The 72,089-nt window shown below is 38.1% G+C and overlaps 1 protein-coding gene, 1 non-coding gene and 1 pseudogene across 2 annotated transcripts; 1 reads left to right on the forward strand and 2 right to left on the reverse strand.

Moving 5' to 3' along the window:
* Nucleotides 1–23,394: 23,394 nt before the first annotated feature.
* Nucleotides 23,395–23,502, reverse strand: LOC111762997 (U6 spliceosomal RNA). Its single transcript, XR_002795971.1, has one exon. It is a non-coding gene; the product is annotated as a U6 spliceosomal RNA (small nuclear RNA).
* A 1,445-nt stretch (nucleotides 23,503–24,947) lies between these two features.
* On the reverse strand, nucleotides 24,948–54,049 carry ICOS (inducible T cell costimulator). Its single transcript, XM_058300308.2, has 6 exons — nucleotides 53,941–54,049; nucleotides 48,840–48,979; nucleotides 31,026–31,367; nucleotides 29,955–30,061; nucleotides 28,570–28,654; nucleotides 24,948–26,901 (listed from the first exon to the last, which is right to left on the reverse strand). Exons 2-6 carry the CDS (start codon nucleotides 48,895–48,897, stop codon nucleotides 26,888–26,890), a joined length of 606 nt encoding a protein of 201 aa, XP_058156291.1. The 5' UTR covers nucleotides 48,898–48,979; nucleotides 53,941–54,049; the 3' UTR covers nucleotides 24,948–26,887.
* Nucleotides 54,050–56,090: 2,041 nt separating this feature from the next.
* On the forward strand, nucleotides 56,091–58,396 carry LOC101417822 (lysosomal thioesterase PPT2 pseudogene; annotated as a pseudogene).
* The last annotated feature ends 13,693 nt before the right edge of the window (nucleotides 58,397–72,089 follow it).

Here is a 72,089-nt window from a genome sequence, read left to right on the forward strand (position 1 = left end):
GAAAGGAAAGCCAGATCTGAAAGACAGAGGGAGAAATTGTCGCCTGATTTAATAGGCAAGGGCAAATGTAGTGGAGTAGGAGGTGTGGATAATGCAAGGAGAGAAGGAGTACAGAGTACTCTAAGGTTTTAATCTCAGGAGGCAGGAATAATGAGGGATAGTATCATTAACAAAATATGAGAGCCTCTCATTCAGTTATTTGTTCAATGACATTAATTCTGCACTCTCTGCACTGGAACCCGAGCCAGGCAATTGGGACTCAGGAGTGAACACAGAAGTCCCTGCCTTCCAGGAAATGACAGTCAAGTCAGAAGAAGAAACTACTTTGGAGAAGAAAGGTGAATATTTACTCAAAAGTTGATAGATACAAAAAAAAACTTTAAATGTCATCTAGAATATTCCTCATCCTACCCTACCTGAAACAAACTTTAAAGGTGAGAAAATTGAAGTCCAAAGAGAGTAAGTAGCTTGACAAAACTCATACCTAGAGTACTCCTCACCCTGCCCCATCCGAAACAAACTTCAAAAATGAGAAAATTGAAGTCCGAAGAGAGTAAGTAGCTTGCCAAAAGTCACACCTCGTTACTGTTAGAGCCAGCCGAGAATGTTAGCCTAGAGTCCTTGATTCCACACCATGCTACCACCTCTCCACCCACAGCACTTACCATTGGGCTGCACATTTGACACTCACTTATGCCTGTGACATCATTCACAGGTTATCAAATAAGGCAATGGAAGCCCTTGGTCAATGGTAAAATAGCTAACTTGCTTCTTATGTGCTAGTACCTTTTTGGCCCCAAAAGATTATTAAGTTACTTTCAGGGTGCACGAATTCTCTATCTGTGGGAATGAGGACATCATCCACCACCTGCCTCTCCCCCGCCTCCCACGGCCTGTACCCAAACATTCTTCAAGTCTTGTCACTTCTGTCTCTTAAGGATTGCTCAGATTAGTCACCTCATTTCTACTCCCACCACTCTTGCCTTAGTCTTGTCCCTCACCGCAGTTGCCTCCTGATTTTTTACCTCCTACCCAATCCATCTTTTTCACACTTAAAAGCTTAAAAGCATTATAAAGTCTCAAAGGACTGACAGCTGGTAAGAAAAGACAGTAATTACATTGAACTTATTCTGTATAAAATCTTTAGTATGTTTTTTTTTTTTCCTGAGAAATTTCACCCAAATGTTTATGATTTTGAAATTGCTCATTTGAAATGAATATTTAAGTCCAGGAAGCATTTTGACTACCATCCATAACATTTTAAAAGTTTTTTTCTTTGCAATAACATACAAGAAGCTTGCATCACATATATTCTAATACTATAAATCTATGACTTAGGTGGTCACTAATTCAAACATATTCCCATGTAGGATTGCCACAAAAAAAATTAATTTAGTTTGTAAAGTCTTTCCTGCCTACACATTCTCAAAGTGCAAACTCTTTCTCCCTATCTAACTTTCAAAGGAAAAAAAAAAAAAGTAACTTACAGTGTAAAAGTACTCAAAATGGGAGAACAGAAACTCCCAAATTGAAATGTAATCTAAACAGTCTATCTCTTTTCTAAGCAAGTTGCCAACGGGTAGAAGATAAGGTGGAAAATATCTAGTGATTCTAGGTGATTTCCATTGTGACTTTTGGGAACTTTAGGAGTTTCCCAGAAATTTAAGAAGCAAATTGTGAAATAGCTGACTGGGTGGCTTTAAGAAGTACAAGACCATACCAATTAAAAAAAGAGAGATACATATGGTATTCATCTTACCAATTTAGTTTATGGCATAGACGGGACTGCCTTCCCACCGACCTAAGGAAAATAAAGAGCTGAAGTATACGTTTCCAGCAAGGAACTAAATAAAACCACGTACAGTCTGATAAACCCAGAAATCATCACCAGGTAAAGAGTTTAAGAAATGCTGAAATTCAAGTCCTGGGGATGTGACTAAAGAGTTTTAAATGGTAGACTAGTAAAATCATGGAGATAAAAGAGACTTCGGAAATTATTTTGTAAATGAAGAAAACTGAGACCTAAAGTGGATTTGACTGGCAGTGAAATAACAGAGTTTGTATGCAGGTCCGCATACAATAGGAAACACACTTCGAGTAATAAGAAAAATTATGTGAGAGGGTTAAATAAAATCAAATTCGATAGAACTGGGATAGTGTGCAATGACCTTACCTGAAACAACCTCAGGTTTCAGTCCAGGATCACCTGTACCACATTCCTTGCTGCCTTTCTCTGAAGGCAAAGAAGGTGGGGACAATGAAAGTGATAATATCGAGAAAGAATCTAGGAAGTTCAAAACCGGTAACAACTGTGGGAACATGAAGAGGTATGAGGTACAAAAGCGCCAAAGCTCATGACAATAATGGGAATAGAAAATTGCCTAATTTTAGACAAATTATTAGTGAAAATGGTATAACTACATTGTACACTTTCTTTCAAGCATGTAATTAAAAAACGTGTCCTAACATGTTTTTAAAAGAAAGTGTCATTTTAAATTCAGGTTTGTCTTTTCAAAAGATTCATATGTTAATTTAATCTACAGCAGCAGTAAGTACTACTTGTTCAGAAAGCAAATTATATTATGGAAAAAAAGTGCTTAGCAAGAGCTTCTGTTTTGTTCTTTGTGGAGGCTGATCAGAACTCAGTCTCATCATGTCTTCTGAGAGTTGTGTCCCACCTCTGCTATGTCTTTAGGTAAAAATGACTCCTAAGTGGCTCCCACAGTGCTGTGGGTGAAGGTGCTTTTCAAGAGCACAACGGGGAGAACTTGAGTTGAGTGGGATACTTGAAGTTGCAATATCCAGGGCCTCCACACATCCGTGTTTCTTGTTGATGATGAAGATAATAAAAAGAGGGAAAAACCCAAATGACTTCAAACAAGCCTGAACTTCAAAAGTTAAAAAAAAAAAACACAAAAAAACAGAGATTGGTGATTTTGAGTTAAGGATCTTTTCTGGGTTGGGCTTTACTTAATCAATGCTCCACCTCTGCCTTTACAAATAATGTGCTCAGAAAAGAGAAACTGAAGCCATCTTTTGGAAATCAGATGAAGTTAAAAATTAGGTACATTTGGCCTAATGAAGAGAAGGTAGAGAAGAAGTTTGGTAACCATCTTTAAGGATATAACATGATATCATGAGCAGGTTGGTGGACCTGTCCTACTAGGCACTTGGTAATAGTTTGAACTTTTTTCATTCACATTAGAAGAAATCGGTTTAATTTTTACAAATAAATACATTCTAGTGAGAACTACTGAAAAATAATCATTTGTGCAGAAAACATCCCTTTTTGAATGAACAGCATTTCTTCTCAAGGCAATATCACATTTGAGGACACCAAAATTCATTTCACATGGAATGTGGTATCCCTAGGATTATTGGAAACAAAAAATAATATCTTGTCTATGTGTTCACAAACTGTTACCAACATATTTTACACAGGAAGCAGATAAAGATATTTCCTATTTCTCTCTTCTGTCCAGCTATATTTTCATCTCTGTTCATGTATTGCTTCTCCATGAAAGAATACATCACTGACTTCCTTTGATATCCAAGTGCCAGCTAGAAATCTATAACTCTTTGTGAGTTCTTCAAACCTACCATTTCCAAAAGTGGATTTAACGTTCATCCCTTCAGAACTCTACTTCTTGTATTTCCTATCTATTTCCCTATAATTCTGTACTGATCAGCATTCAGTCAGGGAAATAGAATCCAGGCCAGTTATTCCAGTACAAGGAATTTAATACAGGGAATAGGTTTAGCAGATACTGCAGGAATGAAAAGGCAAAGCAAAAGGGAATAGTGAAGTAACACAAGCGTAGGAACTAAGGGAAGCAGCTGTGACTCCTGGGGCTGTGGAGCAGACAGGAGTTTAGGTCCTAGAGTCTTGCATCTGGGGAGCTCTGGGCACTGCCAGGCTGGGGTTTGTGACTCAGGAACTCAGTAAGGAAGCCTCTGTGGAGGGGACGTGCCAGCCAGGTGTCTCTGAGGCAGCTCCAGTAGGCTGGTTCTGGGAGTGTAAGAACGAACTGGAAAGCAGAACCAACCTCAGCTACCAGGGTGAAGAACCATGGTTGTGACCTGACAGGATAGCAAGAGAAACAGAAAGGGGCGAGTCCCCTCTCCCTCCTTCAGCTCTCACAGGAGCCAGGTGGTTAAACGGAAATGTGGTTTGCAGTATCCCAGCTGAAGCATTCCAGGGCAGGGTACAGGTGAGGAGCTATAAAGTTTAGAGACTAAAGTTCAATCACCAGCATTAGTACCATGACTCTCTAAGGATGGGCAAACCACAACCTGTGGGCTGGATATTTAGTAAATAAAGTTTTGTTGGAGCACGATCTATCTTTTTTGTTTTCTTATTATCTATGGCTCCTTTCATACTACAACAGTACATTTGAAGAGTTGCCACAGAGGCTATACAATCCCCAAAACATGAAATAGTTATCTGGACATTTATAGAAAATGTTTGCTGACCCCTGCTTCAAACTTCCAAACCTGAACAACTCCATTATTTTAACAACTCCACATCCTTCAGGTTTGGTGTAGAATCATCTGTCAGTTCTATGAATTATACCTCCACGGCATTATCCTTCCTTCTTGACTCTGATTCCTGGGCCATTACCTCTTCTCTTGACCATCTCCACTCACCTCTCTTCAATCTATTTACGTAATGCTGCCTGATTATTCTCTGGAAAATTCATCTCTGAAAATGTTTCTCACTTGCTCAGACACCTCCAAGGCGTCTCTTATTTGGGAAAAAATTAATTGAAAGCCATTACCCATTGTTTGGCACCATGCTACAGTTCTGGCTTATTTCACACTACTTTCATGCACACTCAAGTCACTTACTTGTGCCTGAACAAACCCTGCTCCTTACTGTCTTTGTGATTTTGCTCACAGTGTCTCATTTGGTTTGAGACAATTAAAATAATAATAATAATACCACTACTCTTCCCCACCTGAGTTAAAAACCAATTAAGAAATAGACTCTGGAGTCAGGAAGATGGAGATCAAAATGTTAGGTTTATTGCTATAAAAAAACTAAGTTGGTATACTTTTTAATTTAACATTTTTTGTGATCTATGTATCTTTTAAAAAAAGACAATAAAAATATGCAAAAAAAAACTAGGTTGGAGTATGTAGCTAATTCATGCAATAAAATGGGTGTACTAATAGTCTCTACTATAAAACCTCCCATTCACACCTCAGGTAGACCTTAGGAACACCCACCCAATGAGAAAACTTGGGACCACAAAATAAAACACTATCCAGGATCTCTATTTCACACTGGTCTAAGATGGAGTGAAAATAATAGAGTTCAACCTCCCCATGCTCAGAAATTTGTAATAAATCAGATCCATCGAATTGATAAAAATGAGCCAATCTCCTATCAATCAGAAGGATGGGTGTAAGACAAGGATATTAGTAAAGGACTCTTGCAAAAAACTCAGACTGAGGAAAGGTAATTCCCCAATCATTTCCCATTTTTAACCCCTTTCATTCTTTGAGATTAACAGAAGGCACATGATTCACCATGGTTGTAACTCTTTAAGCAAGATCAGCTCTTCACCAGGGCAGTCCTGCTCCCACTTCCATGGGCTGCTTCCTCCATAGCACCAACTGATCCTTTGGTAACCTCCTGTTGTTAAAGCATAAAATTGCCTCAGATAATACATTTATTAGATTAACTTCAAATCCACACTCTAGCCAAGACTGAGAATTGGTTCCTTCTTCTATTTCCCATCCCAAATTATGCAAAACTACACTGCCCCATATAGCTTACCAGATCTTATGCACTATGATTAAATGGCAACACTAATACATTCCAATAATAAATTTCCAACAACACAAAGATACCCAGAATTTGCATGTGAACTCCTTCCCATTGTAAAATTTACAAAAGAAATTGAAGTCCAAAGATTAAACTCTTTTGCAAGTTAAAGTCCAAGTAATTTCAACTGCAAAAGAATTAAAGTACTTAATTCTTCCTCTATGACATCTTATTCTCCCTAGGTTCAGTTAAAGGACTGAGACTCAGATGTCTGAGAAAGTCTGGGTTCCTTCAACACTCCTGTCTAAGAGTCTTAGCACTGAAATGAGCGTATTTTTTGTCCCTCCCCATTAAAAAGAACCCAAAGACACTCCAATATTGTTACAACAGCAGCCCTACACCCATGAAATTTAGAAAACAAGACAAACCCCAGGCCCCGAGAGGTCACCCCTGGCAAAATTGTTTCCTGGAAGTATTTCTTAATCTAGAGCCCCCACCTATGTGGCCAAAGAAGATGGCAGTGAATTAGTGGTACTGAGGACAGGGGCAATCAGAGAGGAGAAAGTCTCAATTTTAGCCTTGCTCAGGCAGCTGATGTGTTCTAAAGTTCACAACTATAAACTTAACCCCAATTTGGACAAATTTCTTGTAAAAAGCTAATTTCTCATAAGAAGTTCATTTCACATCTGAGGGAAAATCCACCTGCGAACAATAGCTTCACCCAGAGAAATGTACTGAAACATTATCACCTTCTTTGAAAGTTCAGAAATTCACAATGGTTAACAGTACCTGTCACAAAGTCTGATTTCCATTTCCCCTTCGAGCTTTGTTTTTCTGGTGCCTCGTACCACACAGAATGTGGTATCTATTTAGACCATAATTTCCACACCCTCTTCCGAGCAAGCGTTTTCAATCCAGCAAGCAAACACAGTGGCTGCTAGCCTGCCTCTTGAAGTAGAATCGCTCATTCCTATGAGACCTTTCTCCTAGGGGAGATCTTACCCTACTCGCCACATTTTTTTCCTACTAGAATCTTCAGCAGATCTCCGAACTGAAACTCCAGTGGATGTTTCTGAATATTTTCCTCCTTGGGGTCTAAGGAGAGCCAATTTGTCTGTCCTGGGTTGGTCAAAGCACTTACTGCCTTCCCTCTGCTTTTGGATGTTCCAGGCTTTGAGTAGCATTTCATCCTGCTCCATGTGTCTCTGGGGTTTCATTTTCCTCTGTTGCTCTTTTACTTCTTTCAGAAAGGTTTAGCTGAGATTCTAACAATTAACCTAACGCTTAAGTGGATTCTTTTATTTACATATTTATTTATTTATCACAAGTAAGGCAATACCAGTAATTTTTTGTACCTGAGTGCCTTCTTTCCTTTAATTTTTTCTTAGGTTTTTAGCATAGACTTTTTCGATTATTTTGTGTGGCCCCAGAGAGTGAGAGAGAGGGAAAAAAGTCCTTGAGCTTTGGGACTACCAAAATCTTTCAGCTCATTTCTTGTCCATAATCACCTATCTGAGTTGGATAATTACATTCCCAGGAGATGTTCATCCACCAGACCAATATCGAACCCAGGCCATCATTCAGTCTATTACTTTCCTGCCTGGTTCCCCTTTAATGGGCCTCACCTTGCCAGGGACTTCATAGAATCCTAATTTCACAATCTCAGGCATATGATGCCCATTCATCCTGCATAATAACCATGCCGCCTTAAAGTCCAATCGCTAACTCTTTGAGTATTTTTTACTGATCTTTTGGGTTATCCCCTCCCAAATTTATCCACGCTTTCTGTCACTACTTAGCATAGTTATCCTATTTCAAGGAGCAATTTTCTAGTAGATCCTACCATGGGCTTGGAACCCAAGCTGTTAAGATGGCGCCTCTCAAAGTTTCCTAGATCCTAACTTACCCTGGGAATCTTTCTGGTCTATTCTCTGGGATCTACATTCCCTTCCTCTGCTAAATTGTAATACGTCACAGACATGTTTCTAATCTATTAAATAAAGTGCCTCTCGCTTTCCTAATACCCTATTTAGGAACAATTAGACCTAGATTTATCACCTTTTCTCTTTCGGAAGTCTATCCTTTTCCCCCTCCATGTCTTCATTGTCAGTTTTTGCTCAAAGAAAGTATCTTCCTTCCTCCAACTCAATCAGACTGTTTTCAAATTTTAAGTCAGCTAAGGCAACAAACTTATGCTTGAGCATTTTCCAGACTTCCATGAAGCTGTTGAGGTCCTAGGAAATTGATACAGCAGTTATAATATATAAAAATATTTCACCTAAATGATCTTTCTTTGAAACATGATAGGAAGCTCTCAGCTTAGAGAAAGATAGGAAAATTTTAGATTTTAGAGCATGGACTCAGTGTGGCTGAAACAAGTTGGCTGACACCTTAACCTGTTAAACTGCTGTTCCTCTGGTGTATCCTTCAGGAATATTCCATTAAAGTTTTATTTTTCAAAAAATTTACTTCATATTATTGCATGTAAGTGATCACTTGTCAAAGTTCCAAATGTATTTTAGCTAAAACTAGTGAACGCCCTAATTTAGATGGTTTTGGAAGTCTGTACATTTGGTATTGTTTAACCCTTGGGCTTTTACACCTCTTAGCAAGAAGGATGAAGAAAGACTGTACATTGTTGCTTGAGAGTCTGTACATTTACACCAAATTTTTATTTGTACTGTCAGTATGGCAAATGAGTGAAAAAATGTTTAATGCACTATTGAATTTTTTTATTTCTTCTTTTGAATCAGCTTATACCTGGGTTGAAAAACTTGGTTTGTGTTCGTAACAGTGGAAAATTTTAAACTCTGTACATTCTTTCTAATAATCTGTTGGAAGACTTAGAAGATGAAATAGTCTATAATAAGGACCACCATTTCTTTTCTTAAAAAGCTTCATTGAGATATAACTTAAATACATTAACATTCACCAATTTTAAATGTACAATTTGATGAGTTTCAGCAAATGTACAGTTATGTAAGTTATGTTACAGTTACATTACCACTACCACAATCAAGATGTAGAACATTTCCATAACCCCCAAAAATTTTCTCGTTACCTTTGCTGATCTTTTGTTTCAGTGTGCTCAATGTGCTCCCCCAACTCATGGTCCCAGGAAACCATTGATTTGTTTTCTGTCACTACGGTTTTGCCTTTTCTAGAATTTTATACACATGTAAGCATATGATGTGTTGTCTTTCTTGTCTGGTTTCTTTTAAGAGCGAGATGTTTTTGAGATACTTCCATGCTATTTCACGCACGGGTAGTTTGTTCCTTTTTATTGCTGGGTAGTATTTGCTGGGAAAGTCATGGACACTTGCTCAGTGGTTATCTCCCAGACCTCACCTATGCCCCATCACCCCCTGCCCCCACTTCCTCTTCTATTGTACAAAACTGTTTTAGTCTGTTTCCATTCCACAACCTGGAGGAGATGTTAGTCTAATGAAAAGGCCCCATGAGACCTTAAACCTGGAAACTGGGAATCAACCCCAGATGCTAATCAAGGCAGGAATTCTCAGTGGCAGAGCCTCCTTCCCCAAGGTTGGATAAATACCACACTCGAGCGACATAGGTTTGTATCTCTTCTCTGACATGAAGTGGAGCACGAGGAGCTGGAATCTACTGATGCTAACTGGAGCAGTTTTGGCCACTCCAGAAGACTGGCCGTGATAGGATTTCTTCCCCTGCTGTTTTGGACATTTTGTGCTCTGTAAATAATAAAATGGTCATTTGCTGAAATGACATAATCAGTTTATTGATTCATGTTGAAGGGCAGTTTGGTTGTTTTCAGATTTTTGTTATTATGAATAATAATGCTGCTATGAGCATTTGCACACAAGTCTTTTTGTGGACATGTATTTTCATTTCCTTGGGACGATTCCTACAAGTGGAATTGCTAGATCATAGGGTAAAGATACATTTAACTTTATAAGAAATTGCCAGACTGTTTTTCCTAAGTTGCTTTATTATTTCGCATTCCCACCAGCAATGTGTAAGAGTTGCAGTGGCTCCACATCTGGCCGCTTTTGGTATTACAGTCTTTTTAATTTTAGCCGTCTTGGTGGGTGGAAGGTGATTTCATTTGCATTGCCCTGATAACTAGTGATGCTGAACATCTTCTCATGTGCTTATTGACCATTTGAATATCTTCTTTTATGAAGCATCTGTTCAAATCTTCTGCCCATTTTTTAAGAGTTCTTTATATGCTCCAGATACAAATTTATTGCCAGATATATGTACTGGAAATATTTTCTACCAGTCTAATGACTTATCTTTTCATTTTCTTTTTTTTTTTTTTTTTTTTTTTTAAAGATTTATTTATTTATTTAATTCCCCCACCCCCACCCCTGGTTGTCTGTTCTTGGTGTCTATTTGCTGCGTCTTGTTTCTTTGTCCGCTTCTGTTGTCGTCAGCGGCACGGGAAGTGTGGGCGGCGCCATTCCTGGGCAGGCTGCTCTTTCTTTTCACGCTGGGCGGCTTTCCTCACGGGCGCACTCCTTGCGCGTGGGGCTCCCCCACGCAGGGGACACCCTTGCGTGGCACGGCACTCCTTGCGCGCATCAGCACTGCGCATGGCCAGCTCCACACGGGTCAAGGAGGCCCGGGGTTTGAACCGCGGACCTCCCATATGGTAGACGGACGCCCTAACCACTGGGCCAAAGTCCGTTTCCCTCTTTTCATTTTCTTAATGGTATTTTTCAAAGAGCAAAAGAACTACATATAATCTTTTTCTTTTATGATTCATATTTTTTGTGATCTTCCTAAAAACTCTTGGTTTATACTAAATTCACAAAGATTTTCTCTTCTGCCTTCTTCTAGAAGTTTTACAGGTTTTGTTCTTTTAAGTCTATCATCTATTTTGAATTAATTTTTGAGTATGGTATGAAGTAAGGTTCAAGGTTCAAATTATTCTTGTGGATATCTAGTTCCAGCATCACATACTGAAAAAGACATTCTCTTCCCACTAAATTGTGCTGGCTCTTATTTTGGAAATCAACTAACCATGCTTGTGTGATCTATTGATCTATGCATCTATCTTTATGCTAATGTCATAGTCTTGAATTATGGTACTTTCTAGAAAGTCTTAAAATCAGGTAGTATGAGTTTGCCAACTTTTTACTCTTTCACTTATTCTATGTTCTTCATATTTTCATATAAATTTCAGAAGCTTCTTATGAGTTTATATATGAAAGTCTGCTGGAATTTTGATGGTATTTGTATTAGTTTGCCAGAAATTCTATAACAAGTACCACGCAATGGAAGTGATGAAAATCAAGAGATTGGCTAGGCCATGCTTTCTCCTAGAGTCAGTAGCATTCTGGTGACGGAAGTTGCTCCACCACACAGCAACTTCTCTAGCTTCTTCTAACTGCTGGCTTCTGATTTCTGAAAGACTCTGTCTGAATTTCCTCTCTTTATAAGGGCTCCAGTCTTAAAGTTTAAGACCCACCTCAATTCAATTACACCTTAACCAATAATAACATCTTCATAAAGTCTTATTTACAAATGGTTTCACACCAACAGAAACACAGATTAAGATTTGAACATATCTTTTGTGGGGTACATAATTCAATTCCCAACAGTATTTCATTTATTCTATTGGCAACTTCTAATCCATTAACATGGTATATGTCTTTCTATTTATTCAGGTTTCCTCTCATTTCTCTCAATAGTACTTTGTAGTTTTCAGTGTACAGGTCTTGCACAATTTTTTTTTAAGTTTCTTCTATATATTTTTTATTCTATCATAAATTGTTAATTGCTAGTATACCTGCAACCATACTAAATTCACTTATGAGTTCTTGTAACTTTTCATAGAATCCTTAAGATTTTCTCCATAAAGTATATAATGAAGTCTGAGTACAAAAACAGTTTATTACATTTCCAATCTGTCTGATTTTAAAATTTATTTTCTTGACTTTTCTTCACTAGTTGGGACTTCTAGTACAATGCTGAATATAAGAGATGAGAATACACTTCCTTACTCTTTCCTTGATCTTAGGGTGAAAGCATTCTCTTTCACCATCCAGTATGATGTTATCTGTAAGTTTTTCTTAGATAGCTTTATCAGCTTGAGGCCATTCCTTTCTTTTCCTAAGTTTGCTGAAAATTTAATCATGAATGAATGTTGAAGTTTGTCAAATGCGCTTCTGCATCTATTGAGATGCCCATAGTTTTTTGCTCCTTACTCTAGTAATGTGGTGAATTATGCTGATTGATTTTTGGATGTTTAACCAACCTTACATTCCTAAAATAAAAGCAAGTGATTCACAGTGAGATGTTTCTTATATATTGCTGGATTCAGATTACTAATATTTTGTTAAGGATTTTCTACCACAATATTTGTGAAAGGTACTGGTCTATAGTTTTCTTTGTTTGTGATGTCCTTCAATGATTTTGGTATCAGAGTAATACTAACCTCATAAAGACAGTTGGGAAGTGTTCTCTCATCTATTTTCTGAAAGAGTTTGTGTAGGATTCGTATTATGTTTTCCTCAAATATTTACTAGAATTTACCAGTTGAGCTATCTGGACCTGAATTTTTTTATTGTGGAAAAGTTTTTAATTGCAAATTCAATTTCTTTCATTGATATAGGGGTATTCAAGTCTTCTTGACCCATTTTTGATCATTTGTGTCTTTCAAGGGATTTGTCTATTTCACCTGAGTCATCAAATTTATTGTCATAATGTGCCCTTATCTTTTTGACACCTGCAGGATCTTTAGTGACACCCTCTTTTCATTTCTGATCTTGATAATTTTTGTCTTCTCTTTTCTAGTCTATCCAGAAGTTTATCAAAAAAACAACTTTTCATTTCCATTTATTACTACTTTCACCTTTATAATTTTCTTCCTCCTTACTTTGAATTTAAGTGATGCTTCTTTTTCTAGCTTCTTCAAGTAGGGCTTAGATCATCACTGTATTAGTCAACCAAAGGGGTACTGATGCAAAATACCAGAAATCTGTTGGCTTTTATAACGGGTATTTATTTGGGATAGAAACGTATGGTCATAAGGCCATAAATAAGTTACTTCCCTCACCAAAATTTGTTGCCATGTGTAGGAGCAAGATGGCTGCCAGTCTCTGCGAGAGTTCAATCTTCCTCTTCCTCCTAAAGTTCCGTGGTCCCAGCTCCTTCTGATCTCAGCTGTAGGCAGGCATAAGCCTTTGTCTCTCTCCCCAGGGCTTGATTCTTTCTGGGCTCAGCTGCTTTGGTCTCTCCACAAGTTCAGCTGTAGCCTACAGCTCTCTCTCTTCCCAGGGCCTCTGCCGTGTCTGTGGAGCCACCTCTTCCTGTGTGTCTGCTTCTGTGTTCTTTTTCTCTGTGTATTTACTTCCCAAGTCTCCAGCATCAAAACCCAAACTCTCTCCTCTGCTCTGTGGTTTTCTCTGTGAGTCCACACCAACCAAGGGGGCAGGGACTCAACCTCCTACTGACGTGGCTGAATCAAAGCCCTAACTAATCTTGATTTAATCAAGTAAAAGTGACACCTCTGAATCTAATACAATCTCATATGCCCAGAGGAACAGACCAGTTTACAAGCAATCCAATATCTATTTTTGGAATTCATAAATAATACCAAACTCCCACAGTTGCATATAGAACTTTTAAATTTTCTAATGGAAGAATATAAAGCTACAAATTTCCACTATGCACTGCTTTATGTACATCACAAAAAACATTTTATATGCTGTGTCTTTGTTTTCATTTAGTTGAAAATTCTTTATAATTTCCCTTCTAGTATCTTCTTTGAAAATGTGATTAAGTTTCTCAGAAATATGTTGTTTCTTTTCCAAATATTTGCAGTCTTCCAGGGCCTGAGCTCGGGGAAAAGGGTTAGGAGAGAAGGTTACAGAGTGCACCCAAGCAAAAAAAACCACCCAGGTGCAGTCGTAATATTTTGAGAGTAAATTTTCCCAAGTTTCTTCCTGCCTTTGGTTATTTCCTGCAAGAGTTATTGCCCAACCTCTTCATACCATCAATATCAAAATCCCTGCTGCTCCACCCACTTTTTATTTTTTCATTAATGAAATCCATCACCCTTATATGGAAGAAACCCAGTTGTACCTCTGAAATCTAAAGTCACAGTTCTATTTGAGCAGAATTGAGGATAACCAATCTGGCTCTGCCTCCTCAGACTTAGGAATCTGAAGCTCGACTCTCACACAGCAATGCTCTGTATCACCAGGGACTTTAGTTGCCTTTGTTGTTTAAGGTTCTACTCTGCAGCTAGAAGATCTGCCTGAGAAACATGGTAAAAGCAGCAAATATCGATCCACCTACCAATTCCTAAAAAGATACCATTCCTTCTTCAGTCTTACATGTAATGCCATGCCAAACTGTACCTGAGCAGTTAAAGTTCAGCTGAAGCTCTTCATCTCTAGTTTTCTTATAATATCTGTAGTTGCTAAAACAGTACCACCCCCATCTAAGGCTGGTGTTTGTGAGGGACCTTGGCTATTAAAATATAGCTGTGGGACTATAAACGCCTGCTTCAGTTAACTGTTCTGTCTGTGAACTGAAGGTAACCCCCAGGCCTATGCTTATTAAAACACAAATTCTTAAAACTTCTCAATCAAGGGCCTCAATCTTCATGTGCTTTTTGTACAAGAAATGCCCCATGGCAGTTACTACCATTCAGTAAAGGAAAAGTGAGTAACAGGAGGGTCAAAGGCTGGGCACGTTACTGTAGCGGAATTCTCGCCGCATAATACATGAAGAAAGTGGGCTAATTGTTCCTGCTAGTCTCCTCCACCTGAAATATCCCCCAACATACATATATACCAAAACCACCCTATGTCACCTGTCAGAGTCATACTTATCCTTTAAGTCTCAATTCAAATAAGGCTAAATTTAAAAAGAATCTTACCCTTAACACCTTTTATCTCCTTTCAGTACTATCTAGCACTTAATTCCTACCTGTGTTAGGTACTACTATGTTCATTATTACCTACTTTATCTCTACTAGATTATAGTTCCTTGAAGGCATTAATCAGGATTTATACATTGTTGTAGTCTGTATGGATCTTCATAGACTGCCTTGACCTCAGTAGACTTATAATAAATTTTTCTTGAATAAATAAGGAGATGGAAGGAAGGGAAGAGTAAAGAAGATACAAGAGATGAAGCTATTATATGGAAGAAGAATATATTCTATATTACTCTAAAATGTAGAATTGGAATCACAAAGTAATATTACAAGGAAGTAAACTTCATCTCTATAGAAAAAAGAACTTTCCTTTATTTGAAGTTCTTATAAAAGTGGAATAAGCCTCCATGGGAGATAGTGAGCTTTCTATCACTAACTACTGTGCCCAAGCAAAGGCTGAAAGATCCTGTTTCAAGATTGCCATAAAGACATTCTGATGTTGACTGGAAGGTTAAACATTCTTTGATAGTCATCGGTTGACCACGTAGACTCTTCATTTTGTCCATTTCTATTTTCTGCATTTATTACCTCCAAGCCTGGCCTGCCCAAATCTAAGTATCGACTGGCTCCTGCCTCCTCCCCATTCTTTCCCAAATATCTAAATTTCATCTTTATCTGTGTCTATGAATTACCCAGACTGGCCCAGAATATTTCATCAACAGGTGAGGTGTAAGCAAGCAGATGTGAGGCAATGATTAAGAAATACTGAAACATGCCTCAAGGAAACTGTTTAAGTATTTCCACCTGGGCCAGAAGCCAATCCAAACTAGTGGCTGGCTCAGAGCCGGAAGATGGGTCATATTGCAATTGGTGGCTAAGTGAGTGGATGCTCTGGTTAAAATTGTGGTGTCAGAGTTAAATATAGATTCTGATAAGGTTGCTGTAATAGGGCTCTGAAAAGTAGTGACTGACAGAAACCACTTTTCTTACTCCAAATGCTTACCAGAATTTCTTACTGGACTAATCAGGTAATTGGCATGACTCTTGGGTCTTAGCAAAGATAGTAGAGTATTAGAACTGTAAATAAACTGTAGGGAGTAAAAGGATAGACTTTGGGTTCCAGGACTCAGGAGGGATCCAGCCCTCATCCCCACTAACCTTTTCATCTCATAAATAGTTGCTGGTCAGACCCTCTCATGTGGTTAGAACTAGCTGAGAAAGAAGGTTATCATCATTGCCATTGGGTCAGGCAGTGTAGGGGTTTGGGAGAGTGCTGGCCCTGGAAGGTGGGTGGGAGGTGGGGGACAATTCTTAGTAAAGAGGGAGGAGCTTGTACTCCCATAGCTCTGCTAAAGACTAGCTCAGCTCTGCTGGCTGCCCACCCTGAACCTTCTTCTCCCTTCTCTTCTTCTTTATCCTCTTCACACTCTCCCTCTGTAGACAGAGGAAGATAGGAGGTGAAAGGGGAGAATGAATGCTTTTCAGGGAGAGGATATAGGCTCTCCCCAAATGATGAAGTTGAACTGGGTACGATAAAGCAAGTCAGGGGTGGGGGTGGGGGAAGAGATAAGTAGGTGTCATAGCAAAGAGGAATAGTTTCTTATCTGCTTCTGACACTTACTAGGTATGTAAACATGAGTAAAGCGTTTCATTTTATACCATCTATGAAGCTGGACAGGAGAGTCTGGGGGTCCCTTCTAACGTAACTTTGAGCACTGTGCTTTATTAATACTTTTGCTTGTGGCCATATTTGATATTCAGATTTTGCCCTCATTCACGTAAAACTGATTATTCTAGACATTTGAGAATCTGGAAAGTCAGATTTCTGCAGCATTTTACTTTAAATCTAGAATTCAACATAAGTAATTTTTCCTATAAAGTGAGAGAGAATGGGGTTGAGCAGGGAAGGGAAGGATGGGGAGCCATTTTGGCTATGGTAAATCACTCCTTTGCTCCTCACATACCAATAGGATTTACTCTCAAAGCTCTGTTTGGGAAATGTTAGGTTAGCTCCAAGCATCAGCTGGAAGGCAGTCAATGGTTCCCATATTCCTCATGTTCATTCACTTGGTTTTCTTTACTTTAAAAGAGGAGCACTTCCCAGAAATGGCCATTTTTCTTGGCCGTTACTAGGAAGTGGATTCAGACACCAAAGAATTTAATATAAACTATTGGATGAAGGAAAATAGAAGATCTCCACCCTGGTTTCCATTATAGGGGAAACTCTGACCCAAAATAATTTAATTAAGTCTAGCCCACTTCCCATATAGCCATTAAAAGCTAATGTCAAATTCTTTCAGAATTTTTTTCGCTGTCTGTATCTATTCAATGTATCATCTTCTGTATCTATTTCTCTTTTGTCTTCTCCTCTTTCTCGTCTAGGATTCACTGGGATTCCATCCTGTGGACCTCTGATGTGGAGAGAGGATCCCTGTCAATAGTGCCACCTCAGTTCCTGGTCTCTGCTGTGCTTCATCTTGACTCTCCCCTTCATCTCTCTTCTGTTGCATCACCATCTTGTTGCATGACTTGGCTTGCTGCATGGGCACTCAGCTCACCATGTGGGCACTGGCTCACCATGCAGGCACTCACGCAGGCTCTTGGCTTGCCACACAGGCACTCGTGTGGACACTTGGCTCACCACATGGGCATTTGCACAGGCACTCGGCTCGCCATGCAGGCCCTTGGCCGGCCACATGGATACTTGCATTGGCACTTGGCTCACCACACGGGCACTTGGCTCACCATGTGGGCACTTGGTTCACCACTTGGGCACTCACTTGGGCACTCAGCTCACCACGTGGGCACTTGGCTTGCCATGCAGTCACTTACATGGGTACTGGGTTCACTGTGTGGGCATGGGTCCTCCTATATGGTAGGTGGAGGCCTTATCACTTGAGCCACATCCGCTCCCTCATTATTGTTTTGATCTTCATTTTCAAAGACCCGAGTTGAACAGATTAAGGGTGCTATGATGTCTATTGCATTTAAAGAGTGTTTAAAGATTCATCCTCCAGCTATGAATGAAATAATTTTGGGAGCTAACCAAGGTATCAGACAGACTTTACACAATCTGAGTATGTGGTTTGCATGAAGTAAGGCACTAACCCATGACCAAGCAAAGGCTGATTCTAATAGTACCTAAAAGGATATCAAACTGGGCCCATTTGATGTTGCCTGGAAAGTATTCATAGTTGGGGAGCAGACTATTCATATGTCATTAATGGACAAATCAGATTTCTTTTTTTCATGATTATTCAATAGCACCTCTCTTTGTCCAGGAGAACTACATGCATGTAAAGCATGTAGCTGCAGGGGGTGACATGAGGATGCACTTGATACTTTTAAGAAGAGCAGCAGATAGCATATGTGATGGTGACCTAGAAGACAGTCAGATCTGAAGTAAGCAAAACTGGAGTCTTCGGCCCACACAGGCCATTTATGTCAGTGTTCTTCCTTGAGAGTTAATGAGGGCGTACAGGACACAGTTTCCACCTTCTCAAGCTGGTTGGAGAAGCACTCGCCTATGGGCAAACATGATTGTATTGCTCAGGACCTAGCATTGCATATGAGTCTCAGAACTTACTCCAGCAAAAGGACCATAAACATAGATTTTCTGTCACACATAAGAAATGCTAATTTTTTTAAAGGTAGCTATTATGTGGTAAAAATTTGAAAATAAACTACAGTACAAAAGAGTCACTGCCTACGAATGGAATAGTCTTTGTACATTGTCAAATATCTGCAAATTATAAATTAGGTATAAAAATATTCCACCATAGTACCTACACAAATTCTTCTTAAGACTGTCATCTTGTACCGTAAAATATTTTATTGATGGAAAAAAAAATGGTGCCGCAAGATATCCAGGTCCTAATCCCAGGAGCTGGTGATTTTTCCCTTATATGGCAAAAGGGATTTTGCTGATGTGATTAGGTTAAAGGACTTGAGATGGAATCTGTTCTTGTAAGAGGGAGGCTGAGACAAATTTGACTACAGAAGAGAAGGCAATGTAACAATAGAAGCAAAGATTGGAGTGAAGCAGCCCCAAGCTAAGGAATTCTGGCAGCCACCAGAAACTGGAAAGGGCCAAAAAATGGGTTATCTGTGGAGCCTCTAGAAGGACCAGCCCTGCCAGCATATTGACCAAAGCCCAGTGAAACTGATTTTGACTTCTACCCTCCATAACTATAAGAAAATTAATTTGTAATTTTATCAGTACCACATCTGTGATAACTTGTTATAGCAGCCAGAGGAAACAAATACAGGGACAATGTGAATGAGAAAGAGACAGTGAGCTATTTTATCAGCTACTTTCAACAGGAAAATGTGAGGAGTGGATGGAAGAGATGAACAGAATGCCTATAAAGTACTGTAAAGAGAAGAGAAAGAGAGAGAAGTTGTTTTGAGCACTGCCTCCAGGCAAATGAGAGGTGTTTATAATGAGAAGAGGGTTTTGTTTTTCATTTGAGAAGTTGTGAGTTTACAAAACAATCATGCACACCATACAGGATTTCCATACATCACCCCACCACCAACACCTTACATTGTTGTGGCCCATTCATTACAAATAATGAAAGAACTTCATCATAGATTACAGCTATTTATAGTCCATGGCTTGTATTTGGTGTATTTTTCCCACAAACCATCCTATTATTAGCACATGTGTAAGTATTATATATTTGGTATAGTTCATGAGAGAATGTTCTCATGTTTGTACTGTTAACCCCAGTCCATCATTTATTCTGGGGTTTGCTGTATTATATGGTCCCCTGCTTTATACGATTCATCCAAACTGTATACGCATTGGCTTTCAGTTTCATTGCCGAGTTGTGCTGTCATCAGCTCAGTCCATTTCAGAACGTTTTCATTATTCCAAGGGAAAAAAAATCCCTTTTCCCTTTATAGCCCCTCCATTATTTACCCTTAGCATTGATATAGTACCTTCTTTGCAATTGTTATAAAAATATTAGAACATTACCATTAACTATATGTTATATTAGTTATATTTTCCCATGTATCTCCATATTCTTAACATCTGGCAATAGAGTAACATCTTTGTATTTGTACTATTAACCACAATCATCATCCACTACCAAAATCACTGTTATACAGTCCCTGGACTTGCTTTCAATTGACATTAACCTCTGAAAAGGGTTTTTCTTTAATGAAGTTTTGTTGTCCTTTGACAATGCGACTCCCATTTTGGCATATTCTCAAAAGACTGGGCAAAGATATCTTTTTTCAGTTAAATTTTGCTTCTGTTAGACTGTTATTTCTTTGAATGTAATTCTAAGTGGATCCAGAAGTACTGGGTTTTATAGTGGGCATTTTAGAGAAACTTAAAGAACATTTTGGACTTCAGATACAGTATTTAGCTTCATCATGGATTCAAGTTATCTCCCTTGCCCAAGCAGGTATTTTCACCATGAATTCCTTATTATTGGACAAGTGATGGAAAAATAAGCTACAATCATTTTGGACTATCACAATGAAGTCAAAAGGAGAGAATTAAAGAGAAATTACACTAAGGAAAAGTCACACTTCAGGGAACTATATTTTGTCAAATATAGTTGGCTTAGGTGCCATTATGCTATTTATTAGGAATTTAAAACTCACTCTAATCAACTAGAAATTTGGTTCATTTTTAATCCTGCCTCAGTTGCTATCCTTTCTTAAGGAAGAGAGGAGGGCAATGGCAAACACCCATGGTTTAATGAAGTCTTTTGCCCAACTTCACTAACAAAGATCCGTTTCCCTTAACCATGACTGACCATAGCTACTTACTTCTTGAAAATGGAAAATTTCATGGGAATCACTACGCTAAGGAGACTCCGTGAAAAAGGATAACTTTTAGTCACAGTTAGAGGATGTTACTGAAATGAAACAAGTGGATTTGGAAAACTAAGAGTCCATAAGGGCTGATATTAGGGGTTATTTATAGTTCTGATCATAGACTGTCTCACTGCCTTAGAGAGAATATATGGTAAGGGGGAGAATGGCTAAGGTTCAAAATTGAGTTCATAAGCAGTCCATAAGAAATAAAAGTCGGCTGGAGTAAAAGAAAAAGACACCCAAGGGTAGCTTACATTTATGGAGGTAAAAACTTGGTGAATCACCACTGTCCTCGTCTTACTGAGACCACAGACCCTAGAGGAGGGAAGTAAATGTTGATACTGATGTTTTATCCTCCTAGAAAATTTCAAATTCCCCACTTTCTCATTTCATAGAATAAAGTTTGACTAGCAACCAGACTGAGCACATATAGAACATATAGCTTTACTTCAGAAGCACTGAGAGAATACTTGTCCACCTACTGAAAATAAATAAATTGGGCATGGCTTGGAAATAGGAAGAAGACTTAGATAACATAGAAGAAAAGTGTTCTTTTCTTTGTTCTATCTTTTTAACTAGGAAAAATATACAACCAAGGAGAGGTTTTTATTCAACAAAAATAAAGCTGATACTCAAAAAGGGAGGTCAAATCAAAGAAGGGTTGCATGCCTGCAAGTGCTGGACCTATGAGGGGTGGAGCAGAAGGAGCAGGTCACATGTGGGTGTGATTCAGTCAGGGTCTCTGCAGAAATAGACAACAACTTCAAACATTAAAGAGGGTGTCCTAGTTTGAGATCCCCCAGGAGAAAACATTGTAACAAGGATTCCAATGCTAAAACCAGTAGGGAAATGAGGAAGTAAGACAGAGGAGGAACAGCAGACAATAAAGGGTATGTTATCAAACCAGTTATCACTGTAGGTAACTGTCACCTAATGCCATGGGCAAACCCAGGAAGCCTGTGTCAATCCCAGGCCACAGGCTAACCATTCATCTAAGGGAGCCACTGTAGTCTCTGAGCAGGGGGTAAGAGCCCAAGTGGACAGAAGGGCAACCCAGCATAGGATGTTAGAGCCTGGAGAGGGGGAGGGGGACATCCATATGGGGTAGAGGTACACAGTATGGAGGAGTGTCAGAGCCTAAGCTGGGCAAAGATAGTAACAGGGGACTGGGCAGTCTGGAATAAGGACTTTGAGCTTAAACAGAGAGAGAAGGGCATGACTCTGGGGAGAAGGTAGCAAGAAGGTGGGAGATTGGTTTCATCCCAGGGGATTGATCAAGTAAATAAATATATTCAAGATAATAAGATTCAGGTTTCTCAGTCTCAGAAGAGGGCCAAATAATAGAAAGAGATAAATCTAGTTGAACTAAGTAGTTTCATATTGGAATTAAAAACATAGGTGTGAACTCATGGTTTTCTATAGATAGAAAAATAGGTAGGTAGATAAATAGATAGATAAAAATATATAGATGTAAATGTATGTGTGCATATACATACGTGCACATTTACTTCTATACTTACACATAAATTATATATACACATGTATTTGTATGCACACATATGCACATTTACATCTATATTTATTTTCATATATATGTCTCTCATTGATGGGGCCTAGAAACAGGGAAATCCCAATAGCAAAGACCATAACTAATGCCTAAATCTTAGCTTCTGAAAAACATTTTCCACTAAGAGAACCCAGGTCTCTTTGGAGAAACAGCTGATTCTAACAGTAGGGTCAGGAAAAGTACAAACGAGCTTCAAATATCTTTTTTTTGCCAGAAAGCAGAGAAGTGTGGAAAGATGTTGGGGACACATCAGAAGGACACAGGAGCCAACTTGTATGGGCTCCCACTGGTCAAGGATGCAACAGTTCAAGCTTCTAAATAAATACAGGCATACCTTGTTTTATTTCATTTCACTTTATTGTGCTTCACAAATAATGCATTTTTTACACATTGCAGGTTTGTAGCAACCATGCATCAACCAGGTATATCAGCACCATTTTTCCAACAGCATGTGCTCATTTCATGTCTCTGTATCATATTTTAATCAAGGTATGCACATTGTTTCTTTCTTTTGGGGGTAGGGATTAGGCAAGAGAGTAAAGAGTTTATTAAGAAACAAGAAAATGAGAAAAGTATACTGTCTGAGGCATGGACTGCAGATGTGACGTAGAATGAGACATGAACGTGGGGCCCCAGGTCAGGGCTTTTTAAAGTCTTTCCACCTCCCCTTTCATAATGCTGTTTGCTGTTCTGATTAATTTGCCCCACCTGTCATTTCTCTAGTGGCCAATGGTGAGGCCGTTAGAGGGTATTCAGGGCTTTCCCTTGACCCTGTATAAGATTCTCATTCCAAATGAGATTCTCAGGACTGGGATCTCATGGGATCCATCAGGAGGTTTCTGGGCAGGGTCTCATGCCCTTGTGGTCTGCCAGCCTTGTTGTCTGCTAGTCAAGTGGTTGTCAACCCTCAGCCATCTTCCCCCTTCACTATACTAACCTGCCTTTACTCCCTCCTCAGAGAGTTTACATCCTTTTTCTTAAGACAGTGCTGAAGGTTAGTGGTCTTTCTTATGTAGCTACTTCCTCCTGGCTAGGAGGAGTAGGCCTCACCTGACAAGGTGTAAAGCCCTCTGGCTATTCTATTACAGTTGAGGGAAGATGGATCTGGCACAATGGTAGGAACTGGATGAAATCCCTGCATGAGTAATAATAAATTGATTCTGTAAAAAATAAACTTAATTAGAATTTTGAAGATAAATGGTCTCACTAAAAGGATAAAGAAGATGGTTGTAGACAAGTCCATAAAGCAGGCCAGCCATGGCATACTGGACTATGAGAGTGAGAAAGGCTGGTGACTTCAGAGGTTGAATCCTCCCACAGTTGGTGGGAAAAAGCATTCTTCCCTGAGTTAAAAATATGGAATGCTTCACAAATTTGCATGTCATCCTTGAGCCAGGGGCCATGCTAATCTTCTCTGTATTGCTCCAATTTCAGTGTATGTGCTGCTGAAGCAAGCACTACATTGTTCTTTAGACATAATGTTATTGAACACTTAATAGACTACAGAATAGTGTAAACATAACTTTGATATTACTGGCAAAATCCAAAAATTCGTGTGACTCACTTTATTATCATATTCACTTTATTGCATATGAGCCCATGATATCTCCAAGGTATGTCTGTAATGATAGTTACAAAGTTTTACCCATTGAATAAAATTGGAAACTATAAATAAATGGAATCTTTGATGAAGAACAAAAGAGTTACATAGTTTCAAAGAAACTACCCACAAAATACCCATTAACTACCTGTACAAAGGGGGAAAGAGTTGCTTACAGAGTAGAAAAAGCTTGACAGACACACCTTAATCAAGTCATCAAAATGAACATTTTCAGTAATGTAACAAACTGATGTTGTGTGATAGTATGCAATTCAAAGAATACAGTGCCACTTCTGTGTTATTTTTGCCTAAGATGAATGTTAAGTAAAATAAAATGACTGCCTGCACTGGGCATTGCTGGAAGGAACTTCTTTTCAGGAAAAGATTTTCCAGAAGACAAAATAGTTGATCTGCAGTCCAAGAAAATGAAACAATAGAATGAACCCTATAGATTTGCAAATAAACAACACTTAGTAATAAATCAGTCTCGGTCCAGTTGAGACAGCTTATCAGATGGACAAGTACACCATAGTAATCAATGTACATTTTCTGCCCACTTTGTAAGGCCTTCCTATGTAAAATGGAAACTTAACTGACAGCCAACCAGAACAATGGCACTCCTTTCCAAAATGTGGTTTGGATGCTGCTCAATTCATGAATGGTAAACTGCTCCAATAAACTCACACAAATAATATTGTGATTAATAATTTAACATATAAAATATGTTATATGAATGATCTGAATTTAGTCATGAAGAAACATCAGCCTGACCCAACTCAAGGGACAGTCAACAAAATAACTGACTTGTAATCTTCAAAAGTGTCAAGGTCTTAAAAGTCTAAACCGAGGAACTATCCAAACCGAAGAACACTACAGAGACAGGTCACCTAAATGCAAAGGGAAATTCTGAATTGAATTCCCGTAGTACATCCTGGGAACAATGAGTGAAATCTTGATGAGTGTGAGGATTCAACAGTAGCAATGTATCAGTGTTCATTTTCTGATGTTGATGGTGTATTGTGGTTATGGGATGGTACTTTTGTTTGCAGGAAATTATACTAAAGTATTCAGAGGTAAGACCGCATCAGGTCAGACACTCAGAAAAGAAGACTCCTTTAATTGTACTTCCAACTTTTTTTTTTTTTTTTGCTAGTTTGTGCTGCCTTCAAAGTTTAAAAAAAGAAAAAACAACTGTTCCAAGCAATATAACCATCTTCAGAAATAAAGGCCAAATATGCAACTTCTAGCAAAGGTAATGATATCTCTCTCCCCTCCCCCCAAAAAAACACTGAGGCATTTTCAGTTGTGGAATAGCAAATGTTTATTCTTTATCTTCCTACTACTGCTAAAATCTACATGATAAGTGGCTCCTGTAAAAACCAGTTTTTATTTCACAGAAATGCTGTCCTTTAATAACTTTGAAATGCCCAGCACTGAGCCTGGGAGGTTGCAGGGACACGGCTTAGGCCACCAGGCCAGTTGTGCCACGATGAAGGCTCCGTGCCCGCTGCATGGAGTGCTGCGAACAACTCAGCAAACGCCTCTGCAAAGCCAGAGAGGGCGTCCAAATCAGCTGAACACTGAGATCAGTGATCAAGAGATCACTCTACTTGATTCAAATTACAGATTCAGTACTGTACTGTACACATCCAGCATTACACATACTTAAAAAAACATAGGCATGCATAATGACACATTGGATCTTGCTTTTAAAGTAAACTATAGGCAGGCAACTACAAATTTAAAAACTATTAAATAACCCCATTTAACCAAAAGTTAAAAATGTTGTTACATCCACATTGGCTGCTTCAGAAGCCTTGGGCATCAGGACAGGGAAGTGGAGAAAATATTCCAACCAGGATTAATTGCATTTTACATTATTTTAAGAGTTTTTCCAGACAAATTATATTCAAAGGAAGCATATTTTGAAGAGCCAGGTCCAGTTTCCAGGCCGAATGGTTTCTAGGAGAGTAGAACCATCTAGATGTCCCCCGCCAAATTCCATCCTTCTTTGCAGATCCTAGAGCATGAAGGTTGCGCAGACTCACTGTGATTCCCAGAATGATTTCAACCTCTGAGAGCAAAGGTGCTGTGTTGTGCCTGGCACTAAGGAATCTCTCAACCCTTGGGATCCCATCCATGTCTGAACACATGGAATTTCTCCATTCTGACCCATCATGCCCAGAGGTAGCATGATTTTAGTTTGGCATCGACCTGCACTAAAGACTTCATTTGTGCTAAATAGATAATTGGCTCTACCAAAGGAGAATGCTTACAGCCAAGATGGTTTTGTTCATTTGTTTATAATTTTAATCTGACCTATAAAAAGAGTCTAGTTGGAAGTTAATAGCACCATGACAACCTGGATAATGGTAGAATACGAGAATAAAATGAAGTTGCATTTGATTCTGGGCAATGTGTCCTCTTACTAACGTTAACACAGTAAGCCATTTTCACTGAATTTGGGAAAATAAGATGTCTTTCTAAGTCAAATATATTCTGGTAGGGAAAATTTAAGCAAATTATATCCACTGACTCCAATAGCATATATCATATAGTATTTTATCGAGCAGCAGAGGGGAAAAAATGTAGAAATGGCTACCTATTCAAAGTGAATACCAGGTAGACACGTGGGAGTATTTTTAAAAGGAAATTTGAGGGCAGAAGACAGCATCTAAACTTCTGGTGGGGCAGTTGGAGAAGAAAGTACTGTGTAATATAGTCATATAGTACAGGACATGCTAAGACCTTGAAAATAAAAGAGCAACAATTTTGAAGCATCACCCTCTACAGAAAGTGGAGGTAGTCTGTTGGTGAAATGCAGACTCCTGCCTACCCATTTGCTTTGCAGATTGGGTACTTCTGGCATCTTTAAAAAAAAAAATTGGAGTTGTGTTTGTTTTACTGACTGGTGCGTTGCTAGGAGCAGATGTGAAGACAGGGATTCCACCTTAGTGAGGTCTATTTGCTGAGCATACATAAGTGGGGCTTTCCATAAAGCTAGTCATGAGAGGGTATTTGTTTTGACAACTTGGCAGCACCAACACAGTCTCTTGAAATTCCTATTGACTGATATAATCACTGGTCCAGATTGAACAAATCACAAGCAGGCAATGTATATAGTCAAGTCAAGTCAGATGCCATGGTCCAGGAAATGAAGGAATCTCACAATTCAAGTTGCAGGGGGTATGGAGAGATAGACTGGCCAGTTTGGTTCATGCTTGGGTGCCAAAGAGTTCCAGATTATAGGGTCACATCTATAACAAAAATTTAGAATAAATTATTAAAGCCTCTCCTTGTGCCAATTCCTTCAACAAGTTTTCCCCTTTCCTCTGCTTCTCATGAATATACACACACACAATCAAAACTCTTCTTCGCTTCAACACCTGGTTATTGGTACCACATTTTCCAAAAAATCTGGCCCAGTCCACTCTGACCTCCTGACCCTCTGAACTCTTCACTTTGCAATTAATCATTTGCTTTTTACACTACCATGCTATTCCACTTTGCATGGGAACACATCACCAATCCCAATGAAATTATAAACTATTTAAAACAGGCACTGTTTTGGGTCACCCCTTCTCCTACCCAGCTCACATTTCTCAGCACAGTGTTATTCACATAATATACAATAAATATTTGACTTGGATAGAATATTTATTCATTTATTTAATAAGCATCACTAGAGCACCTCCCTGCTAAGCGTATGGAGTCATCCATCTGGGGACCTAGCATACAGAAATTTTATGACGCCTGTTTTACAAGGTACTGCTTGGAACTGTACGTTCTTAATGCTTTCAGAAAACAAAGAGAGAACCTGCCCACACTCAAGAAGATTACACTCTGACCATTTTCACAGTAATTATTTGTCTAAATCTAATGACAAGATATTTGCTAGTTTCAGAAGGTGAGGCATGAAGCCACCTAGCTCTGATTCCAATTATAGTTGGGGTGGCCAGTTCTACCCAGTAGTCCCCGGGACCTAGCCCAGGGGTGAAAGAGAGTTAATGTCCCTGGAGACAACCCCAAACCAGAGCCAGTGGATAAATGCCCCTTTTCTGGACCTTTCAAAGAACAGTTCTTGGAGGCACCTATACTCAGAGGTCCCAATGAAGTCACACCCCTGTGGTTTATAGCTGAAACCTGGATCATGCCTCCTTCATTTGTTCTCGCTCCTTCCCTGCCTCCCTTGCCCTGCTCCCTCTACCCCTTTCTCCTGTGATCACCTCTCATATAAACTACTGTACTCAAGTCCCTGTCTCAGATTCTGCTTTTGGGAATCCAAACTAAGACAGACACATCATTATGAGCACAGAGGTAGGGAAAAATATATTTTTCCATAACAAAGTAATGAAACACAAGCTCTTTGCTGCTGTCAAAGCTAGATAGTTTCAGTCAAAGTTCCACCATACTGAGACTTCTGAGGCCATCCAAGTTCCATGACCTTTGCTTTCTCTTTACATTGAAATAACTGAATATTTTCACCAATCTTCCATTCTTCCCCATTGTGTCACCAGCCCAGACCTCTCTTCTAAGTCTCAATCCAAATTCTCTATCCATCTATGTGTCCCACACAGCTCCTCACACCTTAGCTTGCACTTAAATGATGCTCAGTAATTGTTCATCATATGACTTAAGAACATTTCAACAAGTAAGACTTTGAATCATCACAACTTTTGAAATATCAATTGGAAAATTGTCTTGATATCACAGTGATTTATGAACTTACTGTTTTCAAAAGTAGTTTGCAAACTTTTTGTTTATTTGTTGTCAGTGTACAGCAGAAATCATAAATTCAGTTAAAGGGAAATTCAGATTTTCACAGAAAATACAAAATTTAGATCTAAGAGGTATTTTCCCTGCCTATAAAAGTAAAAAATTAAAAAGAATCTCCTCCACTGCCCAAGCCCCCAGTGAAGCCGTACCTCTGATTCCAGGGTGTTTCGTTGTGTTTACTGCTGCCATGGACATATATTCACTATTAGGTTCATGCATAAAAGATTGATACTTCTGAAAAAAAGACATCAGAAACATGGTTTGTCCACTGCTCTTCCCCTCTTTTTTTAAAACTTTTTATAATGCTAACATATATACAACTCAAAATTTCCAATTTTAACTACTTTGAAGTGTCCAATTCAGAGGTACTAATTATATTCCAATCTTGTGCTACCATCTCCAATATACATTACTCCAATTTTTCATCACCTCATACAGAAACTCTGCATCCATTAAGCAATAAATCCCTCTTTCTCCCTTCTCTCCTGGCCCTGGTAACCTGTAATCTACTATCTAACTCTATGAAATGTGTTTGTTCTAGATATTTCATATATGCAAGATCATATTTTCTATTCTTTGTCAGAGTGGTATGTGACAAAAGCATGAAGATGTGACTTAGGCTCCTGACTTTAGGCTAAGGAGGAGGACACTCTGGAGAGAGCTTTAGATGAAAAGAGCTTTTGACTGAACTTCTTTCCTCATTTTTGCCTTTATTGTTCCTTCCCTCAATAGGCTTAGATCTTGGGCCTTATATCCCTTCTTTATCTCTCTTTTCAAATTTAGTCAGACACAGATATACATACTACCTGGCCAATGACCTCCCATGAATATACTTGGCTATTCACATACTTACATAATACCCAGATTGCTATCATTTCTTTCATTGAGAACCTTAATGTGAAAAACTAAAAACACATCGTGCAGGATAGAGAGATTATTGTTCTAGTCATTATTGTCATTGTTGCTATTTTATCTTTCTTGGTAGTTTTTTGTGTGGTTTTCCTTTAAAGTAAGAAGTCTAATAACTGATTATGTGAAGAAGTCGGCAATTTCCTTTACAGCTACTACTAACAGCTTGTAAGACTTTTTCATTGATTATTTTTTTATCTTACCAGTTGAGTGAAACTTAAAACTAATTGTTTCATCTTTGCCCTGAGTCTTAGGAAGCTTAGAATCAAATGTATGGCACAGTTTTAATAACCTTTAAAAAGTATAAATGTCTATTTTTATGTTTTAACTTTCCACCTGACTTTTTTCTTCTTTTCTTGATCTCAATTTCCTTATCTTTTAAAAATAATAAAAATGCTGTATCTCTATGTAAGTCTTTGATTCCTTTTTGGAACAAAGTGAGCTATTAAACAAACAAAGAAAGAAACTTCCAAATTATTAGCTTATTAAATGCTATATCTTGGGGAAAAGGAATTGCCGACCTGTGGATCAAATTACTCTAATAAGAACAACGTGCACTTTTGATGAGTACATAGCCACCGATACTCTTCACAAAAGCAGAAGCAAGAAAGATAAAATTGCTCACCCTTTTTGAAAACCAACAAATAAATACACATCCAAAAATGTAGAGTACAACAAAAGCTGCACATCCTATGGGTAACCAGATCTTCAGTTGGCAACAAAGCTGAGATTCTGGGATGGAAAAAAGACATATTAAGGAAAATCTCTAAGAATCAAATCTCTTCTTTAAGTGCTGAATTGTAATTTCTTTTACCAAATTTAAAACCTGATTAAAGCAAATGAAGCTTTTCTCCATTACCATCATGATAGCCAGTAACTAGTAACAGACATCATCTCAGTATGATAGCAAGGATCTAGAAACTAAAACCAAAAAGACTCTATGTTTTCACAATATATGCTTCTGTACACATAGATGCTTACAAATGTGGTTAACAGAAAGGGATTTACTGCCTCTATTTTTGCAAAACAGTAAGTAGTAGAAAAAGAAATGGTATAAAACTACTATTTTCAACCTTACTCTATTCTCCTAACCCAGAACAAAACAAAAATCTTAAACCTCAGGTGAGGTGAAGAGGTTATAGCCATTGACCCATAGGTTTAAATGTTTTTCTTAGTATCTTTGTCTAATCTTTAATGACATATGGGTTTTAAAGACAACCTATTTGCAACTCAGCAGTCTACATGATTAAACTACATATTACTGATTAATAACAACTATTAATAAATTTCCCTTGCATATTTTCACCACAAAAGATTACCTTTAACTGTACTAAATGTACTCCAATACCAAAGATGCCTATTTGTTTAATGGTTTTCATTAGTGAGAGAAGTTATGAAAACGTGAAAATATAGGAGATTCCCATACACCCCACTCATTGCCCCTCTCACACTTTCCCCCATTAACAACTTTCATTAGTGTGGTATATTTGTTACAATTAATGAACACATATTGGAGCATTACTACTAACCATGGTTTACATTTTGCACTGCACAATTTTATAGGTTTTGACAAAATATATAATGGCCTGTATCTGTCATTGCAGTATTATGCAGAACAATTCCAATGCTTCAAAAATGCCCCATATTGTATCTATATTCCCTCTCTTAAACTAGAAAGATGAAAGCAATGTCTTACCATAAATATACAAATATTCTTCTCTAAGAATCTCTTCATCATGAGGAGGAGGTTCAAAAATTGATAGTTTGCAGGAATAATAGCTGGCATGAGAACTGTCCAAGTTATATAGAAAAAAAGAGACACTATTATTGGATAACTGAGACTGACAGAATTCCACATCCTTAGTGGACACCATGTTGGTTTTGTTTTCCATTGTCTTAGTGAGTTCACAGAGGATTTGACTCCCTTTCAGCAACTGCATTTTAAATTGCTGGACAATTTCAGGGTATTTGCAAGTAATTTGTACACCTCCATTGTAAAATGTAAACATGTCATACTTGGCAGAATCATTGATTTCTCCTGGACAAAAAGAAAGAAAACAAAGCAAAAGTGACCTTTTATGAATATGTTGCCAGAATAATTATATATGAACATTAAAGTAATCTCTTCTCTTCATAAAATCACTTCTATTGTACCAAAATGAAAGAACTTCACTTCCAAAAAAAAAAAAGAACATAGCCAAAGGCAAGATTGTGCTCTAGGAAGTCCTAACCAGAAACATGCTTACCATATATGAAGATCTAATATGTAATACATCAAACAAGAGATTTATATAGAATGAATCAAGCAGATATGGCCCCTGACTCTTGGGAGCTTTTATATTTGAGACAGATGGTAAACAATAAGTATGTAGTAATGCACTATATTTCACATTAGGAATGGAAAGATCAGAGTACTACTTGAATAAAGGTAGTAAGTTTGGGAAAGGAGACTGGAGAATCAGAAAATGCCCTTTTGAGAAAGTGAGTTTTAAGCTGAGCTTGAAGGATGGGTAGCACTTAGCCAAAGAAGGGGAGATTTGGGGAAAGAAGTAGTTTAGGGGAAAAAAAACTTTTAAAAGTATGAAATAAACAAAAAAATGAATCATTATATATAAATGTATATTTACATTATGCCTCCCCACTGAAAAGCAAAAGAACAGATGAACCATTTTCAAATGAGAGTAATGTGTCTTCCCTGAACCTCATCTACTGAGAACTGACTCAAATCCCAGTGATAAAGTTAAGGTCCCAGATTTTTGCTTGCTTTTTCATTTTGTTTTTCTTAGAATAAATTTTAACTTTAGGAAGCCCAGGTTTTTTTTTGTGAGGTCCATAGGAATAATAGAAGGAAGAAATTGAAACAGCTCTCTTCCTTTTTTCTTCTTCTCTTTTTATTTTTCTTTTACTCTACAAAGTCGCCAAGCTAAAGTTGTTTGGAAAAAAATTATTAGGATGACATGGTTGTTTTTTACTCTAATTTTTGGAATCACTGCCTTTATTCTTGAGAACACTATATAAAAAATATAAATAATGTTTAAGGGGAAAAAATGACCCATTCCTTCAGTGAAATAGAAATACTATTTATATATTTTTGTTCTTTGTCTTCCAGATATATGCTTTTAATATAGCAAACATATTATTCTGCATTCTGCTAGTGTTATTTAAAGTTATATCATATCATAAACATTTCATTATTTTACATGGTCATTATAATTACACTTTTAAATTACCATGCCATAATGTTCATCTATCATAATTTGTAGAAGCATTTGATTAATGTTGGATATTGGTTTATTTTCAGGATTTAGCTTACATGTGAATATTATGGCATTTGGTCAAAATATTTAAACTTATTATAACACACTGTATTGCCATACTGCTTCCTGAAATAACTGTTCTAATTTGTAATCAGCCTAGCAATATGCAAGAGAGTCCATTTGCCACAACTCTAATTGCATTAGTTTCCTTAATTGTATTTCAGATCCACCATTAATACTTATTTTTCTTCACACCTCTAGATTTAATTTATATCTCTCATATTAAGAGATCAATTTTGAACTTGGGGATTTGATCCTGGAATATAAGCACAACAAATATTTCAGTTTTCAATTATGGTGGTACAGATTACTCAAGCTAATTTCCACAAGGAAAATAATAAAAAATGCCAAAGAAATTTCTACAAATATTATTAAAGGCATTAAAGAACCAAAAGGAAAGAAGATGGAATTACCAGGTTAAATTTGAAGAAAGGACCAAACCCAGACAGATGAACAGCTCTTGGATGATGATTTTACTCTGAGTGTTTGCTGATCTCCCAAACCCAAATTTCGTTTAATAACACTCAGTCTTAAAAGTAAAGAATCTAATGGGATACCGACTCCCCAATAATAAGCAGGAATACCAGAGAGTTACATCATTGGAGTCCTGGTAAAGCAGAAATAAACCGGCCCTTGTGCAGATTGTAGCCCACCCTCAAATCCCTTTGATTGTCCAGGAAACCTCAATACTTGAATTTTGCTTAAGGTGATCTTGGACTATTATACCCATATGCTTTTATTGATTTATTTTTATTTTTAAAGAAGCTTTAGATTACATAAATGTTCCATAAAAAATATAGGGAATTCCCATATAAAGCATAATACCCTTCCCCACCCACATTTTTCCCATTAACAACATCTTTCATTAGTGTGGTACATTTGTTACAATTGACAAATACATATTAAAGCATTGCTACTAACCATGGTCTATAATTTACATTAGGATTTACACTTTGCACTACAATTTTATAGGTTTTAACAAAATGTATAGTGGCCTATATCCATCCCTGTGCTGTAATGCAGGACAATTCCAATGTCACCAAAAATGAAAGTAAAAATGCAAACTATTTCTGGAGGAAACAATTTACTCATAAGCCTCAAATCATTCCAAAAAATAATATTTAATGCAATGATAAGCACATCATCAAAGATCATCAGACACACAGGAAAACAAGGAAATAGCAGAAACAACAGACTACAGAAACAACCCCCAAAACAATTTGTACATTTGAATTATCAGATCCACAGAATAAAACAATTACGTTTACTGTGTTTAAAGAAATAAAATACAAACTTGTAATAAATATTTTTAGAAAAAAAATATGAAAGTCAGCCTATTTGAAAAATGAACCCAATAGCCAATTAGAACTGACAAAAAAAGAAAAGAAAATTGCACTGAGATTAAAAACCCCTCAGATGGGTTTAAACTGAAGAAAGAATTTGGTCATTCTTTCTGGAAGTTATGTTAGAAAAAGTACCCAGAATGCAGATGGAGAGACCAAAAAAAAGAAAAAAGAAAAATACAAAAAAGAGTTATGAGAGAGCAGAAACTGAAAAACTTTTTGCAAAAGGCCAGACAGTAAAATTTCAGACTTTCCAGGCTATACAGTCTCTGTATAACAACTCATCTCTGCCATTATAGTATAAAAGCATCCATAGACAATCCATAAATGAACAAGTATGGTTGTTTTCCAATATAACTTACTTTATGGACAATGAAGTTTGAATTTCATACAATTTTCACATGTCATGAAAAATTTTCTTTTGATTTTTTTTGACCATGTAAAAACCACTCTTAGCTTGTGGACTAAAGAAAAAGAGGCAGCAGGCCAGATATGACCTACAGGGCATAGTTTGACAATCCCTGGCATAGATTGAAAAGGTCTAACATATAGTTAAATTGAATTCTAGGAGAAAAGGCAAAAGATAAAATGAGCATATAGTAAAAGAGATTATGGTTGATTTTTTCTATAATTAATAAAGTTACAATCCACAGATTCATGAATCCCAACAAATCAAAGGAGAATTTAAAAAAATATATACACTTAGACATACCACAGTCAGCCAGAGAAAAGAGACTGATTACCTTCAAAGAAGCAACTATTAGACTGACAAATGATGTCTCAACAACTACAATCAAAGCCATGATTCAGTGGAATTATATCTTCAAGGTGCTGAAAGAAAATTATCTCTTAACTTATAATATATTGTCTAGGAGAATAGTAAAGGGATATGTAACTTGAAACATTGATAATTGAAGTATGAATGTTGTGATTTCTTCCATAATGACTGAAAGACTAGAAAAGGAATGTACAACTTAAATGAAAATCACAAAATTCAGCCTAATGGTTTCCTATAGGAGAAAGATTTGCAATCAGGTAGAGGAGCTTCTGTGTGTGATAGTGTTTTATTTCTTCGCCTGTGGCATCTGTGTTTAATTATTTATTAAATTATTCATTTTTTTTGACTATTTGTACAGATGTTTTTGCCTACAATAAAAGAAACTTAAAAATATGCAGGCAGAAAAGAATGCTTATTTCATTTAAAAATAGAGGAAAAGGGATGTGGATGTGGTTCAAGTGACAGAGCTTCTGCCTACCATATGGGAGGACATGGGTTTGATCTCTGGAGCCTCCAGGTGGAAAAGAAGAAGAGAAAGCATGCCCACTTAGCAAGCCAGTGCCCACACGAGTGCCTGCGTGGTGAGCTAGTGCCCTGTGCACATGAGCCATGCAGCAAGATGATGACAAGGGGAGAGTCAAGGTGAAGCGCAGCAGAAACCAGGAACTGAGGTGGTGCAATTGACAGGGAACCACTCTCCCCATCAGAGGTCTCCAGGATTGAATCCCGATGAATCCTAGAGGAGAGAAAATGAAAAGACAACATAGACAGCAAAAACAGCAGGGCGGCAGGAGGGGAAGGCAGTGAAATAAATAAATAAATCTTTTTTAAAAGTAGAGGAAACAATGTAAGCAAAAAGCAAATGGAAAAGAAATGGCAGTGTGAGAATAAGTGCAGTACAGATCAGATTAAAATGAAGGGTATCTTGTTGGGGGACTTGTCTGAAAGTAAGTTATGTTGCACTACTGTTTCTTTGACTCTTTCAGTCTCTATTGTCATTGCTGCAGAAGATAAAATCAGGGGGTTGGTCCTCAGTTACTTTAAACATGTTCAGAGCAAATTTCCCAGAGACTTTAGAGTTGCAGCAAGTTAACCACAAAGAGATCTTGGAGCAAAAGTGTCTGCGGCCACAGCATGCCCACGCAGATGTAGCTGCATTATTGTTTTCTCTTTCTGAAGATGAGTTTGTTGGCAGCTTTTTCTTCTTTTGAGCCCAAATTGTGATTTATAGCCCAAAGGAGATGAAATATAGTGGCACACAATGCAGTGTGGTAGAAGAGCAATAGAGTGGTTTCCAAGGAAACCAGAGGCAACTTCTGTCTCTGGAACCAGCAAGCCTCTGTGACTAGAGTACCCTTCTAGACCTCAGCCTCCTCATCAGTGAAATAAGGAAGTGAGGCCAAAAGTTCTTCCAGTTCTTTCCAACACTAGCTTTCTATGGATCCAGGGTGAGAATGCATCCTGATGAGACAACAAGCAAACGAAAGGGCAAATACTTTGCAATTGGGTGAGTCCTCCAGAGGGTAAATCACGTTCCCACAGTCCTCTCTCTGTCATGTCATCTTAATTGGCTATCCCAGGAAGTCAGGGGAGAAAAAGGCCCACCCCCAATGCTATAACTTTTCCCAGCAGGAAGAGAGCAGAGTCCTTCATTCTGTGGCCCAAGAGAACGGCCACAGAGAGGGACAAATACACAAACTATTTTGGCCACAGACAGAGACCCACTGGCCATGGGGACCAACACCCACAAGTGAAGTTGACCTTGCTTTGTCTCTTCTCTATCTGAGTAAACATCGTCCCTTTAGTGCCAGTGTGAGTTAGGTTTTCGTTGGTGATCCTGACACTTGTCAACCATGGAGTGGGTGAGGACCCTAGGACTGCAGTTCCTGATGGCAGGCATTGCTTACTCTTTGCTATCCTCTATGTACTGAGACTCCTCCCCTGAGGAGGTATCAAGTGCCCCTTTCTTCCAACAGCTCACCATTTTATTAGTAAATGTAGTAATCAGAAGCCTAAATCAATGTGTAAAATTTCCATTTGGCAAGCCATTTGACAACTTTAAGTCTGCAATTTAAATGTTTTCAGCTAAAGGAACAAGGTGTGGCATTTGCTCAATTGTGTCACAATCACACTGGCATCTGTAGAAGAGGTATACTCAAATACCGAATCACAAATTCCCCTTAGCCTTTGGTGACATTTGAAAAGTAGTATCAAAAGAAGATCACCTCCTTTCATCCATGACTAAAGCATTCAATGGACAAACGATTTCAGGAAAACCTGAATGTATCTGTTTCTTATAGCTGAAGAAGCAGCTAGTATCTTTCCTCTCCGCTCCCTGGACATTCCTATCTCCATGCCTCATATTCAGCCTGGAGTAATGGTATAATGGGACCCATTTTATAGCCAATGTCTGTTAATAAAGTTAGTCGGGTGGCAAGTCTGTTTGGCCAGCTTCCCTGCCACACCAGTTGTTAAAAATTGCATGCGATGTTCTCTAATCTTTCTTTTTGCTCCCTCTTCCTTTCCCACTTGCTTGTGTTTTGTTCACATATCACTGCTTAATACAAAATCTGCCTCCAAAATATCCTCTCTCACATTACCTTTGTTATGCTTCCCTCATTCCCTTGCATACCATCTCCATCACCAATACCCATAAATTCTCATGAACACTGTCTTCCACGTTTTAGGGACTCTGTAAAACACTCCCACTTTCACACTTATGTCTCCTGTAACGTGATTTACCCGCTGCCCAGCAGCATAGACAGTGAACTTAGAAACCACAGAGCAAGTCCATTTCTTTCACGTACAGATAAATGAAAGCCCTGACAGTTTAAATTCTTTGCCAAGGTCACACAGCTTCTCGGGAGCATGGCAGATTTGGGATTCATTACAAGGTTGAAGTGCCACAGTAACTACCAAGGAAAGTGTGGTGGAAGCAGGCAATCACATGACTGAGTCTTACAGGACCACTGCTAAAATCTGTCTGTGGGAAAAGGCCCAATTTCCAATATCTCCCTTTTATGTCCATCAGAGTCTGTCCATTCTTCTCCATCTTCACTGCAACTGGTCCAAGCTGCCATCATCTCTCCCTGGGACTATGTGAACTTCCTAACTTTGTGCTTTCACTCTTGCCCATTTACAATCAGCTCTCTAATGAGCAGCCAGCATGATGTTCTAACGTACAAAATCAGATAGTGTCCTTGTCCTGCTTTAGAAAACCTCTAGGGTCTTCAAATTTCCACTTACAATAAAATTTAACTCCTTGCCTTGCTTTCGCAAGATCTGCATGACCTATCCCACAAACCTAATGCCATCTTATACAGGTCACACACTACATTGCCTTTTTTCTATTCCTCAAACACCTGAACCTTTTTTCCAGGGCGATGAATTTGCTGTTTCTCTCTGGTCTTTACGTGATTGTTTCTTTCTCATCATTCAGGAGTAATGACACTTTCTCAGCAACAACTAGCTACCCAGTTCAAAATACACCTCCTAGATCATTTCCTAACATATTATTCTGAGATAAAGTATTTATCATCATGTGAAATTATCTGCCTTATTTCTTTGTTTATGTGTATTTTGTCTGGCTACTGCACAATAATGCATGCTTTAAAATTAGGGACTTTGCCTGTCTTATTCACCAATCTCTCCCAAGCGCCTCCAATGGTACCTGGTATATAGTAAGTTTTAATAAATATTTATTGGATGGATGGATGGATGGATGGATAGATGGATGGATGGATGAACAAGTGAATGGGTTCATCTCTGTGACATTATAAATTTGACTGTAAATGAAGCACAGAATTTAGAATGTAAGAACCAATAGCACTCTTAGAAATAATCAAGTTAACCCTTCATTTTACATGTACATCTATCAAGTTAAATTGGAATCAGAAAAGTGAATATCTTGCCCAGGATAGCACAGTTCAGAGCCAAGACATGATATAAGGGTTAGCTATGCCATGTCACTTATTCTCTGGAAACAAGTATTACAGCTATATAATCATGCATTCAGATACCTTCCCAAGTGGAAGGTCATATTCTAATTAGATCTTTCTGAACTTAAAAAAAAGATTAATTATCTGCAAATATCTACCAGGTTTATAAAGACTTGCTTAGATGACTGGTTATTATTTTGGCTCATTTATGTCTGTAAAGAAGAAGACAGGTTTAAACCCTGGTTGATTGCTTAGATTCTTCTAAAGTACATAATTATTGAATTTGCCCAATGTATGGCCAGGACCAGAGTTATCAGACCAATGATTGTTCCAATACACTCATATGTTTCATAACCATAGAATGTTACTGATCTGTGCTAGAAACATCATGCTATGTCTTTTAAGCATTTAATATATTGCTAAAAAACACAAACAGGAATAGCTTCTTCTTGAATCCAGGTGTAAGTTTTAAAATCTGAATATTAACCATTCACTTTTGCTTTGCTACACATACCTATTTACTTCTCATCAGCACTTCTCTATTATAATCACGATGGAGAATAGGTATTATATCTCTTAAATCATATGAAGTACCATGTCTAACAGGGCATTTTCTTCCCACTGGAGGCTCAAAACTGTTTAATGCTGCTAGCTATGATTTTTCTAACGTAACTGTTGATCAATAGGACAAATGTTTTAAAGAATAAAATCAGAATATATTAGTTGATTTCTTAAGGTGTTCATATTTTTCTGAAGGATGAGAGTATTTGTATCTTCTTTGTTTGGGACTGTTAAGGAAAACTTTGAAGAAAAGATCACTCACCTGAGATTTGCACTATGGTTTATTTTTCTAGTATTATAGAAGATGATCTTTCTAAGGCTTAGCCTGCTAAAACTCTTTATAAGCAGTTATTTTATCCCCAGTTGAAAATCCTTTGAAGAAAACATTAAGAAAAACCACACAATGAAATAGATGCCAGACAGATCAGAAATACGATTTTATTCTCCTTAATTCATACTTCTAACCACAAACCTCCACAGAGGTCTCAAAGTGATAGATAAGATCTCCTGAGTTTGCAATTATTCATGGTGCTTATTAAAAACATTTTCTGTCATCAAGCAATGATAAGCTTTAGTTTAACGAAGTATATGAATGTAATGCAAGAGCTAAAGTTCTAAAAATTGCACTGTTTATGTTGAGTTTTAGTTACATTTGACCTTTTACTAAGAAATCCCAGCATTTAAAAAAATGTGCTTTCTACCACATCGTTTTATCTTTAATAAAAACAATGTCGCTTCTTATAAGTCTACTAGTTAAAACTTCTTAAATCCTGGCTAGTAGATTTTCATATAAGCACCACTTATTTACTTACATTATTACCCAAAGGCAACCATAATCTAGAGAAGTGATTGGAGTCAACATGGAGGGTAGACAAAATAAATCCAATCCAATCCACATTCTTAACAGTTTCAGAAAAGAACTTTAAAAAATATGAAGAATAAAAGTGAGGAGAAAGCCAAAAGGCCAAAGTAGTACGCATGCACACACACATACAAACATACACACTAAATGTGTGAATTGTTTTCACACTCCGGGGAACTCTTTACAGGGCATCAACAACCCTTAGTTTTCTAAGTGTGTATAATAAGAAAAACGAAAGACTGATATTCTTCGAGAAAAATTGATTTTCTTCGCGAAAATAGAAAAATCCCAGAGGTGTTATAAAATTTTGTAGCAATATTCACAAAGTAATTAATTTGCAGACAAGTTACTTTGTTAGTTATTCCATTGCTATTGGTGTGAAATTGTCCTACTAGGGAAATCACATGAGATTAAATGAATCCAACTCTCTTCTTCACAGGGGGAGGAAGGGAAAATTTTATCTGCATCCATGCAAGCTCAGGTTTCTTCCATTCCTCAGCTGCTGTGCAGAGTGACAGGACATTGTCCAGGGAACTCGTTTATAGGTAGGGCTCCAGGTATCATCCTACCTCCATAATCTACATATCTTTATCTCTAGCCCACCCCTCTCCTTAGCTCCAGACTCTTATTTCCAATACCCTTTCAACAGTTCTATCTGGATATCCTCTGGCACATTAAGTTTGACATTTCCAAACAGAACACAATATACACTCACCAAACACAAGCTATCCTTTAAGGGAGTCACTAGGAATCCAGCCTCAGGAACCAAGTCCAGTTGACTGTGGCTGATGGATATCTCTTGAATTCAATCTTTTTTCTCCATTGCCATTACCAACCCAAGCCCGTTTCATGTCTTCTTTCGACTGTGGAAACTGCTCCTTGACTGGCCTTCTCAACACCGATCTCTCCCCTCCTGGTCCATCCTCCATCCTTGTTCCCCAAATTGTGCTTTTAAAAAGCATTTCACTCCTCAGTTTAAAAGTCCTACTTGTTTTGTGTTGCTTATAAGGTAAAATCAAATTTCTTGGATGATACAAAATCCTTTCACCATTGCATGGATGGTATGTTCAAGCTATATTGAAACTTTGGGCCAAGTTTTCATATCATAACTTCTGTTCCCATAGACTAGAACATCCTACTACCTCTCTAGAAACCCACATTCATTCTTCAAGAACCATTTTGAATGCCACCTCTTCTCTCTTGAGGTGTCTCTGAAATCCCCAGGCAAAGGTTTCTACCTCTATTCTCTCAATAATATTTTTTACACCAATATATTTATAATTCATATCATCTTTGATGGTAATTATTTTTGTCTATCTTCCATAAGTTCCCCAAAGTTAAGGACTACATCATGGTCACTTAAATAATTCCAGAAACTGAAACATAATAAAAGCTCGATAATATTAAGTAAATGGAAGAAGAGAAGAATATGGAGGCTGTGCATGTTCGGTAAATATTTTGTAATAGGCAAAAGAGAGGAGTGAGTAAAGTAGGGCAAGGAATCCTATTTACTTGTGTATGGGGGAACACTTGTTTTTCAGTCCAAAGGCAAAGACTCAAATGGGATGAAGCCCAGCTAATTCTCTAAAGCTCAATAGGCATGGCAGTTATATAAATATCCGAGTATTCAGTAGCTACCATATAATAACAATAACAACAACCATTACTTATAAGTAATGAGTGCATATTATGTATTGGGTACTGTGTTAAGTGCTTTACCTGCAATGTATGTTTCTCATAATAGCTTTATAAGTCATATTCTGTATTATGACCTCTATTTTACAGATGAAGAAACTGAGACTGGAGCAATTGGCCCAAGATTAGAGAGTCAATAAATGGTGGAGCCATTTATAATCTAAACCTAGACTATCTGGCACCAAGGTCCACACTCTTAACAAATCTCTTAGTGCAATAATCTAGCCCAACCTCTTCATTTTACAGAAACCATAGCATAGGAGCTGAAGAGACTTGCTGAGAAATAAGAAAACAATATAAGTTTTTAACATTAATCTAGATTTGAAAATTATTTTCAGATATTTCTTTTCCATCAAGAGGTATTGGATATTTTGCCTCATATACTTAAAATAGTATTCACATTGGCACTATACATGTGTTCTATGACTGAAACTTACAGAAATCATTAAAAATTTCCAAGATATGAATTTACATTGTGTGTTCTACACTCATTTCCCTAGATTTCCTCATTCATCAGCAATTGTTGAGTTCCCCAGTTTTCTTGTACTGCAACAAAGTCTAGATCCTTGCCCTGTTTAAATTTAAATTCTTAATAATTATCCTATAACTTATTTGTCTGTAGAAATGCATAAATATGAGTTCACACATAAAGTGTGAACAGGTACTTCTATGAGATTTTTGCTTTAGTCCTGCACAGTACAAAATGAACAGAATTTTAACTGTGAATGCATTTGAGGTTTTTGGTGTGTTTTGGGTTGGTTTGGGTTGGGTTGGTTTTTTTTTTGCATGAACAGATTCTTTGGCATTGAGCCCTAAGAAAACATAAACATTGGTTGTAACAAGTTTGACTTCTCAAAATAAAGAAAAGTTACATTTAAATTATTTTAATTGATTGTTGAAAGCATTGTGTCCATGTAATAGTGGCTCAAATGTTTAATAGCAATACTAGTGGTAAATTGAATCAAAACTTCTGAGTCTGTGACTCCATTTCGGGACAACCTATTTCTTCTCAGCTTTTCCTCAAGCAAAGATGTAAGCATCAGTATGCCATGCATGACCCAGAGAAGATCCATATCCCCAATTTCTGACTCTGTCCAAACTTGCAAATCTTTGTCTTTGCCTGATCAACCTTATGGGTAAATTCAGTGAAAGAAAAAAATCATCTTTTTAAAAAAGTAGCTTTAGAGTACATAAATGTTAATTCGAAAATATAGGAGGATTCCCATATACCCCATCCTTTTCCCCTCCCAAACTTTTCCCCATTAACAACATCTTTCATTAGTGTGGTACATTTGTTACAATTGATGAACAGATATTGATGCACTGCTACTAACCATTGTCTATAGATTACATTATGGTTTACACGTTGCACCACACAGTATTACAGGTTTTGACAAAATGTGTAATGGCCTGTATCCATCATTGCAATGTCACACAAAACAATTCCAGTGTCCCCAAAATGCTCTATGTTGTATCTATTCTATCCTCTCCCTCCCCTCAGAACCTCTGGTAACCACTGCCTTTATATCAATGTTACAAGTTCTTCCACTACAAGAATAAGAAGTCTACTTTAGCCCCTAGTTGCATTCTCTGCTTATGTTTGTTCATTCTTCAATCTTGAAGATTTTAGGATGGTGATGCCCACTGTGTTTCTGATTGAGAGGGAACTTAGAGCCTATGGGGCAGATGGATGAAGTGTCTTGCTTGCAGTTGTAGATACTCTCTGCTTTTGGAGATGGGCATTTTCCATCGTCATCCTTTTGTTAGTTGTCCTGGGCAAGTCCAGTGAACTGGAGAGAAGGTATTGTTAACTTTGCTGAGATTCAGGACTCAACTGGCATATGAACAGACCGAAGATTTAAGTCTCTTGGACATATATTTAACAAATATAGTACTATTATAGGTTCAAATAAAAGGGGCAGAAGAGCCATGTGTAGGGAAATTATAAATGAGTCTAACTTTGTGACATTGGAGAAAATATATTCCAAGGTAAGGCCCACTGACAGGATGCCAAATTCCTGGGATTGTCTGCACTGCCTATAGTATCTAGATGTCCCTAGAGCCCTCAGGAGCCCCTGTGCTTGAGGCACTGTTTCCCGTGGCAGTTCATGAGATCCTCCTGAAACACCTAAGCATAATCTCTGGAATCATCTTTTGACTAACAGCTTCAATTTGTGTTACATATCCTCTACATACATATTCTACACAAAATATAATTTTGGATTTTATCAGAAGCTTTCAAATGCCAAAATTCTTATTTTATTTAGAGTGACCAAAAATGCCGTTTGAAAGATTCAATTTCTTAGAACAGTAGAACAGAGATGCCATTTATGGAGAAAATGTGTCCTTTTCTTTCATCAGGCTATGAGGAATTAAAAAATATTTATTTTAAAAGTTTGCAAGCCCCAAATAAATCATTTTCTCTATATAAAACTCAATATTTCAGGGTAGGGAGGTAGCATAAGTTGTGGGTTCTGCTCAGTTTACAACTGTGAATACTGAGGTAGTTGTTTTGTGTTGTTGTTCTTTTAATAACTCAAACAAGGCTATGGATCTTCTAGCAAGCAAAGCCAAGATGTGACTTTAGATCTTCCTGGTACACCTACATTTTATTTCTAACAAGAAATTGGAATATGGTATTAGTAATCTAAAAACTATAATATTCCATTTCATCTGAGGGTTTGTGGTAATGAAAACTATTTTATTCACTCATGATGAAAATATAAGTGACTCAAGATCTTACATGAGAAAATTAAAAATTTCTAGAAAGAGTGAAACAGGAAAGAAAGAATAAAAGATATGATTAAACAAACACTGGGAAAGAATGACCCCGAAACAAAAGAAAAAATCACAAACTTCCAGATTGAAATGGCTCACCCAGTCCCAAACAATTTTAATAAACACACACACAGATACAGACACAGAGACAGAGCTAGACATGTTCTGTTAAAATTCCTGAATTCCAATATTGAAATGAATAATTTACAAGATTCTACAGATAGAGAGAGAGAGGGGGAGGGAAGTTGCTTATAAATGAATGAGATTCAGATTAGCAAAGAACAAGTTATTCACAAGCCTGGAAGTCAGTAGGCAATGGCTGAATATTCACAGACAAAGAGAAAGACTGCAATGTGGAATCCTTTTCCCAGAAAATGTATCAGTCATTCATTAGAGTACAAGAAAGACAGCTTTCCCTATGAAAGAATTCGGAGAATTAGGGGTGTCTGAAGAAGTCTTCTGATCCAATTATCATTGGCTGTGATCAGAGACTTCAAGACAGGAGCGAAAGGAGAGAATGGGGCCATCACTGGAAATACGTAATTTAAGTGTCAAGAAAGAGTTCTTGAAACAGAAGAGAAATATTCTAAGAGGAAACTTAGTAATGATCAGGAAATACATGCTTTAGATTATTTCAGCAAAACCCAAGCATAGCATCTTAGTACATTAAAAAGTGTAGTCAAGCTTCAAAGGAACCAGAGGCAACAAGGGGAGTTAAAAGAATCGTCATCAATCTAGAAAAAAAGGAAAGCGAAATGAGGATAAAACAAAGGAAAACAAATAATATACAAGGAATAACACCAAATATAGAATTACCATACTTGGTGGGAATGACTTGAATTCATCTATCAAAAGATCTGGATTTTTTAAAATCTAGCATGAGTCCTGGAAGCAGGTACTGCCAGGAAACAACATTTATACAGGGGCCTGCGATGGTGAGGAGGAGCCCACAGCTCAGCTCAGCTCCACAGACTTCGCTCTGTGCTCTTGGGGAGAAGCAAGTAGATGACACACTAAGGGGCTGTTTTCTCTGAGATGGTGGAATTTGGGAGTCATTGCTTCAGTGCCTCAGTGACAGAGCAAGGCTCAAAGTGGACAGAGAGTGGTATTCTTCCAGTTTCTTCCAGAATTCATCATGAGACATGAGCAATAATATTAATGACCATCTCACATCAGTCGTTCCTACCCCAGTACATTCTCCACACTGCATTCAGAGTCATCTGTCTAAAACCAGAATTCATCAGGTCACCCTCTGGGTCCCCATTGGCTATAAGGTCTCGAAGGAGGGTCTTCTAAATGCAGTACAGATTCATATTTTTCCCAGCTTCCGATCATTCCAGAATCATTAAACGAACCAGATTGTGTTAAATTTCCCATTGAGATAAATAGAAAATAGGGAATCACCAAGTTTTCCAACCTTCTTAACTCACAAACCAAATAAAATTGATCAGAGTGTCTCTCCTTTGGGATTACGTTGTGTCTCTGCTATTTCAACATGATGTAGAAAGAATGTGGAGCCAGACACATTTGAGATCTCATCTTGGTTCTGTCACTAATTACTGTGTAACAAATCACAGTAACAAATCCCATCTGATATTCTTCAAACATTAACTGAAGCTAATAATACCTATCTCTTGTGGAATGAGAATGTATACATAGTGAGGAGGATTAAACATTAGGGCAAAGAGAAGAACCTGGAAGTTCTCACATAACTTCAGTCTGGCTCTTTACTTTGTGTTTGAGTATTTAAAATGGTTGCAGGGTAAACACATTGCAGTGGTATTTTCATTTATGACCACTATTTAGCCATTCATGCCTCTGTTTTGCCATTTGTCAAACAGTGAAACAACATACTACATGGCATTTTCTGTGTGACGGGAGTGAACATTGGTTTTATTCATTTGGTGTCCAAGATTCTAGGAGTACAGTTTATTCATTATCCTTTAGTTTGGTGACTAGAAACAACCAACCTAGACTGGACCTATCATTCCACAGAAATCATACCCATTGCTAATTCAAATATCTGAACACAAGTTATAGCACCATAACCACCCAAATGGGGTTGACATATTTAGGATGTTTGCTAGGAGTAGGAAAAACAAACAAACAAAAAAACTTTGATGATTTGTCCCAACATTCTTAGAAGAAAAAGCCAAACTTCTTAACATAGTCTAGATGCTTTCAGTGGTCTGGCCCCAACTTCCCTTTTCAGTCTCAACTTGCACTACCCCAAGCCCATCCCTCTCTATGGTCAGGCATATCTCTGCCTTCCTCCTATTGCTTGATCTTACCTCTCTTCCCCTCTGCCACAGGCCCTTCGCACTTGCTCTTCACATGGCATGGAATGTTATCCCCCTCCCACATCCTATTCTTCCCATTTATTCCTACTTATCCTTCAAAGGTCAACTCAAGTGTCACTTCCACAGGAAAACCTTCAATGAATTCCCTCCCCACTCTCACTTCCATACAAACCAAGTCTATTCCGTCTCCTTTGTTACATTCTCTCATAGAACTGTGTTCAGATTGTAATTATCATCAATTCATGAAATTATTTTTATTATTGTTCCTCTCCTAACCATTCAGTTAGCTTCCCGAGAGCAAGAACTGACCTGGGTTTGCTTATCATTGTAAGTATAGTGGCTAGCACAGTGCATCCTGCATGGAAGGTGCTCAGTGATGCTTGAATGCATGAAGAAATGAATGGATATTAATTCAGAAGCACATTCATGATGCTAATGGATTTCTTTAAGTTGTAGAAAAGGCATAGTAAAGCATGGGACTTCAGTAGCTTAGAACTGTCCTTAGGAAGAGGTAGTAACACAACTGATAGAGCATCCACCTACCATATGGAGGGTCCAGGGTTCGATACCCAGGGCCTCCTGACCCACACAGTGAGCTGGACCACATGCAGTCCTGCCGCTCGCAAGGAGTGCCATGCCATGCAGGGGTGCCCCATGCACAAGGAGCATGCCCTGCAAGGAGAGCCGCCCCGCACAAAAGATGCACAGCCTGCCCAGGAGTGGTGCTGCACACATGGAGAGCTGACGCAGCAAGATGACGCAACAAAAAAGTGACACAGTTTCCTGGTGCTGCATGACAACCATGCAAGCAGACACAGAAGAAGACACAGTGAATGGACACAGAGAGCAGACAGCAGGAGCAAAGGGGAGAGAAATAAATAAAATAAATCTTTAAAAAAAATAAAAAAAAGAACTGCCCTTAACAACTCATTACACTAGGCCCTAAATCCTCTTTACTTAAGAGCTTTTTAGTCACCTTGAGTTATCACAAAATCAAGCATTAGATCAGTCTGCTTTTTTTCTTAAACTTTTAAAGAGAAAAATAAAGTCTATTTCTTTGCACCACTATGAAATTTATTTGTAGGTGAGATTATACCTCTTAAATATTCTGCCTTCAGTTTTAGCATTAATAGAACTTCCCCATTTAACAAAATTTCAGTTTTCTTTTCCCAGCCTCAAGAACATGGCTCAGGGTTAAAGAAAAAATAAAAGTAATATAAATATGTACAGAACAAAAATCAGCAGAAAGGCTCACATTAGTTTAAACTGTAGGTAACATTGTTTAAATTGTTTGGATAGAGTTCAATTTATACCACCCAAGAGAAAGAATCGAGGACTCCAGGTTGCTTTTAAATGTCTACCACAGCCTGCAAAGTGCTCACATCATCCATTCCTCCTTGGCCTTTTGAGGCAACCTTGATACCTAGTGTCAATAAAAACTCTGCAGCAGCTTGGGCATTTCTGACAACCACCCAGATAAGATCAAAATCAAAATCCTTCTTTTCAAAGCCCTTCTATTCTGTATTCTTCCACAGAAAGAATTTACAGCCCAAATGCCAAGTCTATTTAATTTTCATTTTGTTGACACAAGTCATTTTGCCTTTCATCTTTCTCTGAGAATAATAGTAAGCCACTCTTTTGCTTTATCCACTGGCAGGTAAATCCAAAGAGGTAGATTAAAAATTTAACGGTCTGATAAAACATTTTTTTCTGTCTTCAAACACAGTATCAAAGGCAGCAATGCAAACTCGCTGCCCATAACATTAACAGCAGGTGGCTGTGCCCTTAGCCATGTGCTTGGGCTCTTCTTCACTTGTTCTACTTTCAAAAACATAAGCAACACCACTTCTTATTTGATGCCTGATTTTTCTACCTTTTATTTTTCTGAATGTTCACTTGAAGTACAATTCTACAAGAAATAGTCAATTGGCCACTTACCTTTTAGAACTTCAACTTGGAAACAGAAGAGAAAGAAATACCAGATGTTTAACTTCATGTTGGCCAGAAACGTATAGAATCCCCCTCCTTCAGTGTTCGAAGCTGACAGTAAATTCACGTTCTCAGTTGTTTTCTATTTGCTGGAAAGGAAGTGGGTTTTGTGGGGGTGGAGTAGTATCACACCATCAAGTCAAAGAGGCATCTCTTATTCCATGTTAATGGCCACCTGGCAGGCATTATTGTTCATGGGTGTTAAGCATTTAATCCATGGATTATGGATGGTTTTGAAAACAGAGGAAACTTTACCTTCATTCTGGTTTCAATAAAATAAGTTAAATAGACAATGTCTGTTCTTTTCAGAACTGCTCTACTTCTCTCAATAGTTATTGGAGATAACACAATCTGAATATACCCACATGATAAGTATCACATACATTTTAACACTTCTTAAGCTTTTTTGTTCTTAAGCTTCTTTGGAAGAGGACAAGAAATAAAGGAAATTATTACAGAAATTGAAATGAAAATTGAAAGAGGAGAAACATAGATATGCTACCCATTGTAGATTATAATTTTCCAAGGTTTGGGATCAGTTTTAAACTAACCTAAACTCTGCCTGCATATCATAACAGGATCTATGAAACCAGATTCCTCTACCTATTGCCTCATACGAAAGCAAGAAAGTTGAAAAACCTACCCATGACCTCTCTATCCCTGCAGGAAAATAGAGCAGATAATAAATTACTGTATAAATACAAATTATTGTAAATTATTATATGTTTTAATATACGCCAAAACCATACTGGGCTTCTGAGGAGTGGCAGGATGGGACCAACTCCCAGCCTGCAGAGTTGGCATCCAGGTGAGAAGCTAAAATCAAAGGTTGGGCAGGATAACTACGGTGTTAGTCAAAAAAGAACAGATTCTAATGTAGAATCCAGTTTTGGAGCAATAGCACAGCAATTATGGATATTGGACCAGAGTTAGGGGGATTGAAAGGCAAGGCAGGAGGCTGATTCTTCTGTGATTTCCCCAAGCTGCTCGAAATTCCTCTCGGAAGCTTATTTAGGACTCCTGGACCTCAGCAATGGGTGCAAAGGAAGTTATTTAGGGCTGAACTGGCCTGAACAATAAATACTGGGCATCCAGAACCCCTGAGAAACTGCTACTCTGATTTACTTCCTTTCCCTTCCCTTCATTCACCCTTTCCCAGCATCTGGAGGAGATGCCCCAGACCCACTCTTGTGCTACAGTCCTTTGCCAGCAATAAAATGGGCTTGGTGAATAATCGACTTTTTCTTAGTTGTGACCTAGTTCTGTACCTAAGTCTTCATTTGTAAAAGCTGACATGAATTCTAGAGCTCAGCTGCTGTTACAAGAGGAAGACACAGGGCATGAGCCTAATAATTTATATAATAATTGAGTACATAGTATATACCATGCACTGGGGTTCACATGAATTATCCCATTCATTTCTCCTGACAACTCTGTGAGGCCAATCCCATTATTATTCCCACTTCATCAATGAAGAAACTGAGAATTAGAGAGAATAAATAACTTGCCAAGGGTCACACAGATGATAAGTGACAGAACCAAGTCAAACCCAGACAATGAAACTCCAAAATTGACACTTTTAATTACCACACTATACTGACATGCCAGGCTTCACTTATCCAGCCAGCTATTGCTTGTAACATCCCTTTTGGGCCTCATGTTTTGGTAGAGAAAAGGTACTTAGGTCCTAGATGAAGTTCTAGAATACTTTAAGGCAAAAAAAGAAAAGAAAATTCTAACAAAATTTAGATGCAATATTCCACCTTAGGGAGAAAAAAAGTTGCCCAAGTTATGGTGGAATTCAGCTTTAGTTCAACTGAATATATGTGTATTCATCTTATTTGAATTGGTTTGCTTTCTCCCAACCAAATGCTTCTGTTTGTAGGACATCTGTTCACAACAGATCTTACAATGGAGCAGGACTTGCTTCTACATAAATGGTACGTCATGTCAAAAACCCCTATATGTGATACTTCCCATGCCTGCAGCTTCTCAAAAATCTCAGTGAAGAATACAATTACTTGCGGCTTTAGATATTCAGAACAACTTTTCATACACCTGGAAAATAAACTAGGCAAAAATTTCCACTCACCCCACAGGAAGCCCTTTTTGTTTGCTTTTATTTTTTCACTTTTAATTCCATGACTCAAGAGACTTCTGATTTGTGTGTGCAGACGCCTGGGGTAAGAGTGGTGAATGGAAAGTTTATGACAGTAAAAGTGGAATGTTTATTATTTCTTTCCTTGTAGACACCGGAGTTCATAATGCTGTATTCTTGCTTTTCTGATATCCACAGGTGAGAAACCTTCTGAAAGTAACATTTGGGTATGTTTAAGAGCTAGCACAATGTGGGCCATTGATTCCAAACAATGGGGTTTTAAAGCACCCCAAAAGTATTGAAAGAGAAATGTTCTTCCCAACCAAAAAACCACTGAAAGAGAAGTGTTCTTCCCAACCAAAATTGCTTCCCCTCCTAAGTGCCCTATTTCATTGAGTGAATCCACACTCCACCCACTTATCCAGCCAGGAACCTGGGTATCAGCCCTTCTTTACCCAATAATTACCAATAAGCTCTAATTATTCTACTTCCTAGATGTCTCCTAAATCTTTTTTCTTCCTGTGATTGCCAGGGTAACTTGCATAGATCAAGCCTTTAGCCATCATCCATCTCCTGGACAGCCTCCTCTCTGGTCTTTTTGTCTCCACTTTTGTCCCAGTTCAACCTGTCCCTACACTAGAACCAGAGTAGTTTTGGTAGTAGTAAATATAACCTATCTGTATTATGGCTTCCCATCTGCCATAGATAAAGCCCAAAGTCCTTACCAAACCCTTTTGGACAGGCTCCTCCTAACAGATTCAGCCTCATCTTGCATCCCAATAGTTTTTTCTTCCTCCTGCACCAAATACTTCTGCCATATTGAATGATGTGGCATTTTCCAAACTCTGCATGCTAACTCTCCCTCCAAGCCTTCCTATAGCCAAGACCTCTCTTCTTCCCTACTTCCTCTCCTCACCATCATAGCCTCCCTTCCCTTCTGCAGAAACTTCACCATACTTCAGGCCTTTGTATACACATCAGTCCATCAAAGATTTCCTTGACCTTTCACTACCAACCATCCCAATAACCAGTGTCCATTAGGTGGGTCTTCTGCATCACTCCAAAGTACTCCCCATGGTCCCCATCCTGGACCTCATACCCCTGTAATGGTCTGTGTGCTTTCTTGCAGTGCCTACTGGACTGTGAGCGACATCAGAGCAAGGACTGACGATGCCTTCTTTACACCCATAGCTGCAATGCCTAGCACAGTGTCTGCAACAAAGTAGATGCTCCAGAGCAATTTGTTGAATGGAGAATGAATGAATGAGAGAATGAATAAGGGGTCTAAGAATCCTTTACTTCTGAAGGAGCCATGTAGCCTTAGGAATGATCACCAATTAGTACTTTGCTCTTTGAGTCACAGTATGAAAGTAGAAAATTATCAAAATGTGTTCATATTTCACATTGAAATTAATTTGAGACATAATCATCACCTTGATTCTTATTTTACCTGAACATTTGCCCATCCCTAATAATCAAACAAAAGAATATTCAGTCATACCCCAAACTACACATCAAAATAATCAGCATCATTCCAACAATACTGCTACTGCTCAAAATACCAATCAAGCAATAACAGAGATCTAGTCAAATAGGGTTAGAATTCTTTGGTTGTGCTTTGTGTGAATGGATGACACCTACTGGTATAAAATAAAATTCAGCTTCTTCTTTATAAGGAGAAAAATAAATGTTCCTCATCTAGGTCAAGGAAAGAAAGCATTCAGTAGAGTCCAATACTGTCAAAAGTGTAATTGCCAGAGGTACAAGTCAAGGACTTCATGGAATGTTAAGAAAATGCATGGGATCTGTTAAGTGGAAAAAGCAAATATTGCCTATGTATGAGCTTACTGTTTAAATTTATATATAAAATTGATAGAGGAAAAATATATAGGAACTATAAGTGGAAAAAAGTAGGATAGGCACCAAAGTATTAATTGGTTAACATTACAAATAATTATTTTCCTTTGTGCTTTTCTACACTTTCGAAGTTTTCTCCTATGACCATTAGTCATTCTCATAACAGACCTAAGAAAACACAATTTGTCTGTGAGATTTTTTTTTTCTTTCTTAAGAGTTTTATGAAATTATCCAATACAAGAAGAAGCAGAATATATAAAGCACAAATGTCCATAGTGACTGAATTATCATTGTTTAATAATGAACTTTAAATCACAGCCAGGCAAGGCCCCTGCCTTATTTTTCTTTTAAAAAATCCATTTTCACCTAATTATGTTTCCAAATCAACTTGAGAATCATTGTCAAATTTTTATAAGTTCTACCTAACCAAACTTTCACCTTCAAATTCCATTGGAATTTTGATTCAATACAGTATTGAGGGTCCAAACCTCTATGTCACTTCTGCAGAATCCTAAGAGCATCCAAAAGCCTGGTCTTAATAGATTTCCATGAGCAGTTTTATTTTAAAAGTCAAATTAAGTCTTTAAAGATGCAGTTATGAGTGTTATGAAAATGTTCATATATAAAACTAATCTCACACTTTGTATCAATGTCTGCCTTTATTTCTTAGTCATTATTTCATGTTTTGAGGAGTTTTTGTTAACTATAAGAAATTAACATGCAACAAGAGATTATCCCCCAGTCTCAAGGGCTAAACCCTAGCTCTTGAAAAGAGGGGTGAGGATCTCTCAAAGACTAGTGAGGCTTGGCAGAAAATTAAGTCAGAAATGATAACCAGACAGGTAAATGGGTATTTTGAGCTCAAGATAAGTCAAGAAAAATCAGGGGTGGCTGAAAAGTTTGATGGAGTATGTGGAGTGATAAAAAGCAAAAGACAGACCAGAATGCTGTGGTGACTAAGGCAGGTAAAAGAGATGGTAGAAGACAGAAAATGTATTAATTCACATTTGCATGGCATGGTAGAGTTTAATGGCACCCACACATAGATTATGTGTTAAAAAACTAATGACTTGGGCAAAACACTTACTAACACACCTGTTTTGTAGGAGAGGAACTCTGAGTCTCAGAGAAGTTAAATAACCAGGCCAAAGTCAGAACCAGAACTCATACATACTTGCTTCTAGATTAGGGATCTTACAGGTCTCTAGAAAGAAAAAGAGAAACAAAGATGTTAGGTTTGTAGAAGTCTATCCTGAGGCACCATTTCAGTCTCTCAGATTTACATTTTCCTGTGCCTAAAGAATGCAACTATAAATGAGCTTGGGTCTGTCCTCTCCTCAATTAACCACAGATAATTTCCAAGTTACAGGAGAACTTATGTTCTCAGGCCTCTCTGGTGTTAGATTTCATCCATCACTTGAAACCAAAATACAAGCAGTTTTGGCAGGTACAGTTATAAAGCCATGAGAATTAATCTCTCACTTTATTATCCAAATCCCCAATTTAAGTTCTTAGAACTATTTCATGACAGATACACTAACTTCATTATCGAGACACCATGAGCCCCACCTGGACTTCCAGCCCAGATGATGAGCCGTTTCCATGGCATATTGAATCAAAATCCCCAAGGAAGAGGGGTGAGGGAGGACTAGGTTAGAATTGTCAATGCTATATAAAGTTCATCCGAAGAATAAACTTTTTTTAGTAAAAAAAAAAAAGTAAAGATGATACCTAGAATGGCCATATATTAAAACATATATAAAACATACAAATATTGTAGATCTTACTGATTAGAAATAATTGGAACAAGCAAACCCAGAGACAGAATCTGGGCTGCAGGTTATCAGAGGATGGGGTGGAGATAGGGAATAAAAGTTAAGGCTTAAAATGTACAAGATTTCTGTTTGGAATGATGGAAATGTTTTGGCAATGGATGGTGGTGATGGTAGCACAACATTTGAGCATAATTAACACCAGTGAATTATATAGCTGAATGTGATTAAAAGGGGAAATGTTGAATTGTATATAAAGTAAGAGAACACAAATTTTTAAAAAATCCATGAAACTACACTACACAAACAGTGAACTCTAAGTTAAACCATGGACTATAGTTAATAGTACAATTATAAAAATGTGCTATCATCATTTTATAACACATGTTCCAAACCAATGCAAGGTGTTGATAATACGGTGGTTGGTATATAGGAATCCTGCATTTTATGCTTGGTTGTTTGTAAACCCACAACTTCTCTAATAAATAAAAAACACATTATAAAGTTATAATGATTAGAGCATTTTATACTGGACAAAGATAGGTAATTTGATGGGAAATAATATATACTGGGAACCAGGCACTCGTGCTTGATAAAGGCAATGTAGAAGACAGAGTTCAGTTGCAAATAACAGAAATCATTCTCTTTAGGTTAACCAAAAAAGGATTTGTTACAAGATATTACATAGTCTTTAGAGAAGCTGAAGGAGCAGGTTCTGGGCTTGGCTTCCAGAATTATGTCCCAGCCCCTAGATTTATTCTGTGGTTTCTATTATGATTTTAAAAGCTGCCATTGCCTTTGGTAGAGGCTGCCATGTCAGAAATCTACTGACTATTAGACTCCAGGAACTGTCATAATTTTAACTAGCAAAATAAATGTCTTCTACTTCTCTTCCCATTAAGTCAACTCCGAATTCAATTGTTACACTTGAATCTATTCTTTCTCTGTACATCTCATTGGTGAAACTAAAATTATATCTAAACCATATCTGCAAGGGATCTGGGAAAGGTGGTTTATAGACCTATCTCGCCTCTGTGATATAGGATGGCTCACTTGGCGCTTGGAATGGAATTTAAGCAAGCCAATTCTCAGTATTCACCACAAACAGCATTTTACAGCAGCTAGAAAGGAAAAATTATTTAAACAAAAGGTGCCAGAACATTTGCATAGCTAGTTGGAAAAAAAAGTAATTTAGATCTACACCTTATAATACAACCAAAATAAACTGCATATAAATTATAAAGCTAAATTATGAAATTTAAGTAAAACAATTACAAGAATATAGATAAATATGCTTTTTATAAAATCTTATAAAGAAACATTGATAGATTGGATCTGCATATAAAAATAAGAATTATAATGCAAACAGATTAGAAACATTATTTACAACAAAGATGCAAAGAAATAATTTTTTTCATTAGTAATATTCTTATGTATGCAAATTTATAGGAAACATTAAGACCCTATAGGTAGATGGGCAAAGGACTTGAAGATGAAATTGACAAAAGAGGTAAAATATACAAAGATGTGCTTAAGACAAGCAGTGACAAAAGAAATATGGGGTCAAAATAATAATATCAAAGAATTCAAGACAAAAAAGTACTTATTTTGTATTGAAAAAGGAACAATTCACAATGGAGCTTTAATATCAGAAAACTGATATTTGCATATATCATTGAAATATATAATGTAAAAATTACAAGAAATATATGAAAAATTGACAGAAACACAATACTTATGAAAGATTATTCTTTGTCTTTAAGGTTCAAGTAATCTAAAAAGTCTTTAAAATAGAAGTTGAATGACAAAATTAACAAGATTGATTTATCAGATACATTATACCTACTTTTCCAGCACACGTGGAACATTTGTAAATAGTGATCATGTATTATGCCTCAAAGAAAACCTTAATATATTTCAAAAGGAGAAAATGTACACATTCTCTGGTCACATGCAATAAAACTACAAATTAATAAGAAATATTTGTATGTTAAAATAGGCTATTTGGAAATTTCAAAAACCATTCTCTGAAATCACTCCTTGGTTGAAGAGTAAATAATACATTGTAATTATAAATTACTCGGGGAAAGTGACAATAAAATAGAACTTACCAAAACATATTAGATGGGGTCAAAGTTATAATCAGGGAAAATATATTCATAAAAGTTTAATTTTGGGGGTTATTAAAAAAATAGAAAGGCACTAATAAAGTAATCCTTTAAATCAAGAAATACAAAAAGAAAAAATACGACTTTAAAAAAATGAAGATAATATATATATATAAAAACAAAAATTTTTGAATGAGGAACATAATGTAAATAAACAAGAAATCTGTTTTTAAAACCATTCCATTAAGACTATCTCAGAATGAGAAAAAGAGAATATTGGCACAAATCAGACGAGAAGAAAAAATAATACAGATACTGATGAGACAACATTTTAAAGAAAACACAACATCCAATATCATGTAATTTAAAGGATATCATTAAAATGACCAACATTATCGGAACATATGAATTACTAAAATTGACAACAGAAACAAAAAAAAAAAAAACCGAATAGACTAATAACCCTGGTGGAAACTGAAAATGTAACCGAGGAAATCGCCCGTCCAAAAGAGCTGAGCCAGATTATTCTACCAGTGAGTTTTTTACTATCTCTCAGAAAGTAGAAAATCCCTATCCCATATAAACTAGTCTGGAGCGTTGGGAGAGAAATGGAAAGCTTTCCACTTTATTTTGTGAAGCTAAGTTAATGGTGATAAAATCTAGCCACGTTAGGTCGAAAAAGCTCCACACCACCCCCGGGCGGTGGGGTCGGAACTGGGGAGAGGAGTCGAGAGAGGCACGAGGCCCTGGGCGGGGCCGCACCGAGCTCGGGCGCGTGCGCGGCTCTCGGCGTCTGTGGACAGGCGCCCTTCGCGCGCTGCAGAGCCAAGAGGTGCGCGAGCGTGCTGGGGCTTGCGGGCCGCGGCTCCCGGCGGCGGGGTCCTGCTCTCGAGGCACCTGCTGCCGCCGCCGCTGCTGTCCTCAGTTCCCTCCGCCCGCCCCCGCGCTCCCTATCAGCCAGTCCTGGCAGTGCCCGGGCTCTTCGCCACTCCTACCGCTCCCGCCACCTGGTGGAGTACGCCAACCACACACAGCCCGGAACTGGTGACACTGCTCTATCTCTTCGATGCAGGGGCAGCTTGCGGCCCCTATGGGAACAGGTTCAGGGGTTTCGACAGGCTGTGGCCCTCCTGATGGCAGGCCCCGCGGAGGGTACAGCTCAGGGTACGCGCAGGGGCACCCTCGTGTACCGGGCGCTGCTCTCTGTCCTGGATGATCACGATGTGGATTCTTTCATCTCCCTCTCCTCTTCAGGGATGGAACATATGGAGACACAGACTATTTGAAGTGGCTGTTCCCCACCTCCATGCGCTCTAAGGTCTGCGGTATCTGCTGTAGCCCCTGGGACCAGGATTTCGCCATCCAAAACTACTGGCATGACCCCCACTATGATGTCTTGTACCTCAACGCCAGCAGCTTCCTGGCCCTGATCAATGGGGAAAGAGACCATCCCAACCCTACCGCATGACTGAAGAACTTTCTCCACGTGGGCCGCCTGGTGCATTGGGGACCCTGATGATTATTAATACCTCCCGGCAGTCCAGCTCCTTTGGGTTCTATCATGCAAATGAGACGATCTTGCAGATGGAGGAGCAGCTTGTTTATCTGCTGGATTCTTTGGGGCCTAAGACTCAGTGGGTGAGCAGATGTCAGGCTCTGGCGTGCCTGTGACCATACTGCCCCCCCGAGCAGCCAGGGCTCCCAGAATCCTGGTCCTCTGCTCCTCCATGAATGATATATCCTGGACTCCCTCACCTCATGTCCTCTCATTTGAGGCCTTCTCCATGCTCGGCCTTTCTCCCAAGACTGCAGGTGGCGAGTGGGAAACCAGGTTTTTAGCCCGTGGATGCTGCTGCTGCTGTGCCAGCTCCTCTGTATCTGCTATGCAGGTGCAGAACCCAGCTCCTGCCCAACACAGGGGTCTCATTCCAGGCCACGCTGGACATTTTTAGCTTCTCTCCTCCCCACATTCCCTTCTTCTCTGAATTTCCCTGTCATTAGCCCTCTCAATGCCCGGAAAGCACTGCCTCTGAGAGTGGGGTTCTGAGGCTCCCCTGTGGGGAGAGTTCCGTTCTTGAAGTGTCAGTGTTGGGGAATATTTGTGGTCAGCGGGGCCCACCTGAGGTGTGGGGATCCCCCAGTCTCCGTTCACTGTTGGGGTATGCTATGGGAGCCCAGTGTCTCGGAGGCCCCAGCCCCTCTTTTAGCTACCCTTGACCGGGATGTCACTCTTGTATTCATGGCAATAAAGTTCCATTTGCTAAAAAAAAAAAAAAAAAAATCTACAAACCAATCTCACTTATGAATATAGACAAGAACTTTCTAAATTAAATACTAAAAATCTAACCCAAGGGTTTATTAAGGGAATAAGCTATCAGATAAGATTTACTCCCAAAATTCAGAGACTTTTTAATATTATGAAATCTATGTATCATTAGATATAAGGGAAAAAAATGATCATCTCAAAAGGTGCTTAGAAAGACGCTAATAAATTTAACATTCACACATGATTTGTTAAAGAGAAAAAAATATATTAATAGATCAGGATGGGAAAATACTTCTTAAACTGATTAAGAGTTTCTATCTTATACCATTAAACATTGTCAGGCATAAATATAGAACACTGAAATTCCCTCAGGATAGGAGTAAGGCACAACCCATGCTATTTTTCAATAGTCGAAAGATATGTAAAAGAAATAAATCCTATACACTTTTAAGAGAGACAATTATCAGCTACTTGCTCTGGTGAGTTTAATTCCCCCAAATTCCAAGAGAATGAATTGAAAAAGTATCATGATTAATAATGAAGTTTAATAAGGGAGCCAAGAACAAAATAAATTTAAGAAAAACTGTTAGCTTTCTAAATATCAGAGAAAAAATAGTTAGAATATTATGAGGAGCAAAATAACAAATATATACAATTGAGATCAAGAAAGCTATCAAACCTAATGAAGGCCATAATAAAAGATTTGAATAATTGGAAGGCACACAGTGCTTCTGTACTCAATATTATAAATATATTAATGCTCTCCAATTTATAAATGTAATGATTTTCCAAACATCAACTGGATTTTCCTTATTTTGGAACCTAACTAAAATCATTCCAGAGTTCTTTTGGAAGAATAAGGTTGAAAATAGCCAAGACAAGGGGAGCAGGTATAGCTCAGTTAATGAACGCCTGCTTCCCATGTACGAGGTCCCAGGTTCAATCCCCAGTACCTCCTAAAACAAAAAACTTGCAGAAGACAGATTTGTAAACAAATATATACTGAATTAATAAAATACATATTGTTTAAAAAAAAATAACCAAGACAATTAATGGAATAGAAGGTTCAGTGACAAGTTAGTTATGCCCTAGAAATAAGTATTTTTTATATAATAATAATTATTATCCTGAATAGAAAATCCAGAAGCAAACCCAAATAACATAGGAATTTAGTAAAAGGATAGAAACAGCATTTTAAGTTAGTAGGGCAAAGATGTATTTTTCAGGAAATAAATAGTACAGGAATAATTAGCCAATAATTTTGGAAAAGTTGTTAGAGAGCTAACTCACAGAAAATGACAATATAAATTCCTGATTCAAAATTAAATGTAAAAAGTGAACTCTTAAAAGAATTTTTAGAAAATTTAGATTAGAAGAATATATCCTAACAATTTGGAAGGATAAACTCCTTCATAGCTGTTTCTTAGATGTTTTCCTTACCTGTATTGTTATAATTTTTTAAAACTATGATCATTTGTTACAAAAAAATAATGCAGACATCTTTGGGAAAATATATTGATGATCTCAGGGTGAAAAAGGTATTTCTAAGCAGAAAAATAAGGAAAAATAAAATATAATGGGAGATGAAGGGCATTTAATTCATAAAAACTCACAAATATAATGCATTAAAAATTAGAAGCCAAATGGCGAAATAAGAAAAAAATATTTGCTAATGTGAGCAACATATAAAAACTCTTACAAGTTATTAATAGTGAGATGAACACTAAAAATAGACAAAAGCCTTCAATAGGCAATTCACAAAAGAGGAAAGACAAAAGTCCAAAAACCATGTTAAAGAAAATAAAGAAGGACAAGCTCCCTTGTTACTGAAGATAAATGAGATACATGAAACCATGAGATACATTTTTTTCCTACCAAGCTGGCAAAGACATTTTTAAAAATCTAATGTTCAGTTCAGGTATGGAAATAAGTAATTGGCACTTTTGCCCACAGCTGATAGGGGACATCACTTAAAGGAACTTCTGAAGGGCAATTTGATAATAAATATCAAAAGCCTTAATGCACATCACACAGTCACCTGACCAAGTAGCAGCTTCTGGCAGGAGGCCTACTTTCCAAACAGGTAAGGGTCCCCGTTGAAGTTCAAGTTAGGAGCCCAATCCCACACACATCTATACAACTACATTATAAATTGAGTTATATCTATACAAACTCCAAACATCCTGATGTTTTACCTTTTTACTGCCATTTAGAATCATCCAACTGATTGAATTTTATTCTTTTCAGTTAATGCCTTAGTGTTGGATGGACAAAGACTGAGCAGGAGCATGCCAGAGTACATGCCTATTCCAGCTTTGAAAATTTACCCTAGAAATAGCCTGAGGAAAATATGTATAGCCCCAAAGATAACAATAGCAAAGCAAATAGAAACTGTAATATGACTTATTCTACTTATCCACCTGAGAGTAAGAGAAGGAGGGCCTGGAGTATATTTAGTAAAGCTTAAAGATATATAAGAAACAATAGCAACAGCTAAATGTGCTATATTTTTCATTGATCCAGTGGCCTTGTAGCCTTGCAGCCTTGTAATAATTACTACATGTATGCCTATGGATTAACCCATGTCTGCATTTTGTGCTATTTCATCAAACAAGTGATATTCTTTACAATTGATAGGTGGCTTCTATCCCCAAGAAAAGGTGACAGCTGACAATATAATAAGCATTTTCTTTTACTGCTACTAAAGGTATTTTCAACAATGTTAATCCACCTGTGCCTGCAATACAACACTAAAGCACAGAACTGAATGAGGCTTGAGCATTAGATTGACACGGGTCATGTGCCTGCTGGCAAAGGAGATGCAGAGCTCTGATTGGCTAGACCTGGTCATGTGCTCACTGAGAACAGCCCTACCCCAACCACAGAAATTACAAGTTGGGGAAAAGTGACTCCTAAAGGAAAAATCAAGGTGTTACCAGAAAAGAGGGAAAGGAATGCTGGAAAGACAAAAAAAAAAACAAAAACCCACAACACAGTCGTTTACACAGAGAGGACAATGCTTCATTTATCTCAATGCTGGGATTTAAAAAAACAAAATACATCAAGCCACAATATAACAACCCATTGTGACATATATTTATATATATCACATCACTTTCTATTTATAACACCACTTTTATATTAAATAATTGACAAGGGCTAACAGAAATTTCTTCTCAATCATATCATTATTTGAAATAGAGAAGGGTAAATTGGGAGCCTGGAATTACCACTCATTGTTTGACTATTCAAAGGTGTAAACAGATCTATGCTTAGTTATCTCATATTCAACAAGAAATGAAGGGACATCAGAAAGCCATTCAAGTAAAACTGTTCACTTCAAAGGCACGCCTGAACCATGCTAGCCAGAGCCTCTCTGACCTCTCCTTATTGAAGATGCACACAGACTGAAAAGAGCTGGGACACAAGAACAGGCTGCTTAGCAGGTCTGGCAGTGCAAAAATGTTCCTTGAACACAACTCCAGCAGGAACGTATTCTTGATACTGGATGTAGAAGAAAAGAGTGAGTGAATAGCCTGAATTATCTGAGTTTCATGAACCAAAGGAAATTTTGTTGACTTCCTCCTAATGTCTCATGAGGATCGTTCTTCAGCTCTACTGGATGTTTTTTGTTCTTCCAGATCCATTCTCCGCCGTTCCTACCCTGCTCCGTGTTTTGGGAGGCTGATCCCGGTGTCAAATCCCTCACCCTCTAGCTTCCATTTGGTTTCAGCCATGGGAGCTCTCACAGGGGATTGGAGGGCAGGAGAAAAGTGAAGCTGAAATATTTATTCCCTAAGCCACTTCCCTTCAAAAGGCCCTACTGTCAGGGGGCCTTCTCTCACAGCTGTGCTCCTACCATAGCTCTCTGGGTTCTGGGAACCACTGCCTCCCTTGACCTTTGGACCTAGAGGTGGTGGTAAAGGCTTTCATCTGCTGCTGCTGCTGCCGCCCTTGGGTGTCTCCACCTCTTACTGGTTTTCCTTAACCCTGCTCACACCTTTGCAAGTCATTCTTTAGTAAAAGGCGAAAGATTTATACGATTTGAAAAGAAACCAGAGTATGCAAGTCATTCTTTATTAAACTTTCCCCAGTTACCTCTACTTGGATTTACTACCTATTTCCCATGGGAGTCTCAAATGAGCTAAGGAACTGTTTTGTAAGAAGATAAACTTAGTTAAGTTCCTGGCTACATATTGCCATTTCAGAGGTGGGGCAAGGAAAACGACTTCCCCTCAGCCCACCCACCCATTGATCTACTCATTGATATGTAAATTTCCTTTACATAGAGACAAAGTCCAAGGGCATAATGTGCACATCTCCCTGATGTAAAATTGCTCCACTATATAAATGACTGTCATATTCTTTCTTAAGAAATAACACTGATGATAGAAGGCAATGGAACAATACGGTACAATTTGATGATGGTAAAGACAGGACAACACAGTGAAGAAGGGGTCTGGAAAACAGACTGTCTACTAAAGATTCACTTTTTCAACTTGTAATTCTGGAGACTAACTCTAAAACCAACCAAATCTTCTTTACCAACGTATATTTTATGGGATTACCCACCGCCAAGGTTCCTAACATAAAGGTGTCTCTTTCAAAAAGAAGTGTCCTCTCTCCACCAAACCAAGAAAACAAAATCAATCCATTGTTTCAGAAGCATGAAGCGACAGCTTATGTATATAATCCCTAAAGTGAGGCAACCATGCTCTTCGCTATCTATTCATCAGTGTAGGCCATCACACTCATCATTTGGGGGAAAAAACCTTTCAGTGCATTCATTTGCAGGTCACTTTTGGATATCAGCTTATTGTTCAACTGCTACATATCCTAGCACATATTGAGACAAAGTTTCCTTTCTAAGCAAGGACTTGACATTTTAGGATTTAATGTCTTCTAAATAATGATGATGATACACAAGGATTACTGGCCAAAGAGGTATGGAAGTCCTTAGTAAATTCAAGTGATAGGAAAAAAGTAAGAAATAAAACAGGTAAGATAGAATCCCTATATTGTAGTGGTAGGTTCCCAATCCAAGATATCGACATATGTCTGCAATACCTAGCTATTGTTTCTCCAGCAAAGGTTATTATAGAACATTTCCGAGACAGCAGGGTCTCCTAACCAATGCTCACACCTAACCCAATCCCCTTAATTTGCTAGGTTTGCTTGCTATGAGTTAGTTTATTCCATTTGTTCTTGATCAAGGCCCTATATGAACCGGGAAAGTCAAAATAGCAGTGAAGAGCAAAGCAAAAAAAAAGAGTCCCAGGCAATTACATCTATTTTTTTCTCTCTCCAAAGAAAGAAGTACTGCCCAAGTACTTTATGCTTCTATTGCAATTATTACAAAGTAATAGAATTATTTTCTGGAATTTGTGCTTGGCAACCCACTGCCTTGAAAATAAAAGTAAGGGCACCAAGTAGGTTTGGGACTGATTAAAAAGCAAACACAAAATCAAAACCAAATTGCTGAAGTTTTAGAAATTTCAGCCTCAAAAATGGAATGTTGGATGTGACAGCAACCCTGTTAATGAAGTCATTTGCTTCATACTGTCTCATTTCCTGAGCAGTTCAGTTTACTTAATTTAGTGAGGTTGTGCGGAACAATAGTTTAATGTGAGCAAATTTTCCTTTCGAATAAAAGAAAATTAGAAGATTTGCTGCATTCTTAAATGTGATTTTTATTACAACCAGTGTCCAGGAATTTTCCAGTGGAACACAATTTGACTTCAGACCAGAAAAACTGAATTCCCTTCACAGATTCTTGCTTGACTACAGACTCCATTGGTGCAATGGTGCTTTATTCAGAAAGGGTGCCTGGTGCAGAGATTAAGAGACACTCTGCTGGAGCCTGACCTGGGTGTGAACCGGGGCTTTGCCATCTCACCAGCACCACACACATAGGCAAGTGACTGAACTGATTGGAGTTCAGTTTTCTCATCTATAGAATGAAAAGCATGATGGTACCAATCTCATGAGCTTGTTTGGGGGAATTAATAAGCTAATACAAGGAAAGCACTTCAAATAGCAGCTGGCATGTTTTATTTGCCTGACCAAAATTAACCACTGCTGTTGTTAAGGTAGTAGAGAAATAACAGTATCTAACTTCCTGCTCCTTATCAGTCAAAGGCATGTGTCTCAGCCCTGCCTCTTACACCATTCAAAACAACCAAAGAGTGACCTATGTGGTTAACTGGTCAACAGCTCTATTCCGAGCTGGGGCTGTGGTGGCAGTGAGGTTTTGTGGCAAAAGCTTCACAGTTTGTTAAATTACCACAAAACAAAACAAAAACCTCTAAAACTTTATCTTGTTCTACCTGTAAGATTTAGTGAAATCTTAACACTCCCTTATTGTGCATGCTCCAAAATGGAATACTGAGAAAACACTAATGTGAAATGTGAGAAAGGAGAGGAGGTATGAGAGAAGCTAGGTGCAGAATTTGACACTGCTCTTAGGACTGAGGCCATAAAGGTTTCTTTATATGATCTCATAACAGAAAAAATTCACTTAAATCTTTCCTTTCTATCGAGTCCCATCCACAATGATGGTGAAGAGAAGGAAATAGGAATTACTTTCCCCAAAATGTTTCCAAATTGGCTGTTGTATGGGATGTATTTAGAGTTTCACATTGGAAGTCTATTCCCTAACTATCCCAGAATTTAATACAATAATATCACTCCTCCAAGGACATACATTTTCCAAGCCATATTTTAGAAGTTTCGTTTTACTGTCCCCTAAGTACCTAAAGTAGGTAAAGCAAAGTGCATCATAACTTGAAAAACTCAGGGGCATAAAGGGGGAAAGTTTCACAGGAAATGTTTCATCTATGAAAACAGTGACCTCCAGTTGACCAGAATTTGAACCTGGAAAATGTTGATGTAACCATAAAGGGAATCACAAATATCCAGGGAAAGTCTTGTATGCACCTCAGTCTTCTTGTGAAAAGGTCTGCGACAAGCAAACTTAGGGCTCACAGAGCAGCCAAAGCCATATTGGAGCTGACAAGGACAGGATGGGGTGGTGGACCAGGAAGCACTGTGTAGAGATGGGGAACTGACTGCTAAATCAGAGGAAGCTGAAAGCACCAGGTGTCACCTCTAACCCAAAGTTAGAGGTGAGCAGTGATTAGTGTGTGAGGAGAACCAGAACTTTGGCAAGAGGGTGAGAGAAAAACGAAGACTGTTTTAGTTTCCTATCTACTAAAACAAATACCTTACGTCGGGTTGGCTTAATAATAGGAATGTATTGGCTCATGGTTTCAGAGACTAGAAGGCTTGCTTCAACCCGGGGCTGTATCCTCTGGTTGGCCAGCAATCACTGGGGTTCCCTGGCTTTCTTGTCACATGGCAATGCACATGGCAGCATCTCTCCTTTCTCTCCTGGGTCCCATTGACTTCCAACTTTTGGCTGCTGCCTATGGCTTTTTCTCCATATGACTTTCACTCTGTCTATAAAGAACTCCAGTAATCTGATTAAAACCCAATCTGATTCTGTTGGGCCACACCTTAACTGAAGTAACATCTTGGAAGAGATCTTACAGTGGGTCCTCAGCCACCAGAAAGTGAACCAAGACCAAGAACATGCCCGAGCTGTTCTACCTCCACGAGGACAAGTGAGGGGGAGCAAAAAAAGTGAGAGGGATGGGAAATAAAGTGAGAGGGAAAAAGAGATGACAGGCAGAGAAGAGAAGAAAAGCAAGCTCTCTAGGAAAGATTTAACTAGGGAATTGATTTATTGGAACAACCTTCCTCATCCCCACACTTAATTATTTTCTTAGAGGCTTCTTTAAAGTGGCTTCTCTGAAACTGAGAAATGATCTACAATATCCCCAAATTCCAAGCATTCTCATAATCCCTCAATGATTTTTGCTTATTTGTTTCCTATTTCCCAGTACCACTTGGGCTGTTGTTATATTAATATTTGTATTTTTACTAAATATATTTAATAAAATATATTAATATTTTTATTTAAAACTTAAACAAATTAAAGAAACAATTTTAGTAGTTAAATGGAAGTCCAGTATTACTGGCCGTGAATAAAAAGAGCCTACCCCTATCAGATGCTCAAGGGCTCCATTCCCCACCCATAGAATCTTTAAGCAACCAGCAAAAACTTACAAACACATCTTTTTCAAAGCTCCAGAAAACAGGTAAAGTATTGCAGTAGCAGGGAAAGCACTGAATCAAGAAAAGCAGCAGGAAATCCTCCTTATGTCGCCCTGCCCAACCCCTTCCCTGTCCTCTCACTGGCTCTGTGAAGAGCTAAACTATGCCCCCAGTGTAACTGGTCCCAGGACTGGAGGGAGCAGAATAACCCTCGTGTACATACTGGGAGCAGGTGTATTGTGCCAGTCTGTCTGGTGGCAGCTTGAAGGATTGAACTGGGACACTCATCATGGGCTCACCATCCCAGAACTTGCCATAGAAGGCAGCTCTCCTACAGAGCACTGCAGGAGGACAGACAAATCACAGCTGCCTGGGGTGGAGATTTGCTGGCTATGGGACATCCAGTGCAGTGCTGGCACTGTGAGGAAATAGTTTCTTAATGAAGAGCAGATGCTTGGATCCATGCAAATGGGGAAATTCCTAAAACCACATGATCATGCACAGGACATGATGCATGAGCAGAAAGGACCCAGGAGGACACTATATGTCTGCCTTGACCTATTCTCTAAACTCATTTTGCAGCTAAGCCCTGAACGAGAGGACTCACATTGGCCAGCCTGCAATCTTTCTTTTCTTTTCTTTTTTTTTCAGCTCCTGGCATTCAAGGAAATCTCTGTCATGGCACTAGCTGGATGCAAGGTTAAGGAACAGACACCTCAGTGTCTAAATTCCAGCAGCAACAGATTAAAATATCAAAATTTCCAGTTTTGAACTAAAGATTACAAAACATAAAGAAACAGAGAGTAATGGCCATGCAAAGGAAATGATGAAAGAATTAGAAAACATCAAAAATGAGGACCAGACCTGTGATATAACAAAGACTTTTAAAAAAATGGTCCTAAATATGCTTTAGAAATGGTACAAAGAGCTGAAAGAAACCATAGACAAAAAACTAAAGGCAGTCAGGAAAACACTAGATGAACACAAAGAGAATATCAATAAAGAGATAAAAATCTTGAAAAGGAACCAAACAGAGCTGAAGATCACAATAACAGATATTAAAATTTTCCTAGAGGGGTTCAACAGCAGAGCAGAGCTGGAAGAAGAAAGAATCCATACAGTTGAAGCTAAGAGAATCAAAGTCATCCAATCTGATGAGCAGAAAGAAGAAATAATGAAGAAAAATAAACAAAGCCTGATACACTTGTGGGACACCATCAAGCATACTGATATACTCATTATGGATGAACTAGAAGGAGAAGAAAAAGAGGAAGGGGTGGAGTCGTATTCAAAGAAATAATGGCTGAAAACTTCTTAAATTTAAGGAAAAACATGAATGGACATATCCAAGATGCTCAACAAACTCCAAAGAGGAAAAAACCTAAATAAATGCACAACACAATATATTATTATCAAATTGTTAAATGCCAAAAATAGAGAATTCTGAAAACTGCAAGAGACAAGTAATATATCATATTCAAGGGAGATAAATAAGGTGAAGTTGCCAGTTTCTCTTTGGAATCCATGGAGATCAGAAGGCAGTGGGATGACATATTTAAAGTGCTGGAAGCAAAAATTTGCCAACCAAGAATTCCGCATCCAACAAAACTGTCTTTCAAGAGGAGGGAAAAATTAATACATTCCCAGATAAACAAGAGCTGAGGAGTCACCACTAGACCAGGCCCACAAGAGATGCTAAAGGAAATTCTGCCAGTTGAAAGGAAAGGACACTATAGATCAAAACTGCATGAATGTAGGAGAAATAAAAGCACCCAAGAGCAGCCTGTGCACAGCCGACAAGGCATAGCTTGTCAGTTGCCGACCCGCTGTCTCTAAGGCAGCCACACAACTGAACAGAATGGCCGCTGACCATGAGGCCAGACAGAATGGCAACCAGGCCCTGTCCAGCTACACCACGTCTTCTTCCTCCTCTCCCAGCCCCTCTCCCTTTGTTTGATCCCCACCAATCAGGCAGTATGGCACGAAAAAACTCAGCCTACGTGATCAACCTAACCGTCCCCCATAGCTTACCCCTCTCCTTGTTTGGACATATATTCACCCCCGCCAATCTAATACCGCCTAGCCCCCCTTCCCTATTGCCCTGAACTATAAATTGCTGTTCCTACGCAATAAAGTTAGACTTAGTCCAGAACCCTGTCTCCGGAGTGTGCATAGTCTCTGTATCCATCCTCACTCCCCCAGGGCCAACTAGTTTGAGCCCACTGGCCTGAGGGACGCCTCAGTCCAGTGAAAAACGGTAGCAGTGTCAAATTGTGACACATGAAGAAATAAAGAGCTCTAGTAAAGGTAACAACATGGGTAAATATAAGTGCCAGTACCATTGTCTTTTTGGTTTGTAACTGCACTTTTCACTTCCTACAGGATATAAAAAGCAAATGCATAAATTGTAATGATAAAGCAATGGTTTAGGACACATAATGTATACTTATATAATTTTTGAGAAGAACTACATAAAGGTGGGGGACAGAGGGCTGTAAATGCATAGTTTGTGTATACCACTGGAATTAAGTTGGTAACAAGCCAAACAAGATTGCTACAGATTTAGGATGCTAAATATAAGCCCCACAGTAACCACAAAGACAAAACTGGAGAATCTACAAACTCATGGAGACAAAAATAGAGTATAGATTCCTAGGGGAGAGAGGGAAGGAGAACGAGGAGTTAACACAGAATGCGTGGGAGGCTTTCTGTTTAGGGAAATGGGAAAGTCCTAGAAACAGAGGTGGTGATGGCGCCACAACATTGTGAATGTGATTGATCCCACTGAATGGTATGCTTGGGAGGGTGAGATGGGAAAATGTATGTTGTACATATATTTCCACAATCAAAAGAATGGAGGAAGGGGGGGAAGAAAGAGACATTGACAATTAAATGCATTAGGTGGGAGAATGGATGTGGCTCAACTGATAGAGCATCCATCTACCACATGGAGGGCCCAGGGTTCGATCCCCAGGGCATCCTGACCCATGTGGTAAAGCTGGCCCATGCACAGTGCTGCCACATGCAAGGAGTGCCATGTCACGCAGGGGTGCCCCCACTTAGGGGTGCCCCACCCACAAAGAGTGCACCTGCAAGGAGAGCCACCCCATTTTAAAAAAGCGCAGCCTGCCCAGGAGTGGTACCACACACACTAAGAGCTAACGCAGTAAGATGACAACAAAAAAGAGACGCATTTTCCCAATACTGCCAAATAATGCAAGCAGATGCAGAAGAACACACAGCAAATGGACACAGAGAGAGGACAACAGGGGGGAAGGGGAGAGAAATAAAATAAATAAATAAATAAATGCTATAGGTGACCCTGGCTGGGATCTAATACAGCAGAAGGAAGGGCTCAAAAGGACATTATTGGAATATGTAGAAAATTGGAATAGACTATTAGCTTTATATCAATATTATCTTTCTTGAACTTGATAACTGCACTTAAGGAAGTTACATAAATGAATGTCCTTGCCCTTAGGAAATGTACATGGAAGTATTAAGTGTTCGAGATAAATGTATACAACCCAGTCTCAAATGTTCAGAAAATAGATAGACGGATGGAAGGATGGGCAGACAGAATGATATGGCAAATGTGACAAAATGTTAAAATTAGTGAATCTGGGAAACTGGGGGCTTGGAAGTATATTGGAATTCTCTGTACAGGGTTTGTGTTATTTTTGCAACTGTCCTGTAAGTTTGAAATTTTTACAAAATAAAAAGTTTAAAGAAAAAAAAAAGTGATGACAGAAATAAATACCTGGAAATAAGCAATACATTAAATTCTAGCCAGTTACTAGAGAAAGTTCTGGGGGAAATGTTAACTGGCCTCGGGGAAGTATTAAAGAAATAAGGACACAGGGCACTAAGTGAGACATACTCCTTGATTTAATGAAAGCAAATGAAAGAGAATTGAAATGAGAAGGAATATTATCAATTTGTGAATCAATGTTATTTAATGCCAGGTCCAACTACCACCTGAAGTCATTTTTTCTTGTACCACTTACAATTGGTGGTAGCAATCTCACACTTTAGAAAGCACTGTATTATTAGGGGAAGATTTAGATTCTGCCAAATCCAGGTACAACCACACATCACTGACACATCTAAGGGAAAATGCACCATCAGGAGGGAAGTGGTCAGCATGGACTGCGGGTTCTAAGGAGCCAATGCTGTCACTGTGCGGCCCCTGAAGGGAGTTCCATATATTTCGCACCCTGCCTCCCTTAAATTTAACATCTAATATGACTATACCACAATTATCAAAATCAAGAAATTAACATTAATACTATTGGCTGAACTACAAACTGCATTCAAAAACAAGTTTTCCCACTAATAGCCTTTTTTCTGTTCTAAGATCCAATCCAAGATTCCACATTACATTTAGTAAGCATGTCTCCTTAATCTCCTCCAGTCCTTGGCAGTTCCTGTCTTTCCTTGTCTTTCATGATCTTGAAACTTTTAAAGAGTGCTGAATTTTGTGGAATATTCCTCAGTTTAGGTTTTTCTGATGTTTTCTCATGAAACCTCATTGGAATGAGGTTATAGATTTTGGGCAAGAAAATCACGGACATACATCCTTCTCAGTGTATACTACCAACTATTTCATGATGTCAACATGGCCTATTACTGGTGATTTTTCCTTTTACTTATTGTGGCTACTATAAAACTTTAATTCATTTGTGGCTCACAATATATTTCTCCTGGGAAAGGCTAATCTACCATTCACAGATAAAATAATGAGGCTGTGCCTTAAAAGAGCATATTCAGAACAGAATTGTATGGGCTTAATTATTTGCATTTTTATAGGCACTTTTTTATGTATTTCACCTTTTAATACTAATAACAGTTAATGTTTATTTTAACTTACTCTATGCCAGACTGTTTTCTAAACACTTTACATGTATTAATTTATTTAATTCATACAAGCACTCATAAGGTATAGCCTCCTATTATCTCTGCTTTGCAGCTGAGGAAACTAAG

The sequence above is a fragment of the Dasypus novemcinctus genome, chromosome 7 (genome assembly GCF_030445035.2).
Source record: "Dasypus novemcinctus isolate mDasNov1 chromosome 7, mDasNov1.1.hap2, whole genome shotgun sequence".
Lineage (NCBI taxonomy): Eukaryota > Metazoa > Chordata > Mammalia > Cingulata > Dasypodidae > Dasypus > Dasypus novemcinctus.

Coding starts and splice junctions, on each gene's coding strand:
- ICOS (XM_058300308.2), bottom strand. CDS start 48,897: ATGAAGTTAAACATCTGGTATTTCTTTCTCTTCTGTTTCCAAGTTGAA. Junction 31,368..48,839: donor CCAAGTTGAAGTTCTAAAAG/GTAAGTGGCCAA, acceptor CTTTTTGTCCAG/GAGAAATCAATGATTCTGCC. Junction 28,655..29,954: donor TTTGTTGGTTTTCAAAAAGG/GTGAGCAATTTT, acceptor TCTTTTTTTCAG/AAGTATCAATCTTTTATGCA.